This window comes from Bufo bufo, chromosome 2 (genome assembly GCF_905171765.1).
Source record: "Bufo bufo chromosome 2, aBufBuf1.1, whole genome shotgun sequence".
NCBI classification, from domain to species: Eukaryota; Metazoa; Chordata; class Amphibia; order Anura; family Bufonidae; genus Bufo; species Bufo bufo.
This window is the reverse complement of record NC_053390.1, coordinates 250,427,226-250,499,314: the sequence shown is the minus strand read 5'-3', so window position 1 is coordinate 250,499,314 and position 72,089 is coordinate 250,427,226. Positions and strand designations below refer to the sequence as shown.

The 72,089-nt window shown below is 44.1% G+C and overlaps 1 protein-coding gene across 3 annotated transcripts; it reads right to left on the bottom strand.

Annotated features, from left to right (window-relative positions):
* Nucleotides 1-26,895: 26,895 nt before the first annotated feature.
* On the bottom strand, nucleotides 26,896-67,796 carry HIC2 (HIC ZBTB transcriptional repressor 2). 3 transcript variants are annotated; one of them, XM_040420235.1, is made up of 3 exons: nucleotides 67,710-67,791; nucleotides 38,475-38,568; nucleotides 26,896-30,769 (listed from the first exon to the last, which is right to left on the bottom strand). In XM_040420235.1, the coding sequence occupies exons 2-3, from the start codon at nucleotides 38,534-38,536 to the stop codon at nucleotides 29,113-29,115; spliced, it is 1,719 nt and encodes a 572-aa protein (XP_040276169.1). In that variant the 5' UTR covers nucleotides 38,537-38,568; nucleotides 67,710-67,791; the 3' UTR covers nucleotides 26,896-29,112. The 3 variants fall into 3 exon arrangements, with proteins under 3 accessions (XP_040276169.1, XP_040276170.1, XP_040276171.1); XM_040420236.1 differs by lacking the exon at nucleotides 38,475-38,568 and having other exon boundaries at nucleotides 67,715-67,796; XM_040420237.1 differs by lacking the exon at nucleotides 38,475-38,568 and having other exon boundaries at nucleotides 67,710-67,770.
* Between the last annotated feature and the right edge of the window lie 4,293 nt (nucleotides 67,797-72,089).

The window sequence follows — 72,089 nt, the reverse complement described above, 5'->3', positions numbered from 1 at the left end:
CTCGTCATAATGAGCAATATATAAATTTAAAGGAGGCGAATCAACAGCTTAAGACACTTCTGTACAGTAAAGCACAACATAAGCTTCTTTTCCAAGGTCAAAATCGCTTCTATGAAACGGGTAAAACGGGCAAGTTTCTTGCACGATTAGTGGCTAATCAGAGAGAGGCTACTAGTATAAGGGTACTTTCACACCTGAATATGCCCAAAGAAAAGTCCAGCTCACCCAATTGTCCAAACACCTGCGTGCACGGAAAAGGCTGGTGAGCCTGTATATCCTTGATATGAAAACACAATGAAGTTCCAGAACTCACGATTTTTGGTAGCTAAAATCTTTGTCTTTTATTCAGGCAGTAGACAAAATAGACAGGACATCCACCCACAAGTGTAGCAACCTTGACGCGTTTCGAACAGAAGTTCTTAGTCGTAACGAGAACTTCTGTTCAAAACGCGTCAAGGTTGCTACACTTGTGGGTGGATGTCCTGTCTATTTTGTCTACTGCCTGAATAAAAGACGAAGATTTTAGCTACCAAAAATCGTGAGTGCTGGAACTTCATTGTGTTTTCATACTTTCACACTTGCGGCAGGACGGATCCGACATGCTGTTCACCATGTCGTATCCATCCTTCCGCTATTTCGCCGTGCCGCCGCTCCGTCCCCATTGACTATAATGGGGACGGGGGCGGAGCTCCGGCGCACCACAGCGAAAGCCGCCGAACTAAAAAGTCCTGCATGTCCGACTTTTTAGTCCGGCGGCTTTCGCCGTGCACAACTGTGCTGCGCCGGAGCTCTGCCCCCATCCCCATTATAGTCAATGGGGACGGAGCGGCGGTCCGGCGAAATATCGGAAGGACGGATCCGACATGGTGAACAGCATGTCGGATCCGTCCTGCCGCAAGTGTGAAAGTACCCTAAGGGAGATTAGGAACTCAAAAGGTAATAGGGTGAGGAGATTAAGGAGTAATTTGTGAAATATTATTCTACTCTCCATCAGTCTGATTCTATGTTTAGTCAGAATGATATGGACCAATATTTACAACAATTGGAGCTTCCCCAGTTAGATGCACAGGACAGAGAGATGTTGGATCGCCCTATTCTTTTGGAGGAATTGCAAGAGATACTCCCATCCCTAAAGTACAATTCATCTCCTGGCCCAGATGGCTTGCCGTTTGAACTTTATAGGTACCATGCTAAATCGCTCCATCCTATTCTTGTGCGGGTCTTGAATGAATCCTGTTTATTTGGCTCTTTGCCACCATCATTTAGAGAGGCAGTGATCATCTTGGTGATGAAAAAGGATAAAGATATATGTGATATGGGGTCATATAGACCCATATCGCTTTTAAATACGGACTATAAGATCTTTGCTAAAATTCTGGCTAATCGCTTGAAGGGGGTCATAGCCTCTCTGGTACATCCCAATCAGACGGGTTTTATTCCGGGCCGGCAAATACAGATGAGACTTTATAGGGTGTATCTGAATCTCTCGGTTGGGGGTAGTATAGACCACTCCGTCCTGTCCTTAGATGCCGCAAAGGCGTTTGACAGGATGGAGTGGTCTTTTTTGTGGGCTACTATGTCCCAATTTGGTCTGGGGAACATATTTATGGAAATGACTCAAATGCTATATGAACAGCCGATAGCATGTATTAATATCAATGGTATTAGTTCTTCTCCCGTAATGATGCGGCGAGGGATGAGACAGGGATGGCCCCCTTTCTCCCCTCCTTTTTGCCCTATTTATTGAACAGTTGGCCTGTAAGATCCGTTTAGATAATCGTATAGACGGCTTCGGAGTGGCGGGAGTGAGCGATAAGATAAGCCTCTATGCTGATGATGTGATTCTGTTCCTGGATCAGGGATGGAAAATCCTTCCTTATGTGATAGAAGCAATAGAGGATTTTGGTAGATTATCAGGTTATTTGATTAATTGAACTAAGTCATCGCTCCTCCCGCTGAACCGTAAGGCCGTAGATGAGGGGAGTGGAGTCCGCGTTCTTGCTCCTAACGATACTTTGGACTATTTGGGGGTTAAGATTGGGGTTCCCATAAATAGGTTTTATAAGCTTAATTTGGCCCCGGTTTTGAATAAAGTCAAAATATGCACTTGGCAGAAATTGATATTGGCAGAGACGGATCGAATAGCATTGGTTAAAATGATCTTGCCTATTGTGATGTACCCGATGTGTGCCTCCCCTGTTTGGATCGATTATATATTTTTCCATAGATTGGAGAATCTTATTAACGATCTAATATGGGGAAGGAAGAGGGTGCGTATAAAGCAGAGATATCTATGGCTGTCGGAGTCAGATGGTGGGTTATCATTCCCTTTTTTTCAAGGAGATTATTTATGTGCACAGATTCAGTGTTGCTGTAACTTTAAAGAGAGTTCACTTGCACGATATTTAATAAAGGTTATGGATAAACCAATAGAGAATATTTTCACAAGTTTGGAGTCTGGGTATATGGGATTGTGGAAGTCCTTACTGATCCCTTGGACCCTACAGAGGGTTTGGAATAAGCTTAAGGAGATTCTAAAAGTTTCCTGTCCTTTTGCTTTCACCCCTCTGTGGGAGAACAGGAGTCTAGTGGAATTCTTCAAAATCACTGATTCTGTTTATTGGTTACGAAAGGGGGTTGTCAATGTGAGCCACCTCTTTTCTTTGGGACATTTTAAATCGTTTTTGGAATTTAATTTCACTGATAGTTCATCATTAGATCTGTTCAGGTACTCACGTTTAAAACACACATATGAGGCCTCTAGGAATAAAGGCTATATTTTTCCACGAGAGAATTTTTTTTTTGATTATTGCTATGCCCAGAAAGATGAGAAGGTTAGGATATCTAGATTATACTGCAAACTCCAAATGGCATTGGCAAATGTAACACTCTTTAACCACCTCCGGACCGCCGTACGCAGCGACGCGTCCTGGAGGTGGTTGATTAATTCCGCCTGGACGCGCCGGCGCTTCCTCTCGCGAGACGCGAGATTTCCTTTGAACGCGCGCACACAGGCGCGCGCGTTCACAGGATCGGAAGGTAAGCGAGTGGATCTCCAACCTGCCAGCGGCGATCGTTCGCTGGAAGGCTGGAGATGTGATTTTTTTTTTAACCCCTAACAGGTATATTAGACGCTGTTTTGATAACAGCGTCTAATATACCTGCTACCTGGTCCTCTGGTGGTCCCTTTTGTTTGGATCGACCACCAGAGGACACAGATAGCTCAGCAATATGTAGCACCAAGCACTACACTACACTACACCCCCCCCCCCCCTGTCACTTATTAACCCCTTATTAGCCCCTGATCACCCCATATAGACTCCCTGATCACCCCCCTGTCATTGATCACCCCCCTGTAAAGCTCCATTTAGACGTCCGCATGATTTTTACGGATCCACTGATAGATGGATCGGATCCGCAAAACGCATACGGACGTCTGAATGGAGCCTTACAGGGGCGTGATCAATGACTGTGGTGATCACCCCATATAGACCCCCTGATCACCCCCCTGTCATTGATTACCCCCCTGTAAGGCTCCATTCAGACATTTTTTGGGCCCAAGTTAGCGGAAATTTTTTTTTTTTTTCTTACAAAGTCTCATATTCCACTAACTTGTGTCAAAAAATAAAATCTCACATGAACTCACCATACCCCTCACGGAATCCAAATGTGTAAAATTTTTTAGACATTTATATTCCAGACTTCTTCTCACGCTTTAGGGCCCCTAGAATGCCAGGGCAGTATAAATACCCCACATGTGACCCCATTTCGGAAAGAAGACACCCCAAGGTATTCCGTGAGGGGCATATTGAGTCCATGAAAGATTGAAATTTTTGTCCCAAGTTAGCGGAAAGGGAGACTTTGTGAGAAAAAATAAATAAATATCAATTTCTGCTAACTTGTGCCAGAAAAAAAAAAAAATTTATATGAACTCGCCATGCCCCTCATTGAATACCTTGGGGTGTCTTCTTTCCAAAATGGGGTCACATGTGGGGTATTTATACTGCCCTGGCATTCTAGGGGCCCTAAAGCGTGAGAAGAAGTCTGGGATCCAAATGTCTAAAAATGCCCTCACAAAATGAATGTGGGCCCCTTTGCGCATCTAGGCTGCAAAAAAGTGTCACACATGTGGTATCGCCGTACTCAGGAGAAGTTGGGCAATGTGTTTTGGGGTGTCATTTTACATATACCCATGCTGGGTGAGATAAGTATCTTGGTCAAATGCCAACTTTGTATAAAAAAAATGGGAAAAGTTGTCTTTTGCCGAGATATTTCTCTCACCCAGCATGGGTATATGTAAAATGACACCCCAAAACACATTGCCCAACTTCTCCTGAATACGGCGATACCACATGTGTGACACTTTTTTGCAGCCTAGGTGGGCAAAGGGGCCCACATTCCAAAGAGCACCTTTAGGATTTCACAGGTCATTTACCTACTTACCACACATTAGGGCCCCTGGAAAATGTCAGGGCAGTATAACTACCCCACAAGTGACCCCATTTTGGAAAGAAGACACCCCAAGGTATTCCGTGAGGGGCATGGCGAGTTCCTAGAATTTTATATTTTTAGTCACAAGTTAGCGGAAAATTATGATTTTTTTTTGATTTTTTTTCCCTTACAAAGTCTCATATTCCACTAACTTGTGACAAAAAATAAAAACTTCCATGAACTCACTATGCCCATCACGAAATACCTTGGGGTGTCTTCTTTCCAAAATGGGGTCGCTTGTGGGGTAGTTATACTGCCCTGGCATTCTAGGGGCCCAAATGTGTGGTAAGGAGTTTGAAATCAAATTCTGTAAAAAATGGCCGGTGAAATCCGAAAGGTGCTCTTTGGAATGTGGGCCCCTTTGCCCACCTAGGCTGCAAAAAAGTGTCACACATGTGGTATCTCCGTATTCAGGAGAAGTTGGGGAATGTGTTTTGGGGTGTCATTTTACATATACCCATGCTGGGTGAGAGAAATATCTTGGCAAAAGACAACTTTTCCCATTTTTTTTATACAAAGTTGTCTTTTGCAAAGATATTTCTCTCGCCCAGCATGGGTATATGTAAAATGACACCCCAAAACACATTCCCCAACTTCTCCTGAATACGGAGATACCACATGTGTGACACTTTTTTGCAGCCTAGGTGGGCAAAGGGGCCCACATTCCAAAGAGCACCTTTCGGATTTCACCGGCCATTTTTTACAGAATTTGATTTCAAACTCCTTACCACACATTTGGGCCCCTAGAATGCCAGGGCAGTATAACTACCCCACAAGTGACCCCATTTTGGAAAGAAGACACCCCAAGGTATTCGCTGATGGGCATAGTGAGTTCATGGAAGTTTTTATTTTTTGTCACAAGTTAGTGGAATATGAGACTTTGTAAGAAAAACAAAAAAAAAAATCATCATTTTCCGCTAACTTGTGACAAAAAATAAAAAGTTCTATGAACTCACTATGCCCATCAGCGAATACCTTAGGGTGTCTACTTTCCGAAATGGGGTCATTTGTGGGGTGTTTGTACTGTCTGGCCATTGTAGAACCTCAGGAAACATGACAGGTGCTCAGAAAGTCAGAGCTGCTTCAAAAAGCGGAAATTCACATTTTTGTACCATAGTTTGTAAACGCTATAACTTTTACCCAAACCATTTTTTTTTTTACCCAAACATTTTTTTTTTTAATCAAAGACATGTAGAACAATAAATTTAGAGCAAAATTTATATATGGATGTCGTTTTTTTTGCAAAATTTTACAACTGAAAGTGAAAAATGTCATTTTTTTGCAAAGAAATCGTTAAATTTCGATTAATAACAAAAAAAATAAAAATGTCAGCAGCAATGAAATACCACCAAATGAAAGCTCTATTAGTGAGAAGAAAAGGAGGTAAAATTCATTTGGGTGGTAAGTTGCATGACCGAGCAATAAACGGTGAAAGTAGTGTAGGTCAGAGGTGTAAAAAGTGGCCTGGTCTTTCAGGGTGTTTAAGCTATGGGGGCTGAGGTGGTTAAAAGCCCAAGTAAGTGGGAGCAAGAGTTGCATTGCTCTCCACTACAGTGGACCAGTATTTACAGAAATGTAAGAAAGGCTACAATTTCCAATGCTCATAGATTAATTAAATTTAAGATCTTGCACCGATTGTACTATACGCCAAAAATGCAAGCGAAATTCCCCCAAAATAAAGGCCGAGATTGCTGCTGCCTGAAATGTGGATATGTGAATGCAGATTACGGCTACCTACTCTGGAACTGTAGTAAACTAAAAAAGTACTGGGAACAGGTTTTTGTAACCCTACAAAAGGAGTCTTCTACGATATATAATCCCGAGATGATCACAGTGATATTGGGATACTTTGCTCCAGAAATGGAAATCTCGGTCCGGGTTAAACAGATCTGGATGAGGGGTTTGATGGCGGCAAAAGTTATTTTAATTAAACACTGGGGCTCTGTCTCCCCGCCCTCGATAAATGAATGGATCCTATACCTTCAACAAATTAGAATGTTTAAGGATATGGAAAGGAAACTGAGATCGGCACGTATGACTGTTTAGCTATAATTAATATTGTAATTGTGGGTATATTTGATTGAGCTGTTTTGAAGACAGCCAATTTGGGGGGGGGGGGGGGGGGGCTTATAGTTGTAGCTCTTTTTATAATAATTTTGAATTTATAGTGTTGTTATGTATAAGTTAGGCCTGCCTTTCTTTATAGGGTAGTTGATTGTTGTTGACAATGGCTATCCTGTGCTGAATGTCTTACTTACAATAATGTACTGTATTTCACTGTTTTTTGTGTTTTTTTTAAAGAAAATAAATATTTTAAAAAATATATAACGTGTCTGCTCCTAGAAACAGTCTAAAAAAAAACCTAAAAAAACAAAAAAAAACAACACAATTTTGGTGCAACTAGGGTTTTTACACTTTTTTCCAACTTGCTGAAAAAGTGGATGGACTTAGCAGGAAGGGGAATAGCTTCACTGGACTGCATTGCCTAAGGGTCCATTCACATGTCCACAAGTATTTTGCAGTCAGCAAATTGCGGATCCGCAAAACACGGACAACGGCCATGTGCGAAGCCCTGTGACAGAAATGTCTATTCTTATCTTTTTTGCAGGGCCGCGGAACAGAACTATGGATGCGGACAGCACACGGTGTGCTGTCCACATCTTTTGCGGCCCATTGAATGAATGGGCTCGCACCCGCAAAATTGTGGAACAGATGCGGACCCATTTAATGGACCCTAACATGCAACATTTTTTGCAAAAATTGCACCACAATTCTAGTGTAAAATTTTGTTTCAAAGTATAGAGTTAGATAAAAGTGTCTGTCCCTGCACCAGATTTATCATCCAGACGGAGCCCCTGTGATAAATCTGGTGCAGGCCTAGCCACTCTGGCTAATTTTACATCATTTATAGGCTTAGTAAATCTGGGCTAGTATCTTTTTGGCAACAGCAACTTGCATTATGTTCATGAATTTGCAACAAAACAGCCAGAGGAGTAACATCAAGCTGCTGCCCCCTCCTCCTCTTACAGGTTTAAATCACATGCAATTTAACATGGAACATTTCCCCCAAATATAAAATGTTATAGGAATGATGAGATCATTTAACTAGATGGTGTTGTGGCTGCTAATAAAACTTTTTTTTTGTTTTTTAAATCAAATGTATAAAATAAATTTAAATTTCTTGTGCTCTGCAAGTCTCCTGGTTGAGTCAATGAATGCAAATGTGACTAAGGCTACATGCACACGACCGTATGTGTTTTGCGGTCCGCAAATTGCGTATCCGCAAAAAAAGGATGACGTTCCGTATGACATCCATTTTTTGGGCGGATCCGTTTTTTTACGGATCCATTGTAATAATGCCTATCCTTGTCCGCAAACTAAAAAAAAATAGGACATGCACTAATTTTTTTGCGGAGCAACGGAACGGACATACTGATGCGGACAGCACACGGTATGCTGTCCGCGTTTTTTGCGGACCCATTGAAATAAATGGGTCCGCATCCTATCAGCAAAAAAAACGGATCGACACGGAAACAAAATACGGTCGTGTGCATGAGGCCTAAGGGAGATCTACAAAAAAAAAGATCAAATACCCTGCTCCTGTTTGTTACCAAGAGAATGAGGTGTTAGTTGTTCCTCTACCCCCCCCCCCACCAATATTATGAAGGCATTGGAAGGTGTGTTCTGACTAACAGCTACCCACGTCTCACCGGCCTCTCCCCATCACCTGGCAGTGATGTCGAATTTCGTGCTAGCACACCCATAAATATCTACTAGTCTCCAATAAAAGCCATAAATGGTTTAAGAATAGTTTCATTACAAAAGAGTTTAATTTATGCCACATTCAAGTGGCAGGATTTTATATCACCATTTGTGAGGCCAAACTAGGAATGGGTCCAAAATATGGAAGTCAAGCAAATTATTCCATTATACTTTTTCTGTTTAGAGGTTAGGCCTGTTTCACACTTGCTTTTTGGTTTCCGGTTTTGAGATCCGGCAGAAGATCTCAAAACCAGACCAAAACTGTCCCTGACGCGACTGGTTGTGTTACATCGAAAACGGGAAAAACGGATCCGGCACTAAAATCATTGTAAGTCATTGGATCCAAAAATAAACCGATCCGGCAACCCAAAGGCTCCTTCTTCAGGCTTTATTAAGAAGAAACCTGAAGAAGGAGCCTTTATGCTCTGAAAGCTTGCAGTATGTTTTTTTCTGGTTAGCCTATAAAAAGGTATCACTCCCTTAATACTTTTGTATTTATTAACACAGAAGTATTCAACATCACATCCTTGGGGGGCGTGGCCTAACCGTCATGGTGTGAGGACGCAAGTTGTTTCAGCTCCGACATTATCCTGCAGAATCCTGATTGTCTGTGCGTGTGGCCAAAGAAAAGACACCCCCCAAGTGATCCGCAACTCACGGTTTACCGGTAACCGGAGTTTCAGCTGTGTGCCTGCTGCGGTCATCGCCTGCCGGATCCCCTGGAGTGAGGCCTGGGAAAGGAGCAGTATCCAGCACTGTGGACCCCTCGGTGAGAGCGGGAGAGGTGGGGACGCAAGATCGCCTTACTTACCGGGTCGCCTTACTTACTGGTGGTGGTGGTCGGGTGAGTCCTGGAGTGGCTGGGAGGTGGGACGCCTCCGGTTCTCTCTCTGCTGGGCTGCTGGTTTCAGGTCCCCCACGTGTCTGGCGCTGTGAGCGCCATCTTGCCTGTGACGCTGTGTGCAGTTGTCTTCATGCCCCAGGACTGAACCGGGATCCTGGCTCTCCTGTCTGCATACACCTGGCATCTGTATTAAGGGGCGAATGCACCTCAACTGAGTGGGGCCAGTATCCTGACTCCAGGGAAAAAGCCGCCATTGCTGTTCTATTGCCCCTGTGTGGGGGAGATATTTAAAGGGCCAGTACTCCTATTACTGGTGAAGGGGAGATCACCTTATGGGCCGGAAAACAGGCACCTCAGGACCGGCTAATCCACCCAAACTTATGCTGGACAACATGAGTCAGACAGAGCACCGAGAAGTTGCAACCTCCTCTGAGCGTCCAGAAGTAGACTTTGCAAAAATTATGGCGGCCATCACTAACTGCCAAACGGCGCTTACGGTCAAAATTGACCATGTCCAGGCTGATCTTACTCTTCTCAGACATGATATTGATAAAATTAGAGAGAGAACAACGGAAGTGGAAAGAAGAGTGAGTGATGTGGAGGATAGAGTACAGCGTGATGACTCTGCAATTAATGCGCTACAGAATCAAGTCAAGACCCTGATGGCAAAGGTGGAGGATGCCGAGAACCGTAACAGACGGAACAACATCCGTATTATGGGTTTACCTGAAAGAGCAGAGGGGCCCTCTCCAGAAGAGTTTGTGGAACGTCTCATAAAACAAATCTTTAATCCTATAAATTTGTCAGGGACTTTTGCAGTTGAACGTGCTCACAGGATTCCCACTCGCCCCCTCCCTCCTGGGGCCCCATCTCGTCCCTTCATCTTTAAAGTCCTAAACTACAGAGACCGTGATGCTATTCTGGCTGCAGCTCGCCGTTTGAAAGACATTCTTTTTGAAAATACCCGGATCTCCTTTTACCCGGACTTTTCTACGGAAGTGCAGAAGCAACGTAGACAGTTCACGGCGGTGAGGAACCGCTTAAGAGAGAAGGGACTTGTCTATGCAATGATGTATCCGGCTCGGCTCAGAGTCCAGGAGGGTGACCAGGTGAAGTTCTTTGCCAACCCTGAAGAGGCATCGGACTGGCTAGACCGCAGAGGCTGAGAGTCATATATCTAATGTTTTGAATGTTTTTCCATGCGTTTCAGATGATAGTTAAATAACGGAGCTGAACGAGTGATGGTTGTAGCAACCTGCTGCATAGGTTCAGTTATTAGGTTTACCTAGAGCAGTAGGGCTGAAGGAAGGGTTGCTGTTCCCCTTTTTCTATTAAAGAGGCAAATGGGGGGAGGGTTTTTAAGCTTGGATAGGTTGGGGTCATCTGGGCAGGGTGGGGGGGGTTGCCTGATGTTACGGGCGTATTCAGGGGCTCTTGCTCTAATGTTTGGAAGTTGGTATGAATGTGTGAGTGTATGGCTTGGGTGGTGCAGTGACTTCTGGGATTACTATCTCAATAGACCGCCATAATGTCCGTTTGTCGGTTTGTCTCCTGGAATGTCAGGGGTCTCAATGACAAAATTAAACGGTCTCTGGTCTTTAATTTTCTACGAAATCATAATCCTGACATTCTGGTATTGCAGGAGACACATCTTCAGGGGCGAAAGCTCTTAGCGTTGAAGAGGCCCTGGGTTGGTTCAGCATACCACGCGGTATATAATTCTAGAGCCAGAGGTGTGTCGATTCTGGTGGCGAAATCCCTTCCCTTTCAGGTGTATTCTGTGCATACGGATATAATGGGTCGTTTTGTGATTCTCCATGTGGCAATCAGGGGCATCGATTACCTTCTGGTGGGCCTTTATGTCCCCCCCCCTTTTCGTAGGGATATACTGGACGAGGTTATGAGAATGGTAGCATCTATGCCCCCGGCACCTCTGATTGCCTTTGGGGATTACAACGCGACTTTGGATCAGTCACTGGATCGTCTTCGCCCTAGTGATACCCATAATGAGGCGCTAAGCTCCTGGGCTGATGTATTTGATTTAACGGAGGGTTGGAGGTACTTACATCCGGGGTTGCGCCAATATTCCTGCTATTCCGCTTCTCATGTTACGCTTTCACGGATAGACTTAGTTTTTCTTAGCAGAGATCTATTACCCTCCCTGACGGTGGCTGATTACCTCCCCCGAGGTATCTCTGATCATGCTCCATTGTTAGTAGTTCTAAAACAACCTCTAGCGCCGGTGGAGAGGGTATGGAGACTCAATAGTAAATGGCTAGAGGTCCTGCCTGTTGTTTGGAGTGTACAGCAGGGTTTGAAAGACTATTGGGAGTTCAATGAGGGCTCAGCTAACCCGTTGATAGAGTGGGAAGCCTTCAAAGTTGTGATGAGGGGTACTCTGATTCATGCGATAGCTACGTATAGGAAGGAGATGAGGGCTACAAGGACTAAGCTAGAGGGGGAAGTAGTAGAGAGAGAACAGGCTTTTATTACAAATCCGGATGGAGAGGGTCGTAGTTTATGGGAGGAGGCCCAGAGGAAGCTCAATTTGCACCTAACAGAATATACCCAGAAGAAGTTATTGTATCAAAGGCGTGTAATATTTGCTGATGGGGATAAGAATGGGAGGGCTTTGGCGTTCCTGGCCAGGACTGAGTCGCCCCAGACGGTGGTCCCACACATTACTTGCGGGGATGGCTCAAGGGTATATCAACCGGAGGACATATGTGAGCAATTTGCTCAATTTTACAGGGACCTGTATAGCTCCAAAATTGCGATGACCCCAGATGAGATCCGGTCTTTCCTTCAGAACATCCCCCTTACTACATTGGCTAGAGAAGACAGTAGCTTTTTGGAGGCAGCTATTGATGTGGGAGAAATTAAAGCGGCAATCAGTGATATGGCAGCAGGGAAATCACCTGGTCCGGATGGGTTCCCAGTCGAATGGTACAGACTAGACGTTGAATTGTACTCTACACGTCTACTGAATCTTTTTAACTACGCACATGATTCTGGTAGACTGCCTCTATCCTTTGGCGAGGCTACCATTGTGGTAATTCATAAAGCTGGGAAGCCTCCGGACCACTGTGCATCATATAGACCTATTTCCCTGCTGAACACCGATGCCAAGATCTTAGCTAAGATCCTGGCCAAGAGGCTTAATCAGGTAATCTTATCCATTATTGACCCTGACCAATCTGGTTTTATGCCCGGGAAAACAAAGGATATCAATCTTAGGAGGTTATTTACGAACTTGCAGGTCAGGCATGATAATGCAGGGTCAAGGGTCCTAGCATCTCTCGATAACGAGAAAGCCTTTGACTCGGTAGAATGGCATTTTATTTGGGAGACAATGGCCCGACTTGGTTTTCCTCACTCCTTCATTCAATGGGTCCAGTTACTGTATCAGGCACCTTCAGCGCGCATCAGAGTAAATGGGTCTCTTTCCCGACCATTTAAATTATACAGAGGTACAAGGCAGGGTTGTCCCCTGTCCCCGTTGTTGTTCGCTCTGATAATGGAACCTCTTACTCAATTGATAAATAATAGCTCCTTGATAGAGGGGTGGACGGTGGCTGGGATACAGGAGAAGGTTTCGCTATACGCGGATGACTTGTTGGTGTACTTAGCTGACCCTGGCCCATCCTTAGAAACTTTGCTAGATGTGGTGAATGGATATGGTAGGTTCTCAGGGCTACGAGTGAACTGGGCTAAATCGAGCTTATGTATAGTGGACAGTGAAGAAGCGATAGAGATATCTCCAGTATCCCCCCTGAAAGTGGTAGACAGCTTTCTATATTTGGGGATCCACATACATAGAGACCCTCGGAAATTTTGCCATCTGAACCTGAGGCCCACTATGGAATATGTCACACGCAAGTTGGAAGCATGGGAAAATCTCCCCTTGACTTTAATAGGAAGGATCAACATCTTTAAAATGGTGTTACTACCGAAACTGTTATATATATACAGAGCGGCTCCAGTGAGGGTACCGAAATCCCACTTTGATGTCATAGATAAGGTTATGTCCCGATTCCTATGGTGTCATCGGAACCCTAGGATAGCAAGGAAGACGTTGAAGGCATCCTACTTGCAGGGTGGTCTACAACTTCCTGACTTATATGTTTATTACATAGCGACACGCCTGATGTATGCTTCCTGGTGGATTAGAGCAGACTCCAATAATCCGGCGGTGGTGCTGGAGGCGGCGTTAGTGGGTTCGTATGAAGCTCTAACAAACTTGGTCTACAGGGGAGGTGGTTCTTTGTTGAGTGGGACGTACACAGAAGCGATGATAACGGTTATAGAAGCCTGGGCAAAGTTTGTAAATACACATATGGACACCCAAGCAGGGGATATCTGGTCTCCGTATATCCCACTATGGCGTAACAGACATCTCCCTGAGCTTTTACACTTACCAGACTTTGAATTTTGGCCTAGGAAGGGGCTTAAATATCTGACGCAGCTATTCCAGGATGGGGTCTTTCGCTCCTTTGGGGATTTGCGGTCGGACTTCCTGTTGCCACAGACGAGCTTTTACCGGTTCCTCCAACTGAGACACGCTTGTGAGAAACAGTTCCACTCCTTGTCCCTAAGCTTGGAGTGTGGTCCTCTGGAATCGATAGCCAGAAGGAAACAACCATATAAACCAATTTCTTCCTTTTATGGTGAAATTATTAAAATGCAGGACTCTCCTATCCAGCGATCATTTGTTAAGTGGTCGGTGGATATCCCAGAGTTGGAGGATTCTCACTTGGAGGAATGGCGTCTAGGGTGGAGGAGGTCTGTCGTGAGCTCTCGAGATCAACTTATTCAGGTCAAATGGATGCATAGGGTGTACCTGACTCCGGTACGTTTATATCAGATGCGGCAGATACCAAATCCTGGATGCGACAGATGTGGAAGCGACAGAGGATCCTTTTTCCACATGGTTTGGTCCTGTCCGGCCTTACAAAATTATTGGAAGGGGGTGTGTAATTTCATTAATGTTAAACTGGGTTTACCAGGGATATGTGATCCTATTGTTTGTGTTCTGGGGCTAGTCGCTGATGCGACTCCTTCCAAATATTGTAGAATTCTCCTACGGCTCTTAATGTTCTATGGTAGGAAGAATATACTCTTGAACTGGAAGCCTCCCAAGTGTCCCACGATAAGCCAATGGGTACAACTAATTAACAACGATCTCCAGATGTACAAGTTGACCTATGAAGCGAGAGGATCCCCTGATCGGTTTGACAAAATCTGGGGTATATGGGTACAGGCGGAGGGCACAGTTTGAGATCCATTACTGGTTGGGGCTGTGCCACCCAAGTGTGTGTGTGGATGTATGGATGTGAGTGGGTGTGAGCAGACATCTATTTCCCTTCCTTTTTTATGACAACAAGAATGTTTTGTATCCAAATGCATTTAAGTCTCTTACTGTCGTATATTATGACACTGATGGAATTGTCTGATCTTGCTCACGTGTATGACTGTATTGCAGTATTGTTTTTTCCCTATGGGATTGTTGTACTATTTTAAAAATGTTAAATAAACGCTATTAAAAAAAAAACATCACATCCTTGTGAGGTGAATGGGACAAAGTTGAAATACCAGGCACAGCTGCCACAGGAAAAAAATAATAATGCAACTGTGTCTGGTAAATGGCTGCTGGTTGACAGGGGGGTCCGACTCCTACCGTTGTACTATTGATGGCCTATTGGCTATCAATTTTTCACCCCTGAATAAGTCTATCACAAAATAAAATAAAAAGTTTTTTTTGGGCGATAGGGTTGCTAAGACTCTACCTATGTGGCCAGACAACAGCACAAGATTTGATTTTGCTAGTACATTTTTTCCATCACATTGTATAAAGGAAAGCAGCCATAATGCAGCAGGGAGTTGTCAGAATTTTACAGGTGACATTTCATAGCAAAGATGCTGTTAATACAGAAAAAAGCTTTAGCTACAATTTATATTATATATAAGGGGACATCATAAACCTCTCCATGGATGTGTTGCTGGATACAAATGTGATGTCACGTAATTTAATAATTCATCACTAGATGGCATAAACATCATAACACTCACCCATGTGTTACAGATAGTGCCAGTTTAGCCATGTAAATGACTCCAATTCACTCCTGTGTAGGCAAGAGGTGCTGCACCAAATTCATCATGTTCTTGTAGCTGGATATTTGTTATGACAAAGACACATAAGCAGACACGGGGCCACGCGTCTTGAGATGGCCGAGTAACTGTGATGGATGCATGATAGCCGGCAGGGTTTACGATATTCAAGCCCTTTGGTTAGCAGATTGCCCTATCTCCGCAACATTTGGAATACAGATAAAATCTTTCATATGGCACAATTTGGAATGTTGTCTAGGAGCATTTAGGATTTCGAATTCTGCACAATTAGGAGTTGCATTGGTGCAAGTTGAACTGCTTTTTCAATTTTTTTTAAGTTCCTCTCGAGTTTTCCTCAAAGCTGAAGAAACACCCCCATTCCATGAAAGTGATTACTACGCACTTAAAAAGGCATTGGAAATCAAGTATTAATGTAATATAAAAAAACAGTGCTGGTTTAGGGATCCTATAGTGATGCGGCTCGACACCTTTCATTCATTCTTTCGTTCCTACTTTTAAATTCACAGAAATATACAGCTATATCCCCATCTAGAGAGTAGAGAAGGAAATTGGTGGATGGCGTTACATACCATATGTACGGTATCTCATATGTAAGGGACTATTTTCTATGCAAGGGTGGAAAGGGTTAACATGAGGTAATTGCTATGCATCCTGGGAGATGCAGGTGCTTGATGAGCTGCTGCCCACCCACAGAACGGGAAGAAAGTTCTCCAGATCTACAAGTAAAAAAGTTGGTTTTAACCCTAAAACATGTTTATCTTTGGATATTCTTCATTACTAATACTGTAAAAGCCTTCGAAACAACATCTTCCATTCTGTGTGCCTCTCTGCCTACATTCTGTATTTCCAAAGGGGGTAGCACATTATCCTGTTGTTTTTACCCTCTGAGGTTCAAGCTCAAGTGTCTTGACTCTCCGTCCTATTTTTTTAGCCAGCAGATACAATTAATGTCAATTTCATCAAGACTAGTGTCACACGTGTATTTTCTAGCATTACAAGGTTTTTTGGTGGTATAATTGTTGCACCTATTACACAGGAAGTTCTGCAGCATCTTCACACAAAGTCTCACATAAAAGGAAGTGTGTTAAACCTTGCAACGTACTACTAAGTGACATGGGAGGAAAAAGCAGACAGTCAAAACAAAAGTTCACAAATTTGCTCATTAAGTGAAAATCCTCAATACATAACTAGGCCTCATGCACATGGACTTATTACAGCACTGTTTTGTACAAGTCACAATAGGGCTGCCACAGAGGTCCATGAACCCTCTATTGCACCTCCTTATGACATACAGAGGATTTCTGTTAGATACTGTAAAAACCCAAAAGAGAAACAGAACAAAAAGGTCTTCGCCAGACCTGTAGAGAGATTACTCACCTGCTTTCTGGGGCTGGCTCCTTCTCCTCCTGGCCTGCGATGCTCCACTAGGCTATCTGGTTCGACATTACCGCAGCAGTGACTGGCTCCCTCAACATCATGACAAACGGTCACATGATGCCAGGGAATCCGGTCTCCGCCACAGAGAGCGATTGGCTGCGGCAATGTCAAACCAGATGTTTACAGCGAGGGAACACAGCAGACAATTGCAGGCCTGTAGGATGAGGAGCGGGGGGCCAAATGTGAAAAGCTGGCGAGTAATCTGCTCTTTACAGGACTGGCTGAGTGGGGGGTTTGCCAATCCCCCCTTTAAAGGGATTCTGTGATGTAGATTTTGCATATAGAGCCGTTTATAGGGTCTGGCAGATCTCCTATAGCATGTCCACAATATACCTTTGCCATAGAGATCGAAACTTTAGTTTATGCAGAAAATCTATTTTAATCAATTTGCAAATTTGCCTCTGGAGCCCAGCCACACCCATTCTGAAGGAGCCCAGCACAGCTCCGCATCCCAAAGTCCCCTTCTAGCTCCCCTGATGTCACTCAGAGGTCTCAGAGTCCTGTGGGTAGAAAATAGGAGACAGCAGCATCTCCGGTATCTTCTTTATTGATGAGACTTCAATGAACATGTACACAAGAAAAACTAATGCAATGTTTCGGCTACATGGTAGCCTTTATCAAGCCATGTAGCAGAAACGTTGCATTTGGTTTTTTTCGTGTACACGCTTATTAAAGTCTCATCAATGAAGAAGATACCGGAGATTCTGCTGTCGCCTTCTATTTTCTACTGTCTTGGTGACTGCTGAGGATCTGCGGTCATGGGGTGGCTGGTGCATTCCGGAGTGGTCGTGGAGACCTACGTGTGCTGCTTTTTCATATATTTTTTCTGAGTCCTGTGGGGTCTGTGCAGTTACCCACAGATCAGGGAATAATGGAATATCAGGGAAGCCAAGGATAGATCCTAGCAGAAAAGCTTTCTGCTAGGACTAGTATCACTACTCAATAGGTGTATCTGTATATTATGACCCTGCAATTCCTGCGTGAACAGTCAAACGAATTCTCAGCACCGCTTCGGCGGACGTGTCATGTACCATGTGAATAGCCTCTTGGTCTGTACATATAAACCCTGCCAGTCCAACCTGAACCACACACATACAGGGACATGTTAGTTATAAATTTTTTCCTGGAGACAGTCTTTTTTAGGTTACATTTGTATTTCAAGCCAAAACAGAGGCAGGTCCCTTAATTAGCCTAATGTGTAGGGAAGTGTATCAGACCACAGTATATTCAGTGGCGTTTAATGGATGTGTCTTTTTCAGCCTTACAATGTTTTTTTTCTAAAGTTTGGAAAATGGGACAGGGTCCAAAACCAGAGGAAAATCTTCAAGTTTCCTACTGCAAAACAGAAATCTTTCACTTTGAAGTAATCTGGAATTACAGTGATAAATTTTCATGCAAGCTTAAAGCTCTCCCCAGTTACCAAGCCGCCAGCACCACGTAAATACTGTAATACATCCCTTACAAATAAGGCTTGGAAATAAAAAGGGAAAGTCTTCATTACATTATGACATAACTTTACAACCAAGAGGATTTTCGGAGGGTGGCTCCATGTATGATGAAACCAATAACGTCATTAACCTTTTACATGGGGGAGATAGATCGATATAAATAGATAGAGATATACACTCAGCTAAAGAATTATTAGGAACACCTGTTCTATTTCCCATTAATGCAATTATCTAGTCAACCAATCACATGGCAGTTGCTTCAATGCATTTAGGGGGGGGGGGGGGTGGTCCTGGTCAAGACAATCTCCTGAACTCCAAACTGAATGTCAGAATGGGAAAGAAAGGTGATTTAAGCAATTTTGAGCGTGGCATGGTTGTTGGTGCCAGACGGGCCGGTCTGTGTATTTCACAATCTGCTCAGTTACTGGGATTGTCACGCACAACCATTTCTAGGGTTTACAAAGAATGGTGTGAAAAGGGAAAAACATCCAGTATGCGGCAGTCCTGTGGGCAAAAATGCCTTGTGGATGCTAGAGGTCAGAGGAGAATGGGCCGACTGATTCAAGCTAATAGAAGAGCAACGTTGACTGAAATAACCACTCGTTACAACCGAGGTATGCAGCAAAGCATTTGTGAAGCCACAACACGCACAAGCTTGAGGCGGATGGGCTACAACAGCAGAAGACTCCACCGGGTACCACTCATCTCCACTACAAATAGGAAAAAGAGCCTACAATTTGCACGAGCTCACCAAAATTGGACTGTTGAAGACTGGAAAAATGTTGCCTGGTCTGATGAGTCTCGATTTCTGTTGAGACATTCAAATGGTAGAGTCCGAATTTGGCGTAAACAGAATGAGAACATATATCCATCCTCTGATGGCTACTTCCAGCAGGATAATGCACCATGTCACAAAGCTCGAATCATTTCAAATTGGTTTCTTGAACATGACTGAGTTCACTGTACTAAAATGGCCCCCACAGTCACCAGATCTCAACCCAATAGAGCATCTTTGGGATGTGGTGGAACGGGAGCTTCGTGCCCTGGATGTGCATCCCTCAAATCTCCATCAACTGCAAGATGCTATCCTATCAATATGGGCCAACATTTCTAAAGAATGCTATCAGCACCTTGTTGAATAAATGCACGTAGAATTAAGGCAGTTCTGACGGGAAAAGGGGGTCCAACACCGTATTAGTATGGTGTTCCTAATAATTCTTTAGGGGTGTATATATATCTCCATCTATCTCCAGGGGCTTAAAACTTGGAGAGACCCAATTCACATCAGTCTTCGATACCAGGCTGTTGAGCTCACAGAGGATTGTCCACCATATACACAACTGTAGCAAACGGTCAGTACTAGGGCTGTACCTTGTTCCAGGACCAGTATCTCTGACGAAGGAGATAGTTCTCTGAAACGCGTTGGATTTTTCTGGTTCCCAGTGGCTGCCGTACATGTAACACTTCGGGAAGCCGGTTCTGCCTTCTAAGACACAAGCAGAAGCCGAAGACGCAAGCAGGATTTTAAGCATCGGAGCTCATTGGCAGGACTAAACTACAGGATCGCTACAAATATAAATACAAAACAAGGCAAGTGACTGTAGTAGACTATTTTTGAATACTTTGGAACATTGCACTAAATTGTATGTATCAAAATAAAGCACAGAAGTTTCTTTGTTGGAGTCTTATTTCTATTTATATTGCAGTTGGCACAATAGTTATTGGTGGTTTTGGAATATTAATATTAAAACTAGCATCCAACTGATATCAGTACCAATACCCCACAAGAAGTGATAGGTGCCTACTAGTATGTGCGGGTTGATTGCCATTTATTGTTGTATAATCACTACATCAAGTACGGGCAGGTTACTTTTATTCCAACCCAGCAGCTGCACAGAAGCCAATAGGAAAATTATATTTATATATAAAAGAATCTATACTGATAGGATATTTGCTACAGCACACTCAAAATATTAAGGAGCGCAGCAGTGGAACGTTATTTAAGTTGTGGTACTATTAAATACGGTATCTCTTGCCATTATACACCATAGGCTACTTTCACACTCGCATTTTGGGCGGATCCGTCATGGATCTGCAAAAACAAATCAGTTACAATAATACAATCGCATTCATCCGTCATGAACGGATCCCTTTGTATCATCTGTAACAGCCAAGACGGATCAGTCAAGAACTCCACTGAAAGTCAATGGGAGACGGATCAGTTTTCTATTGTGCCAAATTTTGTAAGAGAAAACGGATCCGTCCCCATTGACTTTGTGTGCCAGGATGGATCAGTTTGGCTCAGTTTCGTCAAGTGGACAGCAAAACGCTGCAGGCAGCGTTTTGATATCCACCTCCAGAGCATAATGGTGGCTGATCAGAGGTAAACTGATGCATTCTGAGCGGATCCTTTTCCATTCAGAATGCATTAGGGCAAAACTGATCCGTTTTGGACCGCTTGTGAGGGCCCATGAATGATCTCAGAAACGGAAAGCCAAAACGCGAGTGTGAAAGTAGCCATAGAAACTAATAGGTCACTAATAGGATTTTGGTAGCTACTAGACAAGAGGTGGTGATGGAATGAAAATTAACCATAGTTATTTCACTTGGGGGAAGGGGGGGGGGGGGGAAGAGACCTCAAATAACTATGTATAACTATATCAGAGGTCAGTACAGAGATCTCGCCCACCATCTATTTATCCCCAGGACTGTGACAAGGGAACATCCTCTAAGTCTACAAGAAAGGCGGTTTGTACACATCATAGAATGGGATTCTTTACGGTAAGAGCAGTGAGACTATGGAACTCTCTGCCTGAGGTGGTGGTGATGGTGAACTCACTAAAAAAAGCTCAAGAGGGGTCTGGATGTATTTCTGGAGTATAATATTACAGGTTATATAGTTATTAGATTTCTGGAGAATGGTTTTAGATCCAGGGAGTTATTCCGATTGCTGGATTGGAATCTGGAAGAAATTTTTCCCCTTAAAAGGAGGAAAGAAATAAGGAAAATTGGCCAGGCTCATGGGGTTTTCTGCCTTCCTCTGTATCAACTTTGTAGAATAATAGACTGAACTGGATGGACATCTTTTTTCAGTCTTTAAAACTATGTTACTATATAACCTTAATCTCAGGACTATGCTAAACTATAGTTAAAGTAAATCTATATTACCAATGAGTGAGTATAGTATGGAATTAAATGTTTTATATTAGATTAGGGATTTAGGGAAGAAGTGGGCCTGCTGGAGCCAGTACCCTGTTCTATAAATCTCTCATAAAATTCAGTGATCCTTTTATGACCTATGCTATAGTCTCCTTCATTACTAGGTCTAATCTTCTCCTTTTGGTTTTTCCTTTCTTCAAATTTTTTCCCCCCTTTGCTTTTCAGATTCAGGGCAGTCTTGCATTTTTCAAAATCATGTATTACAGCTTGATGGCTATTGTACCTCCTGGTGAGCGATCACTGACTGCTAGACCTGCCTCTGACACACCAAGACATTTTGCCCAGACTTTGAAAGGGAGGTGAATCATTGGACTGAGATGGATGGTCGTTTTGATGAACTTCCCGCCATCTAGGCCTTTCTGTAGAGGTATTGGGAACAGTGATTGCATGAGGCCATGCACACACAGCGAACAGGCTCCAGACAGCCCACCGGTAGAGAGGATAATTTGATAGAGCAGCTCCCTTACACATCCCTGTCTCTGCCTGGACCATTTCCAGGTGTTTAGCAGAAGGAAATTTGGTGTCATGGTGCCCATTACGTGTCCTGCCATTGACAGCTAGCTACAGCCTTAGTTTGCAGTGGTGCCATGAATGAGAAGCCTGGACTGTCACGTAATGGAACAGTGTTGTCTTTAGCGACAAATCCAGGTTCTGTCTACAATCTGACTGCGGTTGGGTTCAAGGTTGGGGCTTATGGCGAGTGCTTCAAACAGTGCCCCAATTGCTGGTGTGAACATCTCGGGAGCCATTACATACCACAGTCAATCACCCCTAGTAGCAATACGAGGAACATTAACAGCTCCGCAATATGTGTAGGACATCCTGCACCCACAGGTGAAAAAAAAAAAAAAAACTGGTTGTTATTTTAAGGGTCTTACAAAGTATTTTTAAAAACAGAATGCCTAGCAAAATGTACCAAAAAAATACCAACCCACATTGAGACTGCAGTTGCTGGGCTATTTTGGCGCATGTTGTGTTATTATTGAAGTCTACTGAAGCCCATTAATCTTTCAGTTTTCCCAAAGTAAAGGATTTAAAAAAAGAAATTAAATACCAGATTCAAGCCTAAAGCAATTCGTTTTCAATCAAGCTTTTAATGAAAAGATCATAAAATAACAGTTTTTCATCACTGTACATTAAGACTGAAAGTTTCTCGAATGTTCAGATCACCAGAATCTTCTGTATTATCGTCGTTTTATCTATATGACACTATAATGCGAGCTCCCTCGAAGAGTGCTCTGACCTGAATAGGAAGTCCATGAGGAAAAAGTACCAGCCCAAGGAGGCAAAAGGTGGGACTGAGGGAGAAAGGCTGAAGCAATGATGACACCCCCTCATTCCAGTTTTATATTGTTGTGAAGCTCCTGGATATGGATAGGGCCAGATATAGCAATTTACAGGCATGCTTATACAGATATGTAGACTGATACATTAAACAGCAGTGTATGCAATATTAAGGGGAGAGGAGGGGAGAAAATAAACACCAGGGGGTTCTAGAACTTTGGTGGTGAACAAGCCCATGTCCCAAGCCCTGCGGGAAAAAATAAATAAGTGTGTGGATGCTACTTACAAACAATTAGATCTTTAATCACACTTGCTAATATTTGATTTTAATCTGAAGTGACTCATCTATAAACAAGGTGAGCCCTTACACAATGAAAGGGTGCCTCCCTGGCAAGATTCCTGAAAGTCAGACAGGTAGAACCAGCTTCTCTCTCTAGGAATCACATAAACGTGAGACAAACTAGTGCCCAGACAGTGTTTAATGTCAAACGCATTAACATTTAAAGGACAAAATTTCAAGTAATAGATTTACCTCGAACAGGAGAGCAACAAAAAAAAGAAGAAAAGTCTCTAGTGCTTGTGTTCCATGGTACATAAGATTAACACACACACACATACCTTTCTGCAGATCAAAATAAAGTTTGGTTTGATTAAGTGAAGGGTATCACTCTGTCTCCTATTCACATTTCTTATACCTAGACTACATAAAAAGACAAACAACCACTACCTCTCTAAATACTGAAGAAAGAAAAGCCAAACATCTGTCATCCTCTGGAATCCTTCACCCATATATACAGCTTTGGATAATTACTTCATGTTACATCATTTGGTACCCTGTTTAGTGGTCCCTTTCCAACTGTAACAAGTCAAACACAACATTGGGGAAAAGATGACTCCATTATAGATTGTCACTACATTCGTAAAGTACAACAGTTTTGACTTATTTGTTGAATTTAGAACCAGGAAGAGTAGAAAAGTATCCGGCATCAACACAAATCTGAGGAAACACCATCTGGGCATAGCTTGTGTCTATCCACTGGGACAATCATTGACTTATAGGCAGTTCCACATAGATTATAAACGTAAAAAAATAAAAATAAAATTGGATCATTTCATATGCTTACATCTATATATTTGGCATGGTCTTCAAGTGTGTGGCATGTGTAAAGCAGGGCGGACGGCAACATAACATGTTACAGACACCAAAAGTACAATACTCCCTTACTATGCAGTACATATATCTATAAGCTGGTCATTCATGCTAAAGCAGTAGCCAACATATCTGTATGTAAGCAGCCTTCTATCAGATTACTATAGTCGATTGTGGGGTGGGAGGGTGTTCTATGTTGTCTTGTTTGACCAATAGCTTTGCACATGGGGAAGGATAGGGGCCCTCTTGGTCTCATCCCACCTTTTGCACTTGGAGGACTGAAGAAATTACTACATTCTGTCAAGACAGGAAACACAAAATGGGGAAGAGGAAGGAACATTTTGCAGGAAAAAAAAAATATATATATATATACATATATATCAAATGAAGCCGGTGACATTATAACAATAAAAAAAATAAAGCATAACAGAAGATATCCAGTACGAAACAAAAGAGCTACAGAAAGTCCTGCTTGGTAATTTATGGCTATTTGTTGAGTCTCTGAGGATATTTAGGCTTATTGTCTTTTATTTTATTTTTCACTGGTTTTCTTTTACGGAAATCCTTTAGTCTTTAAGCTGTTGGTCTGCCATAGACACCAAAAGAGGTTTGCAGTTCCATGGCAGTAAAAGGATCTTAGCCCTGCAGAGCAGCCTCTCCGTAGCCCTTTCTGAGGAGCCACTAGAGAGAGGGTTGAGGAACTCGCCTGCCTCAATGCTGCTGCCCACAGGGGTTTGAGAGAAAGAGATACATTCAGAACTGCACATACATAGTGAAACAATACGAACACTGCAAAAGTCTGCACCATCTTTGATTATTTACTGAAGACCAGACAAAATTAATGGCCTATTATCCATAAGTAAAAAAAAATAAAAAATAAAAATCACATTTTAAAAAATACTCAAAAAGAATTCATATTTTACTAGTTTTAATCTGGTTAACCTGGGATTTTAAGAGAAAAGTAATATTCAAATTCAAGGGTAAAATCTGTGTGTTGGCAAAAGGTTAATAACGCTTTATCAGGTGCACTGTGGATGGAAAATTATATCAAGGCAATTTTCAGTTTGTCTGTATGCAATGTGTTTTTTGGAGGGACCTTTCAAATCAACCATCCACTGAAACTTATCAGTTAGTGCCACTGATCGCGAGGTTACCCAACACAGCAAAAGGTGAAATCAAGCACCAGCACAGCAAAAGTTAAATTACCCACTTCTGATTGCTTAGTTACCGAATCAGACTATCATGTAATACTTTATAGTTCAAGAATTCCAGACAGGAAAGAATTGAGGTCACAGTCAACCCATGGAAAATGTGGAATTAATTTTGGCTGGTCTGTAGTTGAGGTCTGAAACTGTAAAGACGTATGTAAACAATGAGTTAAATATAAATAGTCCATTTGCTTTTTTTTTTTTTTTTTTTTTCTGAGCCCAGTTGGTTTCTTCAAAATGTGCTTTGGTTTAAAAAATAGTTTACGGATTTGGGTACAAGCTATTTTTTCTTTTTTTTATTGTTTTATTATACATCCTTGTTTATGGTTTACACTTTTTAAAAATCGTTTCCTGTTACTCCGAAAAGCAAAAAAAAAAAAGATAATTCAGGAGCTAGACAAGCAGTTTCCCACTGCCTGCCCATTTTATATTGTGAAACTGCTGTATTTCTTTTATTCCATGTACAGCACACTTCCATATGCAGAATATAACTCCCAGTTCCTCCCACCCCCTCCACCCAGGTCCCAAAACTCTTAAAATTTGCTTTCATATGAAACTAGTGTTTTGCTTTTATCATAAAATACAGAAAAAATGTTTGATACAATACTATGTCATAGAAATGTGGCTGAAAAGTTTGTTGCCTGGAGGTAGCCAGTCCCTGAAGTTTGAGAATTATTATTAATGTTGTCACAGTTTGGAAATGTACTTTCCTTTTAAACAAATTCTCTAGAACACAAACTTACACAGCTAGCTAAATGAAAAAAAAAAAAAAAAAAAAAAAAGTTTGTACAACGCTCAACTATACACAGACTTTGTGTCGATATTAAGTGCTGAGAAAAAAAAAATATTATACATTAAAAAAAAAAGCTTGTCAAAAGCCAAGTATTCTAAGAGTCATGATTTCCATAACACATGGGTGAAGGTGTAGCTTGAATTGTCATTTACTTTAAAGGGTTGCAATTAACACATTGGTTTATGGTCTCCAATATGGCCGTGGAAGTAATGGAAGGGGCACACAATTTTCGTATGTGCTAAAAAGGAGAAAACATCCAATTGCAAGAATCATATCACATGACGTATTCCATTGCTAAATGCAGAACTATTAAGGTTAAGTGATCTTTTTCTTGTTTTTGGTGGAATTATTTGGAAGATCTAGATATGGTTTGCACATTAATGCCCCTACAGGTTAACTAATAAAATAATAATATTTGATAACCTAGGGTATCTTCCCGCACAAAACTAAGTTTGTCCCCCACAAGGTTGGAAATGTGTGTGTGTTACTTGTTTTTTAAAAGATGATCTGTGGTCAGTCATGTGTTTCCTTACTCTGCAGAAGAATATTTGTAAAATCCGATCTAGGACTAGTTCAGTTTTGTTCAGCGAGTCAGACTATCAATGGGGTTCACATATTTTGTGTTCATTACTTATTGCTTCCTAACCGGTATCAGAGCCACTGTCACATGCAGTTAACACTGTCTATATGGCAATGTGTTCTTTCTGCAGATGTACTGTTTTGTGCAAAATAGTTCAGGACTGCTTGGGCTGAACATCAGATGGGTCTACTACACTACCATGTTCACATGGCAAGAGCTAGGCGACTAGAAAGGCTTAGAGAACTGAATGTTACTTAGAATAAGGACAAAAAAAACTTCGAAAACGATAATACAAGGTCCAATACCTTCAGCTTGGGTACAGAGATAATTATGAATACTGTAAACCATATTTCAGCTAAATGTGTGAAAGCTAGCCGGTTTTGTCCACTGTTAAAGCCAGCCAGCTACCCCAAGCTCATATATAATCTTTAGCGTGAGAAAAATCTGGGAAAACAATGCATTTGACATGTGGAAAGCACAATACTTTGTCTTTTTAGCATTTTTTTTTTCCTTTATGTAGTTTGTCACTCCCCCCCCTTTTACCAAATAACTGAGATTTAGCTAACCCACAGGACGGAATTTCGAATATTATCAGGAGGAAAATAGGGCTGGCACATTTCATTAGTCTAATATTTTTGGTCTTCGATAATGTAAACTTTTTAGACTCTGCCAGTGCCATGGGGGAGGGGTGAGTGTAGGGTCAATTGATATTTTGGGGAAGTTCCATACAATTATGTGCTTATGGCAAATTTCACTTCCACCAACATTAAGATCACTTAACACTTTGGTCAATTAAAGATTAAGGGGTTGTCTACTAGAGACGGAAAAATGTCTCATCGTGAAGGAGACCGGTACCTACCTGTGGTACATCCTGCACCAGAGCCTGCTGCAGTGCATGCTTTAATAATGTACCATAAGTCGTATGGAGCCATCAGAATAAAGTGACTTTTCCTTATGACGTTGACAGAGTATTTGTGCATGACCCTGTTTCAGGACATCTCTCTCTTGCACAGCTGTCTCTAAATAGTATCTACCCATTTACAGTACATATTCCAAAAAATACTAGCAAACATTTTACTGATCCTGTGGCTCTTCCCAATCAGATCACTAGAGAAGATGTCCTGCAATGGTTAACTACACTCATAAGTCATAGCACTAGGAATAACTCTAAACGCCCGCTAGTGTGGCAAGAAGCAGTTTTAAAGGGGCCAGGTAAGGGTTTTGGTTTGATTCACATTGGATCTCTTTGGGTTATTTTTTTTGGATCAGAAGTTATCTTAATACGGTGAATGTTGTGGCAAATTCCTGACAGTCTAATGTTTTAATGCTTCCCATTTAATTTAAATGTTCTAACTTTATACATTTACTTACATGGAAAAAAAAAACAAAACTATGCAAAAGCTTCTTAGTAAAAGCATCTCACTTATCAGAGTTCAAGAGGTAGCAAAAGTGACCAGTCCATAGCATCCTTCATCTTACATGTCTCTATATATACAGCCAAACTAGGCTGACACACGCACACACACGCATACAAGCAGGAGTACCTAACCAATGACAAGTCACCATGAACAGCAATAGGGTAAGAGCACTCCTCCAGTGCTGACCTGTCTGTAAGAGGAGACTTTCTTACCCCATTTTTTTTTGGGAGGCAGCATGTGTGGTGAAGATATACATAACTTACAGCCAGCCAACATTTTGAGTCATGTAAGCAGGACATTATGCACTGTAACAAAGCACTGGGAGTCCTGTGACGGACAGAATGAGTTACGATGCTTCGGTTTCTGAGCTTACCAATACACAGAGAAGCTCAAATCATGTAAAAAGTGAGTAGTGAAAATAACAATACTAACCCACCACCCCAAATAATATCCCTAAACTTCCAGTTCAAAAATTCACAGATTCAAATAAGTCTCCCAAAGCCCACCACTGAGACAAGTACCTATGTATGGACAGGAATGGGGTGGGGAATAATAGAGGACCTCCCTCCCACTGGCGTACATAGGTGCAACTGTTGGGCAAAATGTTAGTTTCCAGTCTGTGGTGAAAAGGTCATTCAGAAAGAAGAAAGATACTAAGGAACATGCAAAGAATTCACAGCCAAAAAGATACCAAGTGCCCCAGAAAGTGCCAGCCTGCCTTTATCAATCTCTATATTGGTGTTTGAGAGGAGCAACTTGGCATGAACCTATCCAGATGCCCACAGTGGTAACCAGGAGAGGGAGTTGTGAGGTTTCCTTGGTTTTCATTCATGAATACAACTAAGAAGCCAGCGCCTCTTAAGGCTGGACAGATGTAAAGCAGAGCCATGTTGTAGAAAGGTGTGGACAATTCACGGTACTAAGAACATGCCTTCTGCAAATACCTCCTACCCAAACACGCCTTCAAACCCAGATGTAAGCTTGACTGTGTTACCAGGTTGTCACCTTGCAAAACAGAGAATTGTAATTTTGCTAGCTTTATGCAAGCAATTTACAGCCTTTGATTTGTTTTGTTAGATGTGGGTTATTGAAGTCTTTGTGTAGGTCCTGAGGATGCAAGGGAGAGAAGTGGAGGCAACATATAACTTGCTTCCACTGTACCATAACTTGAAATGTTGTCATCACTTTTTACATCTTAAAGCTCAAATGAGGCATAACACCCCCTTTCTATGATGATACAACGTAACTGGAAAATTGGTACCCTTAAAGCAGCAAGTCATCAGGAAGGTAAATTGGTTCGTCTGTGTGCAGAAGACAAGCACATTCTTAGGGTATCAAGTGTCTTTGGTTTATGATGGGGAGGTATGCATACGCAGGTGACTGATCAGATTGCGCTGCTGGGTAAACTTTCCCCCGCAGAGCTGACATTCATAGGGCTTTTCCCCTGAGTGGACACGCATATGCTCGGTCAGTCGATATTGCCTGGTAAAGCGCATTCCACACTCTTCACAAGCAAAAGGTTTGAGGCCCAAGTGGCTCCTCATATGGCGGGTCATGGTTCCTCTTTGTGTGAACATCTTGCCACAGATGTTGCAGGGGAAGGGACGGGTCAGCCAGTGCGTTTTCTCATGCTGTCGGAGGGTGGCTGGATCCTTGTAGCTCCTCTCACACATTGTGCATTTAAATGGCCGTGACTCATTTGGAAATGTTGTGTTGGGAGTGGACAGGTCCTCTGCTTCCTCTTTACAGTAGGAATCCTCTTCTTTGATATATAGCTCCTCTTCAGTATGCATTTCCACATGAGCATTTAGTTGCTCTGAATTCGGAAACCCCTTTCCACAGGGGATGCACACATACAAGTTGTCGCCAAATGGCACAGTCTCAAATCCATCTTGTCGGTAAACATAATTGGCACTGGGATGGTCATTTTCATTCTCACTATGCCCACTTTCCTCACTGATGTCTTTACCATTTTCCATCTCATCCTTACATTTGAAACTCTGCTCAGAAGCATAGCCTCCACCTGAATGTCTCTCCTTTGACATAGGCCCAACAATAACTCCATTGGGCATAGTCTCTCTTGATTCTGGAGAATTTTCTCTTTCTTTCCTGTCCCACTCCATTTTACGTGTTGGGTGGCAAAGGTTATTCTTTGGCCCAGAATCTGAGTGGTTCTCTTCCAATTCCATTGGTTCGCTGTCTCTTTTTTGGGGTGTGGATTCTTCATAAGAGGCACAGTTGGCTATGGATGCTGAGGCAGATTGTGGTGAGCCTACATGACTGTCTGGTTGTACATTCTCATCTTGTGCAGGTAAGGACGGGCTTTTTTTAGAAAGGTCAAGGCCTATCTCATGGTCACTCCCATTAGTGCTATTATTGAGGCTGCTGTTGCTCCCTGTACCTAGGCTTAAAGGGTGGCTATTTTCCTGTATGGGGTTGCTAACAAACACCTCATCTTCTTGGACTGTTGTTTTGGATAGTTCATTTGAGTTAGAACCCTTATTAATGTCCAAGGACTGAGAAAATCGCATGTGAGCAAGTGGGGGGGCAGAAAGCCTGTGATTTCTTCCTACGCGGCCTATGCTAGGCACTCCAAGCTTTCCTACAAATGGCTTCCCAGAACGCTTAAGTTTCTTCCTGCAAAGAGTTGCCAAGTCATGGAGTTGGAGGTAGCTTGCTGCAGTGAGGAGAGCACTAAAATTCTGCTCTCCTGGCTGGTCGGATGTCAAGAGTTTACCGGTGTAAATAAAGTCCAAAATCTGTCGGAAAACAGCTGGGTTTACCATATCTGTATCCAGATTGATCAAGTTGTCATGAAGGACAAGTGATTTAAAGTACATGCTGCTGGCAGCAAGAATGTTCTTGTGAGCTCGGAACAAAGCATTTTCCACTACAATGATGACGTCACATAAGAAACCTTTGGCTCTTTGCTGGTTCAGCTGAAGCAGCAGTTGTTTGGCATGGTTTGGCAGATCCATTTCCCCTTCTTCATTCAATGCTCTCTGCCTGTTCAAAATAAATGGAAAAACAAAATGAGTGTTATAAAACAAACATACCTGCATTAATAATCTCAAACCTTCATATATTTAATATATATAATTTTGATAACCACTAAATTAGGGTGTAAAGGAAATGAAAATAAGAGAAGCAAGACTTATTGTGCTTATTGTACCATGTGAAAAGAAAGCAGGATCCAAGAACTCCCCCAAATACCATATTTTTCGCCCTATAAGCCTCACCCTCCCCCCCCCTTTCCTTTTTAAAGTGGTTGGAAAATGTCAGTGCGCCTTATGGGGGGGGGGGGGGGGGATACTAATGAGCGCTTGCATTATGGAAGCTCTCATTAGTACAGAAGGACCGGGAAGCGGTGAATGCAGCACTCTGTACTCACCGCTTCCTGGTCTTCCTTGGCCGCTCACTGTGCGGTGTCTTGCGCACAGCATGAGAAAGTCGGCACTCGTGCAACGTCAGGTCACAGCATGGCACGGCAGGAAGAGTGCTCGGTCTCAGGAGTGGTGTCGTCTGCTTCACATGGGGGGGGGGGGGGGGGGGGACGGACTTATTAACATGGGATCTGATGTCCGATTCAGGGGCTGAAACATTGGGTATCTTATAGAAATTAGGCATCTAAAGGTTTGATTGGGTGTCTCTTCTGAGGTCTGAATGGAGTTCTTAACAATGGGGATCTGATCTGAGGTCTAAATAGAGCCCTTAAGATTGGGGGGTCTAATCTGAGGTCTGAATGGGAATCTGATTAACATTGGGGTTCTGAGCTTTGATGAAAAAGGTCTCATTTGGCTAAAAATATAGTATGTAGTTTGGGCACTGAATGTAATATACCAGAGTATTTGTGATTTTTATATTTTACAATATGTACACTTTAAATTTGTACTTCTCGTTCTTCAGCAAATCCTCACTAGCAGATATTACAGGAGAAATTATGGATGAATACAGTCATTGTCTGGCTATCGTTGGACTGGGAGGCAAGACAAAGAAGCTTTCTGATGGCAACAGAGAATTAGGCCACATTCAGACGGCCACAATGTGTGCGCATTTTAGTGTCCGTATTACAGCCGCAAATTCTGGGTCAAATTATCCAAACTAACAGCATCATAGGAATCTATAGCGCTGCAAGTTCGGATTAAGAGACTTGTGGTAGAACAGGTATTTTTGGCTGTAAGATGGACTCTAAAATGTGTGCATATAGAACACCATATAAATATCAGGTAACTTTTAGATCAATGGCTCATTACTATTATATTGACTCTGACTCAACCAGATGCAACAAGCCATCCGGAATCTCAGCTGCGCCATGAGCTGGTAATGCAGAACGCAGTGGAGCCTACTACCAAGAGTGGCTTTTTCAAAACCAAAATATATGCAATGTGCAAAACTAAGAAAGAAAAAAAAAATAACTTCTTTGTATTGCAAAATGAAAAGGCAGAACACACAAGTCAGGAATGCACCAACAGTGCTCATGGTGCTGCAAAAACGACAGAGTCAAGCAAAGTTCAGCTGACAAGCTTCGCAGTCAATTTAAACCATATGCAAAGGTTTGCCTGCGGGGCCCAGCCAGTGAAAAACAAAAAATGAGGAGGAGAAAGGGGTAGTGAGAATGGAGAAGAAACAGGACCCACAACGCTACAATATACATCATACTCCAACAGAGGAATAGATGATAAAGAACTAGAGAAACAAATGAAAATGGCAGAAAATTGTTTTTCGACTGTTCATCTGAGGTTAGGCACAAAAATAGTTGGGGGATCAGAAAACTGTGCTGCTCGCTAGAAAAAAAAAAAAAAAAAAACACACTATAAAGGCCTCTTGCACACGAACGTTTTTTTTCCCCCGTTTACTGTCCATTTTTTGCGTTCCGTATACGGAACCATTCATTTCAATGGATCCACACAAAAAAAAAACAACACAATGGAAGGTACTCCTCCTGTATGCCTTCCGTTTCTATATTTCCGTAAAAAGAACATGTCCTATTATTGTCCGCACAACGGACAAGGATAGTTCTGTTCTATCAGGGGCCAGCTGTTCAGTTCCACAAAAAACTAAATGCACACAGACGTCATCCATATTTTTTGCGGATCCGTTTTTTGTGGACTGCAAAATACTGAAAAAGCCATACGGTCGTGTGCAAGAAGCCTAAGGCCTCATACACACAGCAGTGTCTGTATTGTGGTCTGCAAGCCATGGGTCTGCATGGAATCTGCAAAATTTGTAGATTGGACACTGATGCAAAATGCAGTTGTGTGCATGAGGCCCAAGTCAGAGGTTTACAAATGTTAACAAAAACCATCACCGAGACGCAATTAATGTAATATATTGAAACTGCAATATGGCCAATACAAGGACTTCATTAGGTTGGCGGTTAAAAGAAAAGCCACCAGCTGCCCTTCCAGCTTTAGAAAGCATCTTGCTTAAGAAAAAAAAAAAAAAAAAGAACAAAGAATTAGACTTGGGCTACTTTCACATCTGCAGATGTCCTCTCCGACAGGCTCTTCTGGCATAGAATGCAAAGGATTGGCCGCACAAAAACAGTTGCGTGCAGCAGTTTTTTGCCCAGCCAATTCCCACCATATTTGCCAGGTAGCGTCCGGATCCCCGTTGCCTATATTAGGGTCCGGCAGACGGCAGATTCAGGCAATGCCAGATCTGCAGAATTCCAGCAAACTGTTCTATGTCGGAACAGCCTGCCGGAAAGAACAGCCACAGAGACGTGAAACTAGCCTGGTGGTCATCGTCCCAAACAAATAGGTACCCATAGCAATGCCCATACTGGAATACAGTGTGTAGTACTAGATTGCAGCCTTGCAAAATGAGAACTGGAATCCCTTTGGTTGCTATGATAACTCCACCTTACAACACTAATTTTGCTATATTGGACAATCATTATCACTCCTGTACATTAAACTGTTAGCACTTCTGGACATTGCTCCAACACACCCTCTCTCATTCAGAAACCAATCACAAGCAAATTCACATCTGAGTTGGAGGCTCTGCACTGGGAACCTTCCCAGAGTTCGCCAAAAATAACTGAGAGAAAAGTATTGCACGCAGGACTTTTTTTCTCCACTAAAAACGGTCTTCCGGGAGAACGAATCGCGTTCTAGTCAGTTGGGCTCCATTGCCGTCAGATATGTGCCGCATCCGGCACTTCCGTTATTTTTTTTGTTTTTTCTGCTCCTATAACAGAGTAGAAGAATGGAAATAGTAGCGCTGATGTGAAAGTGCCCTAACTCTTACGTGAGTGCCATAGTAACAACATTTTTAAGCCGAATTGTGTACTTTTCAGCTAATAAAGCCCAATGAGCGGGCTCTGCCATATGCTCAATTGTTACAATATTCCCATTCAAGCTGCCTCCCATTTACTTTGTGTGAGGTGGAGGACTAGAGCTTCTCCCTCCTTTTCAGATTTAACAGGAGGACAGCATACATTTAAAAATATGACTACTTATCTCTAAAGAAAGGAAGGAATGGAAAGAAAAGTGAAAAGAAAGTATTCTGGCACCTGATGCAACATGACACCAAGTAAGAGGGGGGGGGGGGGGGGGGGGAGCCCAGACCACTACCCTTTCTTTTCCTCCCCCTCAATAAGGCAGCTGGCACAGGCGGGCACTGCATTGCAAGGAGACTGGACAAAAGAGACCACACAGATTCTGGAAAATGTGTGTGCGCGTAAAAGTACAGGCTGCCAAGCTCAGCAGGAGATTGAGGACTGATCCTATAGCAAAACAGGAGGAGGGGGGGGCAGCTTTGAGGTACTGTACCACAGTCATTAAAGACGTCTCAAGCATGAAGTTAGAAATACAAAAATAATTGATGACAATCATTATGGAGAACATCTATGGAGTCTTTTACACAGTCATACAGTCGGATCAATGCGACAATATTGTATGTACAGACCCTTCGTAGTGCAGTGACGAGTCATATACTAGGCATATACTGCCCAGAAACAATGTTCTCACAAACTTGAGGAGTAAAATCGGAGGTACATGAAGGCTCACAGACCTCTAAGGTACAAGTTTCAGAGAGACATGAAAGGGTACGTTGAGATGATGCAATTTTTACCACAATAGTACATGTGGATGGGATTTCCGCATGCGCACGCAATTTCAGTCAGTTTGGTCTGTGATTGCTTTTTTTTCTGCGCGAGTGCAAAGCGTTTTAATACGTTTTGCACGCGCGTGATAAAAAAACTGAATGTGGTACCCAGACCCGAACCAGGACTTCTTCACTGATGCTCGAGTTTGGGTCCTGCGTTCTGTAGATTATATAAATTTCCATTATAACATGGTTATAATAAAAAATAATAGCATTCTTTAATACAGAATGCTAAGTAAAATGTCCATTGAGGGTTAAAAAAAACTCACCTCATCCACTTGATCGCGCAGTCGTTATCGTCTTTTCTTTCAGGACCTGCAAAAGGACCTTTGATGACGTAATCACGCTCACCACGTGGTGAGCGTGGTGATGTCAGCGCAGGGCCTGCTGAATGAAGATAGAAGGATCTTATATCTTCATTCAGCAGGACCTGCAAAAAGAAAAACGACGATAACGGCTGCATGATCAAGTGGATGAGGTGAGTAATTAAAAAAAAATTTTTTTTAACCCTCAATGGACATTTTCCTTAAAGAATGCTATTTTCCATTACAACCAGGTTATAATGGAAAATAATAATGTGAAATGGACCTCCACATAGTCTTAGCAACCATCCGTGAAAAATCGCATAGCATCCGCACTTGCTTGCGGATACAATGCGATTTTCACGCAGCCCTATTCACTTCTATGGGGCCTGCGTTGTGTGAAAAACATCGCTCATGTACACAGCCCCACTGAAATGAATGGGTCCGGATTCAGTGCGGGTGCAATGCGTTCACGTCACGCATTGCACCCGCGCGGAATTCTCGCTTGTGTGAAAGGGGCCTTAGTCCAGTTCATCCTATTCTCCCGCAATGTTGACAGAGGATGGCAAAACCCTTCTTTCTTGAGTTTATGGGAAAAAATTACTGTGGAATTGAGATCATGCTACAGGACTGTAAAAATCAGTGGCATGCTGTAGAAATGCTACGGATTTCACCTTTTGCAACAGAAATGGAAATTCTACAGCAAATTACGCATGTCATGCATTTGGGTTTTGCAGGACACCCATTTATGACATGAATTCTTAACCACTTTATTGCCTGCCGATTTTCAGTTTTTTACTCTTTGCCATAACTTTATTTTTCCCTTTAAATGCATACCTACTACAGAAGCAGTTCAAACTACGAGAGCAAGGTTAATACAAGACAGAACAAATTGTAACCCAGATCCTTGCTGGACCTTTGCCTGCCCACCACCTATTTTAAGTAGAAGGATACATTCTACAGACAGAAACATGGCCAGTTTCACTCATTGTACTCAAGTTGCTAATTGAGGAGGTGGAACCCAATGCTCTAAACACCTTTGTGGGAATTGCACCCAGTCACTGGTTTAGATATGTGGATGACAAACAAACAAAAAAAAAAAAAAAAAAACAAACACACACACACACACACACACACACACACACACACACACACACACCAATGCAGTGGATCATTACGCTGGGTTCAGACACGAGCATACCGAAGGAGCGCTCTGTAGGGATCGACCGATATAGATTTTTTAGGGCCGATACCGATAATTTGTGAACTTTCAGGCCGATAGCCGATAATTTATACCGATATTCAGTGAAATTTCATTTCTGAAAAAAAAAAATATTCCTACACAAATCTGCTCAAAATGAATATTTTTATTGTTAATGTGTATTTTTTATTTTTTTTGTAAATCCTGTCTTTTTTATTTATACTTAATATTTTGGTGTTTTTTTTTTAAACTAACTTTTAGCCCCCTTAGGGACTAGAACCCTTGTCCTATTCACCCTGATAGAGCTCTATCAGGGTGAATAGGATCTCACACTGTCCCTGCTGCTCTGTGCTTTGTGCACACAGCAGCATGGAGCTTATCATGGCAGCCAGGGCTTCAATAGCGTCCTGGCTGCCATGGTAACTGATCGGAGCCCCAGGATTACACTGCTGGGGCTCCGATCAGAGGAGGAGGGGGGGAGAGGGGACCATTGCGCCACCAATGATTAATACTGGGGGCCTTGGGGGGGGGGGGGGCACACTGCGCCACCAATGAACATAAATCTCTCATTTATTCATATACAGGAGGTGGGAGCTGGCTGCAGAATCACATAGCCGGCTCCCGACCTCTATGAGCGGTAGCTGCGATCCGCGGCACCTGAGGGGTTAACTACCGCGGATCGCAGCTACCGCTCATAGAGGTCGAGAGCCGGCTATGTGATTCTGCAGCCAGCTCCCGCCTCCTGTTCAATTAGAATGAATGAGTAAGTTAACATCATTGGTGGCGCAGTGGCCAAAGCCCCTCCCCTCCTCTTCCCATCTGTCTCTTCATTGGCGGCAGCAGCATCACAGGGGGGAGGGAGACACTGCTTCCTTCTCCCCTGTGCTGCTGAGGGAACACGGAGAGCGCTGAGAGCAGCGCGATCTGTGTTCCCCATACGTTATCGGAATATCGGCAAAATAGATGCCGATACCAATAACTGTCAAAATCCTGAATATTGGCCGATTATATCGGTAAAACCGATAATCGGTCGATCCCTAGCGCTCTGTATGCGCGATTGTATCACGCGTTTACAGACGCGGCTCCGGCAACAAGCAACGCCCATAGTCGCGCGTTCCCGGAAGCCTATGTACGGGAACGCGCGACACTACACCCCAAAGAAGCTCCTGAACTTCTTGGGGCGTCGGGCGTTTTACAGCGCGATCGTACGCGCTGTAAAACGCCCAGGTGAGAACCATGCCGATAGGGAAGCATTGGTTTCTCCTTGTTGAGCGTTTTACAGCGCGTAGGAGCGCACTGTAAAACGCTCAGGTCTGAACCTGCTGTAACAGGTTCACATGGGAAGATGTGCCGAAAAACACACTGGCTTTCATTGACTGCTTGGTAACAGTCAGAAAGGAAGGAAGGCTGGAAACTGGAGTCTACAGGAAACCCTATCATATGGACAAGTACCTGCTGTTTGACTCCCACCATCCTCTGGATCACAAAGGGGGGGTCATCAGAACTGTACACCACTGGGCTGAAAAGACCTCAAGTAGGCTAAGACAAGGGAATTCGAACAACTCAAAAGGAGCCCTTTGAACTTGTGGGTATCCAGACTGGGTTTTTGTTAAAACTGAGAAAAGAAAAAAAAGAACACGAAGATTGCCAGTGAAGGTGTGGAGAAGGGCAGACGGAAGAACTTTATTCTTCTGTACATAGCTGGGGCATCTGCAGAATTTTTTATAAACATCACATCCCTCTCTGCTTTAAACCTGACAACACACTGAGACAGCAACTATTTCACCCAAAAAACTTTATGCCAAAAACACAAAAAGAGCAATATTGTGTATGCAATCCAGTGCGGTGTGGCAAGATTTGTACATTGGGAAACAAAACAGCACTTACACCAGCGTATGGCCCAGCACAGAAGAGCCAACACCTGCGGTCAGGACTCTGCCATGTACTAGGGCTGGGCGATTAATCAGTAAAGAAATACAGCCTGAATTATCAACATAATTTTGCCCATTTCAATTATTCTGGTTACAGCCGGTGCTGCTGTACTCCGACTCTCTCCTCTCCTGCTCTTTAGATCTTCCAGTCATACTCCTCCACTCACTTCAACTGTGGCCGGCTCCTCCTATTGCTCCAACTGCAGACACCTCCCTCCACTGCGGCCATCTCCTCCCACTGCTCCAACTGTTGACAGAGAACTATGAGGGCAAAAAAGAAAAACAAAATAAATGCTTATTAATCGTAATGGAGGTAAAATGTTCAATTAATCCTGATTTTGATCATAATCGCCCAGCTCTACTGTGTACCTACATCTTAAGGACAAAGGGCATTCGTTTGATGATGCCAGCAAGGTTCGCATCTCAGACACAGGAGGACTGGTTCCAAAAAGATGTAAACAAATTTATATTAAGCTGGAGAAAACAAGCTTGAACAGAGGTGAAGAGATGCAACATCTATTGTCTGCCACTTACAATGCGGCTCTAACACCTCGCCCAAGGCAGTTTAATGACAACTAATAGCTTCTGTCATGCAAATGCAATACACAGCTTACTGCCATGACTGAAGCATGAGTTACTAGTATTCTTGTACAAGCCATTCTAATTGAGAAAGCCAGTCAGATGACTAGCGAAAGGTCTTCAAGAAAAATGACAAGTCCAGTTGCTCTTAATTATTACTTTACCCATAACTTTATTTTTTTTTAAAGTTAAGTCTATAGAGTTTACAGGCGGGGTGATCTGTAGTTTATATTGATACCATTTTGGACTGTGTATCACTTTTTATTTATTCATTTTTTTGGAGAGTTGAAGTGATGAAAAAACGTTGAATCGGTTATTTTGTCCCTCCCCCTATACAGTTAGGCTACTTTCACACCAGCATTTTCCCTTTCCGCTATTGAGATCCGTCATAGGGTCTCAATACCGGAGCAAAACGCTTCAGTTCTGTCCCCAATCATTGTCAATGGGGACAAAACTGAACTGAAGGGAACAGAGTGCACCAGAATGCAAAGTGCGTCCTGGGATGCAGAGCATGACGGATCCATCATGTCTCATAATGTAAGTCAATGGAGACGGATCAATTTCCTCTGACACAAAAGAAAACAGATCTGTCCCTCATTGACTTACAATGGTTTTAGAGACTGATCCGTTGTCATTGCTATGTTAAAGATAATACAACCAGATCCGTTCATAGTGAGTTAAATGACTATTCGATCACTTGTCCCATAGACTGCAATGAATTAACACTGTAGTCTATGGGAGTTGCACTATGTTCCTATGGAGTGAAAAAAAATATATATAAATTTTTTAAATAAAAACAGTTCACCTGATCTCTGCCTTGACCAATTGACCATGGCATCTGAGGGGTTAAATGTCTGCAATCACAGACATTGCCTTTAAAATAGCAGAAACCAGGCAGCTATGGCGTGCGGAGGTGGCTATGGAGTGATGCAGCCTGAATCCAGCGGTGGGGCCCAGATAAGTATGAACCCCACTGCGGGTCCAGCCAATCTGAAGAGGTCTGTTAAAAAAGTTGTGTGTGTTTAACCTCTTTAAGGTGAGACCCATTATATTTTATTATGGAGCCTTATGATTACTTCTGCTGTTTTGCATTTTCCCTTTGGTGTGGCAATACTTTTCGCATGACTACATTTTTCTACTGTGACATCATATGTTGCTTGCAGGTGACATCACCGTGTATAATTCCAGTGTTGTAACATCACGGTATTATTCTAATATGACATCAATGTGTGCACTTTCCCTATATTGTGACATCACTGTGTACATTATACCTGTGCTAGGACATCAATGTGTGCCTCAGCCCTGTGCACTAGGGAGACCGACCAAAGGCATTTCTGAAAGTGGTGTTACGGGGTCCCATGGTTACCGCTTACGCCCTTGAGTATATAGGATATAACATACTGTATAATGAGTGTACACGTGTGAAATGAACCTAGCCAAGTGGCCAAACAGTAATCATTTTCAAGAAGATTAATTTCATTTTATGTGCGGAACGCTACATTTCCATACAATCATCCACAAGCCAAGATACGCATGTATGGGATTTTTGTAAAAGGCATTAATTGTTTTGCTCGTTTATGCTAACCAATGATAGTTAGGCCACTTGTAAACATTTGGATCAGGGCATAATCGCTTTGTGCAAACAGGGCATTAGAGTCTGCCGAAAGTCGACTACGTGCCAAAACCTCTAAGCGTGAGCTGGCAGGAATAGTTCAGGTGCATGTATCACTGGAAAAGGAGGGTGTGCAGGAGATCTGACACATGAGCTTAAACATTTGTTGCTAGAAGGAGACTGTATTTTGTTCTTGAAATGCAGGATAATACCTGCCCGCTAGAGGAGGAGCTGAGGACACAAGAGTATGCGTGCCATGCCTGACAAAATGCTGAACGGCAGAAGTAATTAGAAATAATAAGACAACACAAAGCAGGACAGAAACCTCAACACACCCCTTTCACCTACTCCGCCATTTAGACAGCGTTAAGTATCGCAGTTCAGTGCTATACCATCACTGAATAGCCTCCTTTTTCTGCCTCAGTTTACCCTACGTTCACGGATGCGTTGTGAAATCCGGCAAAAGAACAGCCTGATGGCGTTCAACATCTCAATGCCGCAAATTGCCGTACCCCCGTTGAAAGCGGATGGATCCCCATCAGAACCCAATGTAGTTCTGGCAGTTCAGTTGTCGAGCAAAAAGGGTTTGAAAGTCATAAGGCACACAACTTACCCCCTTAAAAGCAGGCGCGTTTTGGGCCTCAAGGTCCAGGCCATTTTTAACCATTTTCTACTTGTGCTGGTTAAATAGGAACTTAATTTTTAAGGGGTCTCTGTCAGCAGATTTGTACCTATGACACTGGCTTACCAGTTACATGTGCACTTGGCCTCATGTTCATACTGTATGTGATGTTCAAATATATGCAAACATACATCTAGGAGCAATGGGGGCGTTGCCGTTATACCTAGAGGCTCTGCTCTCTCTGCAACTGCCGCACCCTCTGCACTTTGACAGGGCCAGTGTGACCTTTACAGTGCCTGGTCCTGTCAATCAAAGTTAAGAGGGCGTGGCAGTTGCAGAGAGCAGCCCCAGTTAGGTGTAACAGCAACGCCCCCGTTGCTCCTAGAAGCTCATTTGTATATAATAGAATATAATTTTTCTCAGCAATGAAGACACATATGAACATGGGACCAACACAGATGCCTTCAGCTGCCAAGTGCACATGTAACAGGTCAGCCAGATTCATAGGTACAAATCTGATCTGAACCACTGATGAAAGGGTCATTCTTCTAAACCCCGAAACGCGTTGGGTACTATCCCCCCAGTATTGGAACAAAGACAAACATACATTGATTACCTGAGGAGGAGTGTAATTTATTATTCAAAAATATCAAGTCGCGCAAACAACATTTGCTGCACGGAGGAAACCCTCACTCATTGCGGGGTCACGTGTATAACCACCGTTGGCGCAAGATTTCCTGACAAGTAACAGCCTTTGAGACCGGAACTCCCAACTACAGAGAAGGCTCACCGTGTCGAGGGCAAGAAAATCCACTGAAGTCCTCCCGGTAAGGCTACTTTCACACTTGCGTTCGGGGTTCCGCTTGTGAGTTCCGTTTGAAGGCTCTCACAAGCGGCCCTGATCCGTACAGCCAGAATGCATTCTGAGTGGATGCGGATCCGCTCAGAATGCATCAGTTTGGCACCATTTGGCCTCCGTTCCGCTCAGCAGGCGGACACCCGAACCCAGCTTGCAGCGTTTTCGTGTCCGCCTGGCCGTGCAGAGCCAAACGGATCCGTCCAGACTTACAATGCAAGTCAATGGGGACGGATCCGTTCGACGTTGGTGCAATTGGCCGCACTGGCCACCAATGAATTAAATACAGGGGAGGGAGGGGGCAGTCATGTACACAGTTCTTTTAGTATATTCTAAACTTGAAGCGTCCCCATCACCATGGGAACGCCTCTGTGTTAGAATAGACTGTCGGATCTGAGTTTTCACGAAGTGAAAAATCAGATCTGAAAAAAAACAGTTATGCAGACGGATCCGTTCTGAACGGATGCAAGCGTTTTCATTATAGGAGCGGATCCGTCTGTACAGACACCAGACGGATCCGCTCCGGACGCAAGTGTGAAAGTAGCCTAAGACTGTCAGTTTGTTAAAGTAAGCAATCGCATTATCTGGATAATACAGCGGGACGCCGCTGTCTCAGACAAGCGAGCGGGACGCCGCTCTGTATATTGTCAGCGCTCGAGACTGGAGATTACCTGGCATACTGATTTGGATCTTAGAAGACATTTGGTTGTTATCCATCATATCTGATACAATTTTTACATTGCGGACATTCTATACCACTGTAGGTCTGGATGACCAATATCCCATCCAGCCATTGGGATCTAGTGATGGATTGTTGATGAATTTTTAGTAACACTGACATAATATTCCACATATTATTGCTGCTAAATTAATTGTATTATTAACCATCTGGATTTCACCTACTCTTTTATATACTACCAATAATCTCATTACTATAGAGTGCCCCACTACAACCTATTTATTTATAGGTACAAATCTGATGACAGATGCCCTTTAAGCTATTATACTTCCTTTATACATATATTTTTTAGTTTTTTTAGTTCTGGTTTATTGTAAAATAAATGAAATTTTGTCTATCAATACATGTCTTTGAAGTAGGGGTGGGAGATATGGCCTAAAATCTATATTGCGATATAATTTTAAGCATGTGCGATATGCGATATATATTGCGATATATTGTTTTCTATATTTGGGGGGGCGTGTTTAAACTTTTTTTTACTTTTTATTTAATAACTATTAGTCTCCTTAAGGGCTAGAACGTAGAACCCTTGTCATATTCACCCTAACAGAGCTCTATTAGGGTGAATAGGACTTTACACTCTCCCTGCTGCCCTGTGCACACAACCGCAGGGAGCTGATCCCCCTCCCCTAAATGGTGCCATCCCCAGATCCCCCCCCTCCCCTAAACGGTGCCATCCCCAGATCCCCCCCCTCCCCTAAACGGTGCCACCCACAGACCCCCCCCCCCCCCTCCCCTAAACGGTGCCATCCACAGACACCGCCCCTCCCCCCCACAGGAATACATTTAAAAACTAATCAGTAACTTTAACTTTATTCATTGGTGATCTCTTTACTGTATACCTTACTAGGTCTTAGCTCCGGTAACAGCAGGCAGTGCGGGGGGCGGCGCTCACTCACTGACGTCACGCGCCTGCACCGCCTAGTGGGAGGAGCAGGCGCGTGACGTCAGTGAGTGAGCACCGCCCGCCCGCACTGCCTGCTGTTACCGGAGCTAAGACCTAGTAAGGTATACAGTAAAGAGATCACCAATTAATAAAGTTAAAGTTACTGATTAGTTTTTAAATGTTCTACTGTCAGCGGCGTGGCCCTGTATATTCTAACCCCCAGGCAAGCGTCCCTGTCACCATGGGAACGCCTGGGGGTTAGAATATACCATCGGATTTGAGTTTTCACGCGCTCACTGAGATCGTGAAAACTCAATGATTTACTGTCAGTCCCTCCCCTCCTCCTCTTTTGTCATTGGTGGTCAGCGGCAGCCGCGCACAGTGGGGAGGGACTCTCTCCTTCTCCACTGTGCCGGCTCAGGATCATATCGCGGTCCGGCGATATAGGCGATATGCTTAAAGTCCATATCGTGGCACAAATTTATATCGCATATCGCCTATATCGCCCACCCCTACTTTGAAGTGTATTTTTCATTTTCTTTTTTTCCTATAAAGAAGCAACTGAAAATGGCCCGAAATCCTTCTTTCGCGTTCTACTGTGTGTTCAATGGGTGCCATGTACAAAGTTCAGGGGTCTGCCATGATTATATAGCCGAACAGCTTCAGACCATTTGCACAATAGTCAGTATTCAGTCCGTATTTGTAAGCCAAAACCAGGAGCAGATCCAAAATACTGATGAATACTGCCCCTTGGGTAATCCAATATTAGTTTGAGGGTAATCTGCCCCCCCCCCCCCCCCGTCTCAGAGATACAGCTCCTGATATTCTGTGTGCCAACAGGCAAATATACATGGTTTTCCAAGGAGGTGCCAACCATAGCTTGTCTCCAGACGTCTTGGTTTTGAAGCTGTCCAGATCCCCTCCAAACTAACTCAGAACTGCTCAGGTGGCCAGAGGAAATACGATAAAGTGCACACGGTTCAAGTAGGAAAGAGTCCTCTTAAATTTAAAGTAAAAGGCATTCAGGCTTCTTTACAAGGAGGGGGATGTAGATCCCAAATCCCTCTTTTTGATATTCCCAAATCTGCAGAAAGGCATTTCCATTTAACACATGCTCATATTTTGCTCCTCTATTCAATTTTAAACTATAGGAGCAGAATGGATAGACACTGGCAATAAAAGAGTTAACCTTCATTCCAGACACACCCTGGCAGGGACCGATCATAGAAAGGAGGGGAGGAGGGTAGTCTTGCCCTGGGGCACAAGGTGCGTCTCTATTCTAGCAATATGGGCTCAGAATACAGGCGAGAGAGAAGGAAGGGTATGTGAGGAAAGGCAACGACAAACTTACAGTAAAAGGAGGCCGTAAAACAAGGCCATGACTTAAGCGAGTGGCACATTTGCCGACATGGTCATAAAAAAAACTAAAGAGTGGCACACCTGAGACTTCTCTGCAAATGTGCAGCATGGGTTGGCAGGCAGAGAAACCTGGCATATATACGAAGTTTCTACTCTATATAAATTTAGTCCATAAAGTTGCAAAAAAAAAAAAGGTGAAGTACACTAATTAGACAAAACAAGAGGAGGGATAAAACGGACGACAAGCGCGCCACATTTAGCCTGTAGTGCAAGAGCAGGTCAGCTTTCCTCTGTCCAGATATACCGGGCATGACGACTAAAGTCCATCTCAACACAATGTGCTGTTGTGTGCTTTTAGAAGCGTATCATGGCAGGCTGTCACAGGATATGTAAATCTACATACATCTAGGCTTGTTTTTACACCCCTGATTTATACCTAGAATGACTTATGGCCTCTTTGGGCTCAAAGGGTTAATACAGCTGACATGTTAGGCACTGGAGTAACTACTAGTTTTGGGTTTCAGTGTTATTTGCAGGTAGATCTATGCCACAGAAGGCAAGCACAAAAGGTGTCCAGGTGGGTATCTGGAGTATCGTTTCGCATTCCCCTCCCCACCACCAGTCACCACCTCTCACCCTCCAACTTGCCCAGCAGGCGGCTCAAGCTGTGTGGAATGCAGACCAGCCCCAGGCACCAGCTTAGGACCTTCCCAGTAAAGTGTTTGCCAACTCTGTATGCCTTTTAAAACAGAGGCACTGTGAATACCAAGAACTGGTGGGGGGAGGGGAAGCTTCAGGGGCAGAGCAGATGAAAGCATGCCAAAATTAGAGAAAATTATATATATCTCCTTTAGTTATTTTAATTTATTACATTGCATGAGCTCACCCATCAACACTACTGAGACAGTACGCCAAACATATACATTATCGAAAATGGGCTTGGAAAGTTTGGAAACGCACAGAGGGTCCCACAGACACATGGCTGCATTATAGGAAGCAGTGCTGCGAGGGGTGAATAGCGGCGTAATTTGACAGCCAGTGGAGCACCCAATTTATGGATGGCGGCATACAGTACGGTCCTAGTGTCACTTTATCCCCGCGGAAATTGACCTGCGGTGCAGATTTTAAGTCAGCAGCACGTCAATATGTGCTGCAGATTTCACCCTTTGCAACACAGACTGAATTCCAGGTCAAAGCCATAGCAAACTGACCAATCCTCATGTAAATTTGATTTTGCTGCAGATTCTGCCACTGAATTGCAGCAAAATCATAGGCAGAAGAATGCCTATTCTTGTCCGCAAAAAACGGACAAGAATAGGACGTTATATTTTTTTGCGGGGCCACGGAACGGAACTAATGCGGACAGCACACGGAGTGCTGTCCACATCTTTTGCGGCCCTATTGAAGTGGGGTCCGCACCTGAGCCGCCAAAACTGCGGCTTGGATGCGGACCAGAACGGTCGTGTGCATGAGGCCTAATGGGTTGCGAAGTGAGAAGATGGTAGAAGTGCCCATATCTGAGATGGGATGAACTACTGATGCCAAGAAACAAGATCGCTGGAGCAGACCAAGTCACATCTAGGTGCTTATGGGGTAAATACTTTTTTTTGGGGGGTGGGGAGTGATCAAATGCTGTAGGCCATGTCGCATTGGCCATCTTTAATTTTCTACAATTTTTTTTTTTTTTTAAAAGACAGATGGAGCTTTGACTTTGTATGCTTGGGCACAAACCCCAGAACTTTGATTCCTCTAGTCAAGCTGTGAAGAGCACTTTTCTTGAAATACAAGTCGGTAAATGTGTGGTTTGGAACAGGTACAGCCACGATTAGTGTTACGAATCACTAGAATACAGCCGGGGAACCAGTTTCACGCCCGTCATCTTTAATTGGCTCTAGTATGCGGTGGATTCATCGCTACAATCTTTTAATAGCTTTTGTTTGCACAATCCTCACCCACAGAAGAAAGGTGAAAAAAAAAAAAAAAAAGAAAAAAGGGACCTCCTCCTGCCCCCCCACCCATAGAAATACCAGGTATGCATTTAGGACGGTGCAGTCAGAATCATGCCCAGTGACTGCGGTTAGGGAGTGTTCCTAGAAAGGACAGGTACACAATGGGCGAGAGGAACATCTAATACATAGATAAATATAGTACTGTGCATACAAATGGCTTCTACAAGTCACAGGAACGCTGGATTTATTTAACCTGCCACAGGAACACGTAGCGTTAACAGAATACTATACATGTCCAATCTTGAATGTTTGCAATATGGAGTTTCCCTTGTATTCATACAACTACAGGCATAGTGAGACTGATAAAGTATATTGTGCCGGTTAGGAATTGGATTGTATAAACCAGGTGGCCTACAAACCTGGAGTCCTAGCACCACGGCACAGAGGTCTAGGAGACCTGCCCACCAGGGACTGGGGAAACATTTTTGCTTTTTTTTTTTTTGCCACGTTAGTGATAGCAAAGTGTATGTGCAATACAGAACATATCTGCCACTTTCCTCGGAGAATTGTCCTTCTCACTTCATTAAGGAAACCAATGGCCACAGACATCTAGGCCAAGTGTCCTAGACAGTCATTTTCGGGCTCTTGGCGTTATGGGACTGGGGATCAAGCAGGTCTATTTTAGGTTTCCTTTTTTTAATAGTTCTGAAATTGTTACAGGATTACCTCAGGTTCTTTCAGTCACCTTGTTAATGGGACCTAGAAGTGTAATCTGTGGATTTACACGCCCCTAATAGGACCCGTCACCTCTTCTAAAATGTCAGTTTGGCAACTAATTACATGGGGGATGCCAAAACTGTTCTGGAGCATCTATTATCATCAATGTTACCATTCCTTTATCATTACTGTTTGAATTAGGTCTATTGCACACGACCGTAGGTGGCCCGTGCTGCGGACCGCATATGCGGATCCGCAATACACGGGCGCCGTTCTGTGGGCATTCTGCATCACGGATGCAGACCCATTCACTTCAATGGGTCCAAAAATCTGGAGATGCGGAATGGTGCGGAACGGAACCCTATTGAAGCACTACGGAGTGCTTCCGTGGGGTTTCGTCCCGTACTACCGTTCCGCAAAAAGATAGAACATGTCCTATCTTTTTGCGGAACAGGCGGATCGCGGACGCAATAAAGTGAATGGGTCCACGATCCGCTGCCCGGTGTTTGTGCATTGCGGCCCGCAGCACAGCCACCGGGCGCACACGTTCGTGTGCAGGAGGCCTTACTAGAAGATTGCAATGAAGGTTCAGATGGGTGTTACTAGTTGGGGGTGTGTCCCTGCACAGTCTAAGGGCTGTTTCACACGAGCGGATGCCGTGCGTGACATCCGCTCCGTGAATGACAGCCAAGACCCGATGCGGACAGCAGAAGCACGGAGCATTAACATGATTGATAATGCTCCGTGCCTCTCTGTGATCTCTTTACTACAACATCACAGTGAGATAAAGTTGTCACTGTGATTTCGTAGTAAAGAGATCACAGAGAGGCACAGAGCATTATCAATCATGTTAATGCTCCGCGCTTCCGCTGTCCGCATCGGCTCTTGGCTGTCATTCACGGAGCGGATGTCACGTACGGCATCCGCTCGTGTGAAACAGCCCTAACACATGCAGCCCTGATTGGATAAATGTCATACTACGCAGAGACACAAAAGGAAATACATTGATGGATTTTCGTTGTAAGCTGCTAGTAACGAATAACTTCTAGCAGGAATAATAAAGGAATGGCACATCATAGAGTTATACTAAGACATGCTTCAGAGTTGTTATTAGGCTACTTTCACATTTTACATTCGGGCACTCATTAGGGCAATATCTCATTAGAGACGCAAGATATTGCCCTAATGAGTGCCCGAATGTAAAATGGCTGAGTAGACTGGTGTTGTGGCGTGGACGTCTGGTGTAGCACACTGGCGCATGGATGACGTGCGTGTTGGGTGCTGACGCGGTCGATCGCGCGTCACTACGCTGAGTCTCCGCCTATTGGTGACGCATGATGGATAGGTACTGCGTCACAAAGGGGGAAGGACTGACACATGCGCATTGAGGAGGAAGAGACGCGGAAGAGTGGCGTGCCTCCACAGAAGTAAAGACGCCTTCTCCCTATAGCTCCGTGCAAAAAACCCTCAGCTAGGTAATATAATAGTTAAGTTAAGTTTTTTTAGCGCACTTTGCACTTTATTATATGCACTTTTATACACTTGTCATGATAATGAATATTCACTATTGAATGTATCAGTAAACATACATAGATTTATTGGTACCTATGGTAACATATGGAGCGAATTATGTGGATTGTAGCTCATCCTATTAGGGGAGTGCACTGTTGTTGTATTAGTTAATGAATTAATTGGTCACAATGTGAAAATGTATTTAAACATGCACGTATGCACTTTATGTTCACCTGACTTGAGAAAGGTTCTGTGAGAGAACTGAAACGTTGTCAATTTTCTGATATATATATATATATATATATATATATATATATATATATATATTTTTACAACATTCAGTGGCATTGGTAACATTTCTAATTATTTCGGGCAACCCCTTTAACATTACACCGTAATTTTCTGTCTCAATCTTATTGAATGAATATTAATATGTATGCTGATTATAAAAATAAAAAACACATAAACCTGTCTGGAAAACATGGTCTGTGTGTCAGCCGCATCTCCCGAACAGACCATGGCTCCCCTGATCTGACTGCATGATAGCGATTCAGGATGATGAGGGCTGAGTACAATAGACCTGCAATCAGATAGAACACTATGATGCAGTCAGTTCCGGTCAGCGGAGCCACAGTCTGGTCCGGGGTATGTGGCCGACACATGGACCGCGTTTCGTGGACCGAGCATGGTTATTTGAATCAGCCCTGAATTAGCCCTAGACCAGCGGCATTATGGTAGTCCATGGACCCCCAAAAGATTTATGGGTAAGGCCTATTGCACACGACCGTATGTCTTTTTCAGTGTTTTGCGGTCCGTTTTAAACGGATCCGTTGTTCCGTTTTTTGTTTCCGTTGTGTTTCCGTTTCCGTTCCGTTTTTCCGTTCCGTTTTTCCGTATGGCAAATACAGTATACAGTAATTTCATAGAAAAAAATGGGCTGGGCATAACATTTTCAATAGATGGATCCGCAAAAAACGGAACGGATACGGAAGACATACGGATGCACTTCCGTATGCATTCCGTTTTTTTGCGGACCCATAGACTTTAATGGAGCCACGGAACGTGATTTGCGGCCAAATATAGGACATGTTCTATGTTAAATCGGAACGGAAAAACGGAAAAACGGAAACGGAATGCATACGGAGTACATTCCGTTTTTTTTGCGGACCCATTGAAATCAATGGTTCCGTATACGGAACGTATACGGACCGCAAAAAACGGCCAGTAAACGGGAAAAAAAAACGGCCGTGTGAAAGAGGCCTAAATTTCAGCAATTCTATAAAAACTCTTTTTTTTTTCTTTTTTTTTTTACTGTTCTGAAACTTGGCATTCCCTCATTATATATGAAAGCATTAAACGTCTATGGTATTAGGGTGGCCATACACATAAGAGCTGTTAAATGAAGGAGTTTTCAGTTGAGCACCATTTCCATTTTTTTTTGGCACCCCCAATGGAGTTTAGCCTGCGTTTACATCTCCGGATCTGGCACTGCTGGATTCTATAGTTCACCTCTGGATCCCCTTTGACTGTAATGAGGTCCGGCGGTGTTCTATAAATGCAGAGTTTTGGCCGGACAGGCAGCAGTATTTTGTCCGGCCGATGGGCATTTGTGCCGAATCATCTAGTCGGAGATGTGAACGCAGCCTCACCTGTACCTAGACATTTACGCTGACAAGGCTTGTCCAAGGCACAAGCACATTTTTTAGTAAACGTGGCTTGATGAGGCCTAATGGTGATGTAAATTAGCAGGTGCTCAAGCAACTTACACAGATTTTACATTTTAAAAAGGAGATCTTCCTAATGCAGCAGATGCCAAGCCATTAAATGTGACACGAGCAAGATGGGGAGTGACACCAAGCCTCTGGCCTCTTGCAGCTGGGAAGTAATTGACGCTTGAAAGAGGTAATCCCAAGAAAGGGGCATTCACAGGAGGGGGCAGGGTAAAGTGATACAATAATTTAAGGAGTAGCTCTTGAAGCCAAAACAAGTACACCCTGTGCAACAACGTCTGCTCCCTGGTGATTTAGAGCAGAAGGGACCTCGGATGACCACCACCAGTGTCGAGCACTCTTCACTGGTGGGGCTTGTTACTGTTGATACACATGTACATCTACTAAACAGGTTATTACACAATATCTTGAAATGAACATACGTGGACCACACAACAAACCCAAGATTTCCAAAACATTTTTCTCAGGGGTCTCGCAGGAAATCAGTTAATTATAGTAAGACGCTAATGACAAAGATCTTGTCTTCAGAAAACATCATGTGGCCACAAGCTCCAGATCCCAGCAATAACCAGGCATTAATTATTAAGATGGCTGCAGTCACTGGGCAGGCCCTTAACCTCCTCACCCTGAGGGATGTGCGTTCTGAATGAGAAGAACGCCCCTGCATACCTTCAATACCATTAGGATAAAAAAAAAAAAAAAAAAATTTAAAAAAAAAATTAAAATCTAGGACTTCCAGCAATGTGCCACCAAAGGACTATTTTTAAACTCTACTGATCACTTTATCATGATCCAGGAAAGGTCTCCCATCATGTGGTATCTTCACATCCAGAAGATAATTCCAAATACATCCATCCGTCATCTCCTGGGCCTCTAGAGGCAGCAATTAGAAGACGAGGACGTCTAGGACTTCACTCATCTTTTTTGGATGGAAGGGGAGGCAGAGCGCCTGATGCAGGACGGTATTACGAGTATTACCCCCTTAGTAAAAAACACAAACCTTTCTTCCCCAGCTAGGAATAAGTGAATCCACATAGGCCATGCAAGCTAGGGGTTAAAAGGAAAAACGAAAGCTTGAAGCTAATAAATAAATACACCCATCAGGAACGCTGCCAGTTTGCCAACATGAGTCTGTTTCGCTTTCTGTGTGTAGATGACCTGGAGCGAAGGAAATGCTTTTCCAGGAATTTCTGACACTCGTTCCTATTCACGCTATGTAAGCTGGCGTCTGCCCATGTAACTCAAGAGCTTGGGACAGAGCATGCGAACAATTAATTACATACTAAATAAGCTGCCTTCTGCTAATTGTTCAGCATCTTCCAAACAGACAAATGTATTGCTTAAAGGGGAAGTCTGCTTTATGCAATCGCTTGACAAAAAGCTAATCACAAAGTGGCTTCTGCTGGGACCCCCAGTGTTCAATTTCCTTGCAGCACCATCACAGGGGAAATTAAGGATTACAAACTGCCCACTTCAATCTCAGTCTAATGTTCTGACACCCAAGGTGCCACCAAAAGCCAATAATACGAATGGGATCACAATGCATCTCACAAGTTCCCAAGACCCCAGAATCGCACATAAAAGCAAAAACTGATGATTCTGCGCTTGCAGCAACTTGCGCTGGAACCCCATTCAGTTCAGTGGCTGCACTGCCATACAGAGATCTTTGGTTGTACAGCATGTATCAAGACCAGGATCGCTGTGTAGCCCCCGCCTCATGCAGGACAGGACATGTCTACACAACAGAAAGAAAAGCTTTTTGTAACCACCCTGCACTATGGCCCCAAGACGACTTTCCTAAAGTGGGTATCCTCCTCTATTAAAGGGGTTGTCACAGCTGTGGCATATCGTTCACGCTGATGTGACGGCTGAGGCCTGTGATCATAGGAACAAGTCGCTTCTTGGGGAACAGAAGAAGCTAGGAACGGAGCAGCGGCGAGACCATGCACAGCCGAGTGGGCTTTTTTTTATGTTAAAGGGGTTATCTGACTCTTTGTAACTGATCACCTATCATCTTGACAGGTTATCAGTATCTGATCAGTGGTTTGAGAAGACACCAATCGGTCACATGGCCTATGTGCAGCTTAGCCCCATCATATAAAAAAACAAACAAAAAAACAAAACAAACAGATAACCCCTTTAAGGGGCACAGGATAGGACCCCAGAAATTGTCTGCTGCAAGGCCAGACAACCCCTTTAATTCTCTAATGAGGTATATGAAAATAAGTTACCTAGACTGGGTAACCCCTTTAAAAGTGGTCATCAGTATGCTTAAGGCCTCTTTCACACTTGCGTTGTCCGGATCCGGCGTGTACTCCACTTGCCGGAATTACACTCCGGATCCGGAAAAACGCAAGTGTTACTATTAAAGTCCTGGTTGCCATAGTAGGAGCGGGGAGCGGTATACTTACAGTCCGTGCGGCTCCCGGGGCGCTCCAGAATGACGTCAGAGCGCCCCATGCGCATGGATGACGTGATCCATGCGATCATGTCATCCATGCGCGTGGGGCGCCCTGACGTCACTCTCAAGCGCCCCGGGAGCCGCACGGACGGTAAGTATACTGCTCCACCGCTCCCCACTACACTTTACCATGGCTGCCAGGACTTTAGCGTCCCGGCAGCCATGGTAACCATTCAGAAAAAGCTAAATGTCGGCTCCGGCAATGCACCGAAACGACGTTTAGCTTAAGGCCGGATCCGGATCAATGCCTTTCAATGGGCATTAATTCCGGATCCGGCCTTGCGGCAAGTGTTCCGGATTTTTGGCCGGAGCAAAAAGCGCAGCATGCTGCGGTATTTTCTCCGGCCAAAAAACGTTCCGTTCCGGAACTGAAGACATCCTGATGCATCCTGAACGGATTTCTCTCCATTCAGAATGCATTAGGATAATCCTGATCAGGATTCTTCCGGCATAGAGCCCCGACGACGGAACTCTATGCTGGAAGACAAGAACGCAAGTGTGAAAGAGCCCTAAGATGCACACAAAATTACCAAGATATTGTGATAAAGTAAACAAGTTATTTTGCTCAGGTCAGGCCACAATCCTAAACTTAAAATAAGTAATGCTCCCACTTTTTGAGCAGTGCGGACCCATTCATTCTCTATGGGGCAGGAATGGATGTGGACAGCATACAGTGTGCTGTCCGCATCCGCATTTCCAGAGCACGCCCCCCAAAAAAAAACATGTCCTATTCTTGTCCGCAATAGGCAGTTCTATGGGGGTGCCAGCCGGGTGTATTGCAGATCAGCAATCAGGACGTGTGAATGGACCCTTATTCAGTGATTGTGAGCCAAAATGAGGTGCAGGTCAAAACACACAGAACGAGTGCAAATCTTTCCATTAGGGCTCATGCACACAAACGTATTTTCTTTCCGTGTCAGTTCTTTTGCAGACCGTATGCGGAACCATTCATTTCAATGGGTCCACAAAAAAAAAACGGAAGGTATTCAGTGTGCATTCCGTTTCCGTATGTCCGTATTTCCGTTTGGCATTATGGACAAGGATAGTACTGTTCTATGAAGGGCCAGCTGTTCGGTTCCACAAAATACAGAATGCACACGAATGTCATCCGTATTTTTTGCGGATCCGTTTTTTGCTGACCACAAAATACATAAGTTGTGTGCATGAGCCCTTAGGCTTCACGCGTTCCACAAATTGTGGATCCGCAAAAAGCGGCCCTATTGTAGAACTGCCTATTTGTGCCCGCAAAACAGACAAAAACAGGACACGTTCTCTCTCTTTTACGGAAATCCCCCGCTGACATACAGATGCAGATAGCACATTGTGTGCTGTCTGGATTTTTTGCGGCCCCATTGAACTGAACGGGTCCGCATTAGATCCTCAAAAAATGTGGATCGGGTGCTAAATAAAAATACGGTTGTGTGCATGAGGGCTTATGCCTTGCCGCTGTGGAGTGTGAATAAGGCCCAACACATCTATGAAGGAAGTTTTTTTTTGCTTATTTTATAAGGACACATCTCAATTTATGGCCATGTTTGTAAACCCATAAAAATGTAGACACATCCACTCTTCTTACTGAAGATAGGAGAATGCAGAAATACTGAACACATATCAGACTGTCTGCCAGGGTAAGGCTACATTCACACGTCAGTATTTTTCTATAATCCGATTTTCTGTCCGTTTTTTGCGGATCCGTCGTTCCTGAAAATGTTTCCGTATGTCATCAGTTTTTTGCGGATCCGCAAAAAACGGAAACATGTATAAATTTCAATAAGCAAATAAAGTTGTTTGGATTTCTTGAAAAAAAAAAAAAAAAAAAAAAGAATAATAATTAAAATGTAATTTCCAGGAACGGATTCCGTATAAAACGGATGACATACGGAATGACATCCGTATGTCTTCCGTTTTTTGCGGATCCATTGACTTTGTATTGTACCAGGATCCGATTTTTCAGGAAAAGAATAGGACATGTTTTATATTTAAACGGACATGCGGAACGGAAACAGACAGCACACATTGTGCTGTCCGTTTTTTTCCAGGACCCGTTGAAAATGAATGGGTCCAGAAAAAAACGGAACAGATCAGGAAAGAAAAAACGGACGTGTGAATGGACCCTTAATCTGCCCTATCCTTTGGATATGTAGATGCAGGGGTATCTGGCAGGCACTTATTCCACTGTCCAACACAAATAGCCGCTGTCATGTTGTCACCTTCTAACACAATAACTAAAGAGAAAGGTAAGGGACCATGACTAGGACCTAAGAGGGGCTAGCTATACCAATTATAAAATGAACCTCATAAAAGGGCTCTATGCAAGGATTCCAATGACTGGTTCAGTAACAGGCCTGGCGCACGTCCTTACAGGGATGCTGTAGGGTGCATAAAGTGGCTTCTTCCTTTGATTTCCCTAGGCCTGGACTTCAGCCAGCCTCGCTAGTAAAGGTCCTGCAGTTTGGAATGCTTTCAACGCGTTTCCTCCACACAGGCTGATTCATGCTTTACAAGCCTGACCTACATGTAACAGTCGTACAGATGTGCACTGCAGATGCCCCCGGTCCAGATAGCGTGCACACGCTGCCCAGATGGCATATGTAGACGAGGAACAAACGGTTCTCTTTACCTTCAAATTCTGAAAGTTGCTCAATAGAGATTTTATTTTTATTTTTTTGAGGATAAAAAATGGCTATAGTTAGGAGCCAGAGATGGGATGAACTAGAAAAAACAGCTCTGCATTATTCAGCATACAACATATTTTGGGCACCATTTAAGGCTACTTTCACACTCGCGTTTGGTGCGGATCCGTCATTGATCTGCACAAACGCATCCGTTCAAAACGGATCCGTTTGTATTATCTTTAACACCATTGAAAGTCAATGGGAGCACGAATCAGTTTTCTATTGTGCCAGTGAAAACGGATCCGTACCCATTGACTTACACTGTGTGTCAGGACAGATCCGTTTGGCTCAGTTTCATCAGACGGACACACAAATGCTGCAGGCAGCGTTTTGGTGTCCGCCTCCAAAGCGGAATGGAGGAAAACTGCTGCATTCTGAGCAGATGGTTTTCCATTCAGAATGCATTAGGGCAGAACTGATCCGTTTTGGACCGCTTGTGAGAGCCCTGAACGGATCTCGGAAACGGAAAGCCAAAACGCCAGTGTGAAAGTAGCCTAACATGATTGAGGGAAATTTTGGTTCTGCTCTCAACTCCGGAATCCATCCATAAACCAAGCCCCGTGGGTACCTTCAGGGGAGAGCTCTAAAAGATGCTGGACACACTTATCACACAGAGTGTTTCCGTTGGTTGATGCATTATTGGAATAAAGAAAAAAGCCCCCGAGTAATGGAGAAGCTTTCAGGGAGATGGAGAATGGCTCTTGATCTGTAATGCAGGAGGGGTGAGAGGCCAGGAAGAAATGAGCTTATGTATTATTCACAGTCCATCCGGAGAATAACCAAGACAGGAGCCAGTAACATGGCAAAGGAAACAGCATCCTACACATGTGGCCAGATTTTGCAGGTCTTGCACTTTAAGAGAATATTTTACAGTATACCTGACACCATAATCACAGGTCGGTCTGGTGGACTGTGTAGACAGAGATAAAAAGGCGTTCTTCCACCTATAAATTCGGACCACTTCTCTTTCATTGTTCATAGACGGCTTCATCGTGTCACAGACAATTATCTGGCATGAGGTCATGAACAATACAGGGAATGTGGCTCTTAAATTCTGCAGGTTCCTCCCAAAATTGGACCTAGTCATCAAGTCTGTATGTGGGCGTAGAACAGAAATCATGGCTGTAATGTGAGTGAAGGGATAACACATGGGACCTTTGTGCAACATCTCCTGAAGGTTGCTTCATGGCAGACATTACCAACGCTGGTGCCGTTTCAGAATACTTCTACTTCACACTGAATAACCGGTTAAATGAGCTGCTCAGGTTATTTGCCTTTACGTAATGTAGGCGAAATATTTTTTTTAATTTTATTTAAAAACAGTTTTTATTACAACTACTCATTAAGGATTTACTGTCTTCCAATACTATTTTATACTTCTGTATTAGCATACTCCGTTATACTAATCCATTACGCTCTGTGTCTCTATGGCACAGGCTGTGGTCAGGACAACACTAATGTGCTCCAACGCCAGGATTACCGATCTTACAGTCCTGGGGTCCTTTCTCCGTCCAAAGTGGACTGCGGAGGACTTACCAAGCCTCCGATCCGATCGCTGGGACACGAGAGGGGGAAATTCCCATTGCAGACCGCCCAGCGGGCAGCAATGTTGTCTCATGGGTGCCACATGCGATGCAGCAATAGCTTTTGTAAAATGTCCATTTACAGATGATGCAGCCGATAACTGTAATTTATATGGCGGCACGATCAGTTTTATTGTCGTGCCCCTCCCCAAAAGCTTTCACACTAATCAGTTTTTGTTACTATGGCTAGAAAGCAAGCAAATGTTTTGCAAGAATCACCCAGTGCAAACAGCCTTTTTGGGATCATTACTTCCCATACACTACAATTTGTGTGCAAGCATGTGGCACGGCCAGCCAGATCTGTCACTGGGCGCTTCCTGCTTGTTAACAGGCATTCACTAAAGCCCCACACACAGCAGTAAGTGGGAGGATTACCCGGGCTGGTGGTTTGCTGGGACCAGTTCCAGCAGCAGTCACACCTGACGCTTACAGAAGAACAGGTAGGGCAGCCTTTTATCTGTGCGGTGTCTGCATTTATCTTGGCGACGGATCAAACCTTGCTTCATTGTGCCTGGAGTTATTACAGAACAGAGACTTTTCAGGAATTGCTTGTGGTAACCATTAACCCATTGTGAAGCAAGAAGCACCTGAAAATGAATGGGAGAGAGCCATACAGCTCCCGTTTCTTCCTGGTGGCTTTAAGTAGTGAAAGGTTATATGGCGTCACAAAAATGATATCAGTTCTGCTGCATTAGTATCATCCAAGTCATCAGGAAGGATTACACCAAAACAGTAGCAGTAATATTGTATAGAATCCTGAAATAGATTGCAGTCTGGGGGCCACTGCCCTGTATGCCCTTTCATGCTGGGCTTAAGAAGGGAAGGCATTGAGGAAGACTACAGCCAGCATTGATCCATTTCAGTTGGGTTCAGAAGAAGCTCCCAGTGTTCATTAGCAATCTTCTAACCACAGAGTTCATTTTTCACTAGGGAATGGAAACTACAAAATAAAAATGATTCAATTAAAGTTGGTTGTGTATTTATAGCTGACCTATGGTTCAATGATTACAATCCCCAGCAAACTTGCTATACCAGGCAGTGTGACGTTTTTGATAAAAAATAAAAAAAGAACAAGCATAACCTAAAAAGCAAGGCAGTGGTGACAAGGAAAATGAGCAAGCCTGTAGAAAATTAATCCATTCAACGACCAGTACCCCTCTAGAAGAAATCTGATAGAAAACAGTCATCATACTGCTACACAACACAGATTCATTCCGCCCAGAGGAATTAAAATCTCCTGCGTTCTTAAACCAATCCAGTATATATGGTAAAGAAGGCGGCATGGTCGTATGACTGAATGTCATATGCAAAGGGGGACTTACCTCTGAATAATAAAAGGGCAGTCTGTGCTGACCCCTTGGGGTCAAACTGATTTAAATAATTAAACCTGGAACTGTCACCCACCCCCTGTAAATAATAGCCCTGAAGACATCAGGATCAGATTGCTACTGAAAAGCTGGCCACTTGCAGGGTTGCAATTTATCTCTCTTTTCTTCTCTGCTTTGTGCTGAGAGGCATCAGGAAATGTGCCATCCAAAGAGGACTCCGGGACCACTCTGCACTCCACAAACAATACCGCGACTCAGGGAACATAAAACAGCCAACTGTTCGGATTTAGCGTCCGTGCAGGCTAAACACTGTAACCTACCTGGACCTAGTCATTCAACTACTGCCAAAGCTCGCACGTGGCACTTTATAATTAAAGACCAACAAAGAAAAGAAAGGGGGGGCTGGGGGGGGGGCAAGAATTACACAGATGGCAGGAGAAGCAGTTCCCGATCTTAACCCCATGGCAAGGGACATGGCTTAGACAAAGCCCACATCTCCCAAAATCAAGAGACACTTCCTACAGTTACAAATCTAAGCTGCAATGTTGGATTATCAATGGCTTCAGGTGAGGAGAAGTGCCAGCTCGGGCTGCGGCTGCCATGTCACTTAAGACAATAAATTATTTACCACGCATACACCCTTTCAGCAGTAGCTATATTAGCATGCAAATTACAAGAGGTTCAAGTGCTTCGTAGAACAACCTGCAAAGCTCAAGTTATACAAAAGGAAATGACAAGATGAAAGGCCTTGTAGACAACACGACGACCATAAGGCTTCTTGTGAACGACAACAATATTCTATACGCTCCACAAGTCACTCTGCATGGAAACCTGCAACAAGAGGTGGTTTTATACAGGTAGAGATGAGAAAATAATAAAATAACTAATATACAGATCACTGAGGGCACTAGCTGCTCCATATTGGCGTTGATAGATGATAAATGGTCGTCCAAACGCCTTCTCTCTGAATTATGAAGAAATCCTTTAACTCCTGATCTGACAGAGCTAGCAGTACAAAAAAAAACAAAAAAAAAAACACAACTCTCCAAAAGAGAAGACCCCCCCCCCCCCCTTCCCCTTTAGCTGCACCAGATTTTGTGTTCCAGGATATTCTACGCATACTGGCCATCTTCTTTAAGATGACATCTCCCCCAGGAGATCGCATTTCAATGCAATATAGGGTTGACTGTACTTATATTACTGCCAACTGTGTGAGGCAACAGGAAGTGGCTTTAGGAAAAGCTCCTAGGGGGGCTTGTATGGACGGATAACATGTAAAATCCACTGCAGTAAATGCCCACAGGACAGGTACCCGTGCCTAAGCTGCCATAAGTGAGGTCTCCTGCACACGACCATACAAGTCAATGGAGCTATGCACGCATTTGTGTGCCCGATACAAGGATCTCACTGCGGGCCCTATTCTTGTCCATTTCAGTGAATGAGAATGGCCCATTCTATCGATGGGAGCAGGAGGGGGGGGGGGGGGGGGGGGGAGAGAATCTACATAGAAGTGTATTCAGATTTGTAAGAATCAGTTTTTGCGTTCAGAACAATCAGACATACATAAGTGTTCACATTATGTGCCACCTTTTTGTAGGTATATCCCACAGTGGGAAAGCGGTTCAGAAGTGTAATCTTTTGGACTCACTTAAGTGAATAGACCCGATGTGCGATACGACTGCATGCAGTTTTCAGGTGTTGAAACATATCCCCTAGCGAAACGCTCAGAGGAGAGCTCAAATGTGATGAATACTGCCCCTAGGTTCCTGAAGGATTTAATGCCAGTGTGGATTTTCCCAATACCAAATTAACTATCTCATACCCTGGCTGTAAAGCGCTACGTAGAATATGCTCTGTATATGGCACACACATACATACTCTGAAGCGCTGGTAATCACACGTCACCCGCACTGACAACTCACACAATGGTTCAGAGTACAATACTATTCAGTAACACTGGAAATAGAACTTCAACCAAAGGTGACCAAACTAATGCAGAATTAAGGAAGCCATCTAAAGACCCTCCAAGATCCAAGAAAGCTGCTCAAAGTAATGTATAAATAGCTCTATTTCTCAAAAGGCAGACGGTGCCATGATACTGGTAGAAGAGCAGATAGAAACATGTTTAGAAGAGGGGAAAGAATGCCACCCGGGTCATAAGGTTATAATTTCAAACAGGCTTCTGCCTAGAAGGAGAGCCAGGGGCACGAGGAGGGAAAAGAGCGAGGACTGGATGCTGTACATTCCAGGTGTGCTGCTAAGCCAGGAACAGCCATTAGCCGCTCACACCCGGTTATTGCTCTCAAGTCTTTTCACCTAAAATTCGCCGTCACTAGGAAAGTTCAGTTCAGCAGGTTCTGAAACATTAGGCCGGCCGTTTTGGGCATTTAGTGAATAGGAATTTAAGAATCGGTATTCATGGATTGCATCTTTTACTACGACAGATTTAGAAATAAACGTAGGCAGAGCATAGTGAAGAGGCAGAACGCTTCCTGCGCCACATGGGTGAAATCTGCAAACAATTGGCACGCTGCGGATTTCAAAATCCTCAGGGCTCTCACAAGCGGTCCAAAACGGGTCAGTTTGCATTCTGAATGGATAAGGATCCGCTCAGAATGCATCAGTTCAGTCTCCATTCTGCTTTGGAGACGGACACCAAAATGCTGCAGCGTTTTGGTGTCCGTCTGATGAAACTGAGCCAAACGGATCCGTCCTGGCACACAATGTAAGTCAATGGGTACAGATCCGTTTTCACTGACACAATAGAAAACGGATCCGTCCTGACTTTTAATGGTGTTCAAGACGGATCCATCATGGCTATGTTACAGATAATACAAACGGATCCGTTCTGAACGGATGCATGCGGTTGTATTATCTGAATGGATCCGTCTGTGCAGATTCATGACGGATCCGCACCAAACGCGAGTGTGAAAGTAGCCTTAGGCTACTTTCACACTAGCGTTCGGAGCGGATCCGTCTGATGTTTCATCAGACGGATCCGCTCCGATAATGCAGACGTTTGCATCCGTTCAGAACGGATCCGTCTGCATTAAAACTTAGAAAATTTTCTAAGTATGAAAGTAGCCTGAGCGGATCCGTTCAGACTTTACATTGTAAGTCAATGGGGAACGGATCCGCTTGAAGATTGAGCCATATGGTGTCATCTTCAAGCGGATCCGTCCCCATTGACTTAGGCTACTTTCACACTAGCGTTCGGGTGTCCGCTCGTGCGCTCCGTTTGAAGGGGCTCACGAGCGGCCCCGAACGCATCCGTCTGGCCCTAATGCATTCTCAGTGGAGGCAGATCCACTGAGAATGCATCCGCCTGCCAGCGTTCAGCCTCCGCTCCGCTCAGTGAGCGGACACCTGAACGCTGCTTGCAGCGTTCGGGTGTCCGCCTGGCCGTGCGGAGGCGAGCGGATCCGTCCAGACTTATAATGGAAGTCAATGGGGACGGATCCGCTTGAAGATGACACTATATGGCTCAATCTTCAAGCGGATCCGTTCCCCATTGACTTTCAATGTAAAGTCTGAACGGATCCGCTCAGGCTACTTTCTGACTTAGAAAATTTTCTAAGTAATAATGCAGACGGATCCGTTCTGAACGGATGCAAACGTCTGCATTATCGGAGCGGATCCGTCTGATGAAACATCAGACGGATCCGCTCCGAACGCTAGTGTGAAAGTAGCCTTACATTGTAAGTCTGGACGGATCCGCTCGCCTCCGCACGGCCAGGCGGACACCCGAACGCTGCAAGCAGCGTTCAGGTGTCCGCTCACTGAGCGGAGCGGAGGCTGAGCGCTGGCAGGCGGATGCATTCTCAGTGGATCCGCCTCCACTGAGAATGCATTGGGGCCAGACGGATGCGTTCGGGGCCGCTCGTGAGCCCCTTCAAACGGAGCGCACGAGCGGACACCCGAACGCTAGTGTGAAAGTAGCTTATCCGATACTGTATAACGCTGCAGATTTTCCACACGTAAACGAACCGGCCTAAGAGCACACGCACACCGCCGTGTAGTTTAAGATCCACATTACCTTCATATATATTTAGATTTTTTCCCCTTCATTTTCAGATCTGACCTCTAGTGCAGGCTGCTTAACCTTTCAGCTTTTATCCTGGGAATTACAGCGCTGTGTGAGTACTGGATATTTAACGCCAAAGTGTTTGGTGAATTGAAAGTACACCGCTCCATAGCAAAGGTGCTGAACGCTCTTCTAGTATAATGCGATTTTTTTATTTTTTCACATCAATCTAATGAGAGATGCATTTTAAGTACCTTTTACAGGGTAATCATACCTTGTAAATGCGCAAGACAGCCACAATTACCAGTTCATCCACACAACCTACACCGATGTGTCATCAGGGTGGGTTCACATATGCCTTCCGAAATCCAGTAGTCTGATCCGGCAGAGGAACAGGCTACTGGAGTTCACCGTACCAGTGCTGGACTCGGGTCACTATAATGGGAGCCAGCCGCTGCATACAGGGATACGACTTTTTGTCTGGCCGGAAGCCGACATTTCACCAGACGGATGCCATAAGAGTTAATGGGGACTAACTGCGGATAAGGTGAAACTCCTCTGCCGGATCAGACTACATGATTTCAGAACGCATATGTGAACTTACCCTTATGTAGTGGTGACCCGCCAACTAAGGTTAAAGGGGTATTCCTGTCTTAGACATTTATGACCGTGGCTCTCTCCCTTGACTTCTATGGCAGTCATGAAAACTTGTTCAGCACTCTTGCCCGCCTAACTCCCATAGAAGTGAATGGAGAGAGCCATGCATATATCCCATGGCTATGCCTAAGAGAGAAATACCCCTATTAGGTTGGAATCACAAGCATTTTTGATACGTTTTTTGAGCCAGGACAAGATCCAAATGGAAGTAAAGATTAAAAGGAAAGACTGATATTTCTTCTCTCTTTTCTATCCACTCCTGTGTTTGGCGTAAAAAAAAAAATAATGCATCAAAAACTGTCACACAGCCGGTTTCAGAATCATTGCAGTCTATGGTTCTATTCACATTTTTTATTTTTTTTTCCTAAACGGACCATGAATAACAGTCGGCAAAAAAATTGGAGAATTCCTATTTTGTCCATTTTCACGGCCCGACACACCCCATAGAATTTGAGGAGGCAATTTTTTTTCCACTCAAAGTTTTTAACTTTTTTTTTTTTTAAACTGTGGTGTGAATGCATCCTAAGGCCTATTGCACACGACCGTATGGCTTTTTCAGTGTTTTGCAGTCCTTTTTTCACGGATCAGTTGTTCCGTTTTTTTGTTTCCGTTGTGTCTCCGTTTCTGTTTCGTTTTTCCATATGGCATATACAGTATATAGTAATTACATAGATAAAATTGGGCTGGGCATAACATTTTCAATAGATGGTTCAGCAAAAAACGGAACGGAAACAGAAGACATACGGATGCATTTCCGTATGTGTTCCGTTTTCTTTGCGTACCCATTGACTTGAATGGAGCCACGGAACGTGATTTGCGGGCAATAATAGGACATGTTCTATGTTAAAACGGAACGGAAAAACGAAAATACGGAAACTGAATGCATACGGAGTACAATCCGTTTTTTTTGCGGAACCATTGAAATGAATGGTTCCGTATACGGAACGCAAAAAACGGCCAGTAAACGGGAAAAAAAAAACGGCCGTGTGTAGGAGGCCAAAGGGTAACTGTCCACAATGCGGATTACATGCGGTTTTTTGGCGCAGATTTTTGTGCAGAAAAACTGCAGGATAACGGCTCATGCACACGAGCGTGTGTGCCCTGTGCTGCGGCCTTCAAATAGCAGTCCTTGTTTGCAGATGTGGACAAATTAACTTGAATGGGTCTGCGATCTGCAAGAGACAGTCTGCACTGCCATAAAAAAAAAACACGGACCGAAATCCCACGTAAGTGCTTCCGTGCGCTTCCCATCCGTGGCTCCGCACAGCTTCGTATTTTGAGGATTTCGGACCCATTCAAGTAAATTGGTTTGGGTCCACAATACGGGCAAGGGGCATACACGCTTGTGTGCATGAGCTCCAATACAGATCCCGCAGTGAGATTTGCTATACCCATGTACTCTTTACATATCTTTTATGGGCGGAAATTTACCTGCAGTGTGGATTGTAGAACCCGTAGCATGTCAATTGTTTGTGAGATCCCCCACCTAAGGCCTCATGCACACGACAGTTGTTCTAGTCCGCATCCGAGCCGCAGTTTTTGAGGCTCGGGTGCGGACCCATTCACTTCAATGGGGCCGCAAAAGATGCGGACAGCACACCGTGTGCTGTCCGCATCCGTTGCTCCATTCCGAGGCCCCGCAAAAAAAATATAACCTGTCCTATTCTTGTCCGTTTTGCGGACAAGAATGGGCATTTCTACAATGGGCTGCCTGTTCCATTCCGCAAATTGCGGAAGGCACACGGGCGGCTTCCGTGTTTTGCGGACCGCAAAAAACGATATGGCCGTGTGCATGAGGCCTTACACAGAGTGGTTTTCCCCACAGACTTCAATGGGGCTGTTAAACACAAACTGAAGATCAGCATAAAGAAAAAACACAATAAATAGTATAGTTAGGCCCCTTCCACACAAGCGAATTTTCCACGCGGGTGCAATGCGTGACGTGAACGCATAGCACCCGCACTGAATCCTGATCCATTCATTTCCGCGTGAAAAACGCGGCATGTTCTATATTCTGCGTTTTCCACGCAGCCCTGGCCCCGTAGAAGTGAATGGGGCTTCAGTGAAAAACGCATTGCATCTGGAAGCAAGTGCGAATACAATGCGTTTTTCACTGATGGTTGCTAGAAGATGTTGTTTGTAAACCTTCCGTCTTTCATCACGAGCGTGAAAAACACTTAAAAACGCATTGCACCCGTACGGAAAAAACTGAACAACTGAATGCAATCGCAGACAAAACGGACTGAACGTGCTTGCAAAATGGGGCGAGTTTCACTGAACGTACCCTGAACGCATCCGTCACGCTCGTGTGAAAGAGGCCCGATAGTGTGGATTTATGTGCAGTTTTCAGCGTACAAATACGCAACGTGTGCAGTTACCCTAAGAGCTCGTTCAGACAAGAGCTGCTCACGTCTCTGTGCCGTCCCAGTGTACAACCGACAGCACGCGGACACATGTAGGCCCCTTCAGCACTCCAGGTGTGGTGAAACTACGACCCCCAGCATGCACACTTGCTGGCTGATCTCAGAACTCGCACAGAAGTGAATGGAGCCTGCTGGAAGTTGTAGTTTCACCATACCTGGAGTGCCGAACGATACGATACGGGTACTTGGGGATCGTTTGGTGTGAACATGCCATCTCCGGTCCAAGAGAAATAAATCACTTCACGCAAACGTCTTTACACGTATAAAAAACATACATTATAAAAGCAATAAGTCGCGAGAGCACGCAACGGTTAAATGCGAGCACAAAGTGGCCGACACCAGGGCTGCGGTAGCAAAGAAATAAGCCCTGATGGGCACAAGGTATTCTCCTACTTTCTCCAAGACGAGGATCAAGAGTGAGAATTCTGTAACCCATCAGCATAATTGATCGAACCCCGCTGAATATCCACAACTAATGCGCTACATGGAAAAGCGGGCGACCGGCCAGGAGGCCACAGTCTTAACGGGTCAGGATATTCCACACACATGAAGAAATACAAACCTGGCAGCGCGCTTCCAGGTAAATCCCCAGATTTTACGTCTAGAATCGCACACACCCCTTCAAGAAATGCGAAGGAGCTGGCGAAGCAGCCTTTTATTTACCTCCCTACCATGGCAGAGCAGGTTCCCTTCCCTACAACACACACACATATGCGTGAGAAGCATAAAGATCGCATACGTAGCAAACCAACGCTCACAGATTAACCCTCTCAAGGCGTCAGGAAATCCATGCCAGATCAGCAAGTGCAGGCATTGGTTGCTGCCTCTGAGAAGACAATGCCGTAACGAGGCTGCAGGTAGCCAGGTGACCAGACCACAGGTAGCCAAGGGGGCCGGTGGCAGGGAAGGGTTTAAAAGCAGCGGGAGGCCGTTAGGGTTACGTTAATGCTTAGAAACAGAAGAGTATACAGATAGAGAGAAAAAAAAACTAGATATAGCTATAATCGTATGCGCCTGCTACATGGGTACATACAAACCATGGGCAGAGTTTATTTTGGACATGCAAGGTCTCCTAGGACTAAAGGCACCCACTTTGTGCCAGTGATGTGGGGTGGCTGGGGCCAGCTGGCAGCAGAAAACTGATTAAGATAAGATTAGCTCCACGCCCACCCCACACACACCTACTATCCACACTACATACCAGCTCCCCTCCCCCATTGTGAGACCAGTATCGTACCCATACACCCACTCGTGCTATGAGCGTACCCTGTGTGTCCACGACCCCCCAGTACACAGGGCACACCCCCTACCCGTGCCCATCTGCACCCACAAAGCAGCAGAGGCCGTCCACCTCTAGGGCTGCAGGGCACAGCCCCTCTATACACGATACGTGCGCTCCGGTGCCATGGAGTGTCCCTCAAACCTTTGCCCCCCGTTATACCGGGCACTGTGGTGCCCATGAGAGGCAGAGCCGGGCAGGGCAGTGTTCGCCAATGCTCTGCTAACACTGCCCACACGCCCACCATTAGCCCACACACACCTCATATACCCATGCACCATCCTTTATCCACTGTACCCCAATGCCATGCACCAGTACCCCACCGACCACCCTCAGCTTACCATGTATAGCGCCCCCCAGCAACATCTCTGACCACAAGCCCCACTGCCACACGTAAGCTCCCCCGGTTACCTTACTGCATGTGAGCGGCTCTGTCAGTGCAGCCCCGAGCTCCTCATCTCACAGCCACCCGGCCGCCATCTTCAAGCGTGACGTGGGGACTCACCCCTGACCTGCAATATGAACAGGAGCCAGGGAGGGAGAGAGTGCGAGGGAGGAGGGCACGGGGGAGAGGTGGTGACACGGCTCTGGAGGGGAGGGAGGAGGGAGAGGAGGGCACGAGAGCAGAATGGCACAAGAAAGGAGGAGAATGGAGTGAGGAAGCTGCATACGGGGCACAGGGGCGCCGCACATATGTAGTGAGGAGGGGGCTCAGGAGTGGCACCATATGTATCCTCACCGCTCTGAGGTGAGCTCGCCTGATACGTGCCTGCTTCTTCCCTATTATAACCGCCTCTGTTTAGCCATGCTATGTAAATAGCATATATCTCATATTGTTGGCACTATTTTTCTTGTAGACTGTGCTGCAGTGGTAGTATGGGTAAATTACCTCAGGCTGGCCACACAGTGCAAACTTTGACCCCACGAAGACTGATACTACTATAGAGCCCCTTTCACACAAGTGAGTTTTCCGCGCGGGTGCAATGAGTGACGTGAACGCATAGTACCCGCTCTGAATCCGGACCCATTAATTTCAATGGGTCTGTGTACATAATTTTTTTTTTTTTTCACGCATCAGTTCTGCGTTGTGTGAGAATCGCAGCATGTTCTATATTCTGCGTTTTTCAGGCAGCCCTGGCCCCGTAGAAGTGAATGGGGCTTCAGTGAAAAACGCATTGCATCCGGAAGCAAGTGTGAATGCGATGCGTTTTTCACGTTGTTTGTAAACCTTCAGTTTTTTATCACACACGTGAAAAACGCATCAAAACGCATTGCACCCGCACGGAAAAAACTGAATGCAATAGCAGACAAAACTGACTGAACTTGCTTGCAAAATGGTGCGAGTTTCACTGAACGCATCCAGGGCCAATCCGTCACGCTCGTGTGAAAGAGGCCTAAGGCTTCCATCCAGTCTGTTTAACCTCCGTGGAAAATCTCTCCATGTTTCATCTACGAGGAATCGGTATGTCCGTTATTTGCCCTCCGTATGTCATCCATATTCCATGGCGGACACCGCTCAGCTGAAAATTAATTTCCATAGCATCTCCTACTAATGGTCTATGAAAAACCACTGACAGAACACGGATGCCATCTTTTTTGTCTTTCTTGCATCTTTTAAAAAAAAAAAATACTGCATGATGTAGTTTATGATGTTTTTTTGGGAGTTTTGACAACACCTCTATAGGGGAAAAACACCATGAAGAAAACATGCACACGAACGTGTGCCGGCTGTTCCGTGCATTAGGGGCCGCAGTTTGCGCCCCATCCGTGCGGCAGCTGCGACTGATCCAGACCCATTCAACTTGAATGGCTCCGTGATCCGTCCGCACCGTAAAAAAATAGAAGAAGTTTTATTTTTTTGCGGTGCGGAGGCACGGAGAGAAACCTCACGGAAGCACTCCGTAGTGCTACCGTGGGGTTCCGTGCCTCCATTTCAAGTGAACGCGTCCGCATCTGTGATACGTTGTGCAAACAGCGGGCCCGCAATATACGGGCAACGGCCTTGTGCGTAAGGCCTTAGATACATTGTGCAAAAAAACACCTGAAAAAAAAAAATGCTGAAAAACGTGCCTATAGTGGTAAGTATAAAAATGCCAGGGCCAAATTCAAACAAAAAAATACATTTTATTATTCGTATCATCGTACATTTATATATAAAAAAAAAAATCCTTACAGACTGTCGCAATGCAAAGTGCATTTTCTGCCTACACATGATTGAAAAAATCTCCCCCTTATCCCATGTAACATGATAGCACTCACGGCGGAAAATATTGCATCGAATCTTTAGAAAGAATTGCGCCACTTTCTACATATACAGTATAAAACCTGGAGTCCCCTGGGACTGTCGGCTGTAATGCATCATTCTCCATAGCGTAATTGTATATTCAGACCTATAGATCCCCTTTGCATGGAGCAGCTGAGCCCCATCTTGCTGGTATTTGCATATGGGATACATACATTTTCTGACACGGTGGCAGTGGGGGCTGTGCGTCCTTGTGAGCAGGGATGGTCTGGCATTGGTGCATAATAAGGTACAGGAATGATGGGCCACTACAAACAATTCACCCACCCCCCATATGGGCAAGCCTGAGCGTCTCCTGCATTGCATATCGAATGTCAGCCCTATACCCCGCTCTGGAGGCTGCACACATACTCTTGAGGGGATTTCTTTTTTTTTTTTTTTTTCTATTCTATTCTCTTTAGGGCAAAAGTGCTGTGTACGTACTAAAATAGATAAGTAAAATACATATTTTGCATGGGTGAAATAGGTTCGGCAGCACACGTAATGCATATACATAGGTTATACATTGATGTTGCTGGAAATTCAAATAGGTGTTGAATGTGATGCAGCTTGAAACTGCGAAAGGCTGTAAATTATCAGCATATATCATCAATACATACTAAAAATACGCCTGACCAGAGATAGTCTGCGCGCGCTGTCATACTGCACTGTACATCAGGTGCCATTATGTAGTGTATATGAATGGAAATCTCATTAAGAGATACATCAGATTACATACAGACATCTTTCCGTGTCACTTTCTAAGGTTTCTTCATGAACAAAGCAGTTCAATGAAAGTATGAGTTTTACGGATCAGGATGGCTTCCGTAGAAGACTGTGGGGCCTCGGTATACTTCTTTCATACAGAGATTTTCTTCTGTGTGATTCTGACTACAAAGAAAATGAAGCCTTGGGCGCCATATTATAGAGGTACTGTACGGGGACACCATACACCAGTTCCATGTGCACATAACCTATATGGCAGCACATGTCTCTATGCAGGGGTGCACCTAGCCTTTCTCCTGCCTGAGGCGAAAAAGGAAACGGCGCCCCCCCCCCTCCCCCAATGCCACTTTCTTAACCTATCCTCTTTGCCACAATGAAAGCGATCATTGCCCATGGCCCTTCCGCTGGCCCCCTCTTGTCCCTACCTGGTGCTCACCTGACTCATTGGTAGTGAACCCCTGTCTCTATGGAACCATATTTCAGAACCTTAGGCACTCTGTAAGGGGCATGTACCTCCATCAGTAATATAACATATATCGAAGAGTATCACAATTTTTGGAAACATATTTAGAACCTTAGGCGCTCTCTGAGATCCTTTATAAACCTACCCCAGGCAGTGTACTTCCCCCCTCAGTAAAGCCTCATTCACACATCCGTGTCCGTGCTCAAATCCGTGAGAAGGTGGTCAGTGATGCATTCGTGAAGCTGTCTGTGAAGGATCCGTGTGTCCGTTTTTTGCTGTCCGTGTGTCATACGTGTTTCACTGACCCTGTACAGCTGAAAAATCATTTTCAAAGCATCTCTTCCTAATGATCCGTGAAACACGGATGGCATCCATGGTTTTCACGGACCCTTAGACTATAATGGGCGTGGTAGATCTGTGAACTCGGACAAAATAGAGCATGCATCCGTTCTAAAAACACGGACCCCCGGACCGTGCTAAAACACTGATGTGTGAATACACACATTCAAATGAATGGGGACGTGTGCTGTCCGTCCATGAAACACTGATGTGTGAATGAGGCTTATTACAACATGCAACGAAGAATACAAAAAATTCTTGTTAGCAGATTGTCATAGACTGTGGGGGTCATTTAGACCTCGTTCACACCTTCGTTACGGTGGTCTGTTGCAAATGCCGGCCTTTAGTCGGACAAAAAAACATTGCATGCAACAGTTTTTGTCCAGCCGAAACCTGGCATTTAAAAGTGGCCAGACCACCACCAGACCTCATTACAGTCAATGGCGATCTGTCGGTGAAGTTGAGAATCCAGCAATGCTGGATCATGCGAGATGCAGCAGGCTGCTCTGTGCTGGAACAGCCTGTCGGATCTCCTTAAGGCCTCTTGCACACGACCGTATGTATTTTGCGGTCTGCAAAAAACGGATCCGCAAAAAATACGGATGACATCCGTGTGCATTCCGTATTTTGCGGAACGGAACAGCTGGCCCCTAATAGAACAGTACTATCCTTGTCCGTAATGCGGAACAGAAATACAGAAACCTTCCGTTTTTTTTTGCGGACCCATTGAAATGAATGGTTCTGTATACGGTCCGCACAAAAAATGGAATGGACACGGAATGAAAATATGTTTGTGTGCAAGAGGCCTACAGGAAATGTGAATGAGTCCTTACCAACATTTTTACCCCAATTTGTGCCATAAAAATAGCTGCAAAAGCCCTTTACACAACTTTTTTACATCTGTGCAACAATATTTTGTCATGGGCATTTTGCTTTAGTATGTGCATACATTTTCGGTCCATTTATCCCCTTTTGTATAAAA

Excerpts from the sequence above, each read along its gene's own strand:
- HIC2 (XM_040420235.1), bottom strand. The coding sequence starts at position 38,536 with ATGGCCGCAGTGGAGGGAGGTGTCTGCAGTTGGAGCAATAGGAGGAGC. Across the intron at positions 30,770-38,474 it reads AGGAGCCGGCCACAGTTGAA|GCAGAGAGCATTGAATGAAG; the intron begins GTGAGTGGAGGA and ends TATTTTGAACAG.